Source organism: Balaenoptera ricei, chromosome 6, assembly GCF_028023285.1.
Source record: "Balaenoptera ricei isolate mBalRic1 chromosome 6, mBalRic1.hap2, whole genome shotgun sequence".
In the NCBI taxonomy this organism is placed as follows: Eukaryota; Metazoa; Chordata; class Mammalia; order Artiodactyla; family Balaenopteridae; genus Balaenoptera; species Balaenoptera ricei.
This window is the reverse complement of record NC_082644.1, coordinates 50,893,149-50,965,237: the sequence shown is the minus strand read 5'-3', so window position 1 is coordinate 50,965,237 and position 72,089 is coordinate 50,893,149.

Below are 72,089 nucleotides of genomic sequence, written 5' to 3'. Positions count from 1 at the left end.
AACTTAAGGCTATAAAATGCATAACACCTGGCTACCATGAAAGTCTATTTCTGTCTCTTCTTCTCATGCTTATATTTTACAAATCATGATCCCAAGCACAGTGATCACTATAGATTTATAGTCTTCTTCTCAAGACAAATATCATGGAAATTATCTTTACAATTAAAGATATTCACATACTGCTGTACCACTTATTGGTATAAAATGACAATGTAAAAAGAAAGCTTTCAAAACATGTATAACATTTGGTCCAATAATTCCACTTATTCAAATGTACTCTTTAAATTATTTTAAGATAATTTCAAGTTACAGAAGAGTTGCATGAATAGTTCAAAGAATTCCTGTGTATCCTTCACCCAAGCTATCGAAATGTTAACATTTTACCACATTGTCGTTCTCTCTGACTGTGTCTGTCTGTCTCCATAGATATTAAAAGCTATTCATTGGAGCACAATTTATAATGGAGAAAACTGGAAGGCATCTAAATAACAAGCATCAGGAAAATTGTTTCTTAAATTATAGAATATCTACTATGTGGAATATTAAACAGCAATTAAAATGTTTAAAGTGATTATTGTGAAGTTTAGCCTCATTAGATAATGCTAAGTCAAAAGGAAGTTATAAATGATAATTATAAAGATTATAACACTTATTAAATATTACCCAGTGAAAACTCAGGATACAAATGTGACAATATGTAAATAGATTCATATGAAAAAATGACAAGAAGGGAACATACAAAAATGTAGTTCTATAAATTTGATTAAGATTATGGATAATATTTCTCTGTTTTCTAAATAGTATACCTCTTTTTAGACTGTTCTTTAGGATCTTATGGATGGCTACTTGAAGGTAAGCAAGAGAAAATACTGAATTTGGGAAATTACTCATAAGATTGTAGAGTAGAAACTATAACTTAAATCGCATAACATAAACTATTATGTTTCATGAAAGAAAGAAGAAAAGGGGTCATTTTTCCCAAGGAGAAAATAAATAAGACTCAAAACAGAGAACAGATTATTTGGATTGAGATTTCAAAAAATATCAAGCTCACATGGGTTTGTAAATGAATGTTTAACAAATAGAATTCTGCAACATATAAGGTTAATTTTTTTTACTATATTACATGATGCAATCAGATTGCTTCTAACCTGAAATTTCACTGAGACGTTTTATTCTCTGGGTATCACTAATTGTTGTGTGCAATCTGACTGCCAAACTGAGTGCAGACCTATAAACCAGTGAAAAGGTATTTGTAAGCCGTTAGAATTTCTGATAATTAAAATCTAAAAGAAAATGATGATAATCTCTTAGCAGTGAACATTCCATGTACATGACTTTTAAAATTTAATTGTATATTCGATAGAAAGGGAAACATTTCTGAAAATGAAATATTAAAAGAGCCACTGAATTCTTCTGCCAAGGTGATTTGGGGTGTAAAGAGATATGTTTTGGAGATGTCAAGTATGAGATGTTTATTAGTCATATGAGAGGAAATAATTAAATATCAAGTAGGCAGTATTAACAGTAATACCTGATGAATTTCTGATAAGAAACCTCTTTGTTTATCAGAAAATCTAGTCTACATGCGGCAGAGATAATCAATTTGTAAATTAGTAAAACAATCTAGGGTTATACAATCTAAATTCCTTCCTAACATGAGATCACCAAAACAGATTTAACACTTTAGAAACTGGTACTTGAACCCCAGACTCTATTAAAGATATTATCTTTATTATACCTAAGATATACTTCGTGGTGCACTAAAACTGCACAAAGAACGTTGAAAATCTAAAGCTGATCGTGGTTGCAGGAGGAGACTGGCTTTTTTCTTTTTTTAAGAAAAGGATGCTTTTATTCTCCTCACAGCTGAGTTTGTCATCTATTGTTATTTCACAGATGACATAATTCACAAGTTATTAAAGTTTTCACTGCAGTCTGAACTTTTTATTCCTACACATTCCAAAACACTCTCAATCTTCTCTAACTACCCTCTAAAGTAATTTCAGTCCCAAAGAATAGAGGAGGAAAAAATATACATTGAATATATAAAAATAGAGGCAGAGCGCCAATCTATTATGACATTTATCGCTATGAAAGAAAGATGAGTTGACTTGCTCATGGCTATATTATTTATAAGTTCTTTCTTCTCACTCATAAAGACACTTGTTATAAGAAATGTTAAGATTTCTTTACATTTTATACCAGCTATCTCTCTTCATCCTTCACCGTTTTCATAATTGTCAACTTTCAAATACTACAGGACAACTTATTTTTTCATAGGTATCACGATGCCCTTCAACACATGGGCTACTGTTTAGGCATTAGCCCTGAATGGAAGTATAACCATAGTTTAATATTTTATGTACAAAATCATACACAAATAAAAATATCTGTAAAATTCAAAATGGCATCCAGGTCTGATGATAATAGTATAAAAGAGACCTTCAATCCTTCAGTGTTATATTTGTTGTTACTTTTAAATTATATAGTACTAAAAGCAGTTATACAAGATAAATCAGTCCGAGAGATCTGCTGTACAACATTGTGTCTATTGTTAACAATACTGTATTGTGCACTTCAAAATGTGTGAGAGGGTAGATACCACATTAAGTGTTCATAAATAAATAAGTAGTTCTATGTCCATCAGCGTAAACATACCTATGTGAATACATAAAATAATATCAACAGGACGTGTTTTATGTGTCTAGAAGTAAAGCATATAAACTAAATATACAAATAAAAATGTATACTAAGTGGTTAACCATTTTCTTTGTGAAGTAGGAAAAAGAGCAATTATTACTTTTTATGCATTTTTACATTGCTCACCTTTTACAACAAGCATGAGTTATTTTGAAAAATGGGAAAAACAAAGTTATAAGGAAAAGAATGGGAAATATAAGAATGAAATAAATATACAATAATAAATAAAAGTCAGTAAACATTAGAGCAAATTCACATTTGTGAATCTGATTCAGAAGCTTAATGCAATGTTTTCTTAACCCTGGGATGGATAAAGTCAGGGGTCCCCAACTCCTGGGCCACGGATGAGTAGTGGTCCGTGGCCTGTTAGGAACCGGGTCGCACAGCAGGAGGTGAGCGGTGGGCAGGTGAGTAAAGCTTCATCTGTATTTACAGCCACTCCCCATCACTTGCATTACCGCCTGAGCTCCGCCTCCTGGCAGATCAGCGGCAGCATTAGATTCTCATAGGAGCGCGAACCCTACTGTGAACTGCGCATGCGAGGGATCTAGGCTGCGCGCTCCTTATGAGAATCTAATGCCTGATGATCTGAGGTAGAGCTGAGGCGGTGATGCCAGCGCTGGGAAGCAGCTGCAAATACAGATTATCATTAGCAGAGAGGTTTGACTGCACAGAGACCATAATAAATCAATTGCTTGCAGACTCTTATCAAAACCCTATCAGTGAGTGGTAAGTGACAAGCTGCATCTGGTGGCAGGCTTTATAGTGGGAAGTGAGTTGATCCTCTTCAATTGTACAGCTGCATCTGGTGGCAGACTTTAAGTCAGAATCCGACACTTATTTTAGTACTCTCATGACCTGCCCATTATTTTATTTACCACTTCCATTCGCGCCTCTTTCCCGCACTGTGCACTTGTCTCAGTCACAATTATGGTAAGCCCACAAGCTAACCCTAGCCAAAATGAATAAAAAACAAACATTGCTGGAGAGCTTCTTTGAGAAGGGGGAAAGACCCAATGATGAGACAGCAGAAGACTCTAAGACTGCCAACAAAAAGAAAGCTGCATTTAAAAGAAAATACCAAGAGTCCTACTTAAATTACGGGTTCATTGCAACAGGTGATTCACATTCTCGAAGTCTGCTTTGTATAATATGTGGCAACTGCTATCCAACAAAGCCGTGAAACCTTCAAAAGTGCTTTGCCAGATGGAGACCAAACACCCTGCATTCAAAGACAAGCCTTTGGAGTTTTTCAAAAGAAAAAAATGTGAACACGAAGAACAGAAGCAATTATTGAAGGCCACCACTTCATCAAATGTGTCTGCGCTGAGAGCATCATTCTTAGTGGCTAACCGCATTGCTAAAGCTAAGAAGCCCTTTACTGTTGGTGAAGAGTTGATCCTGCCTGCTGCTAAGGACATTTATCGTGAACTTTTAGGAGAGGCTGCAGTTCAAAAGGTGGCACATATTCCTCTTCTGGCTAGCACCATAACTAAACAAATTGATGAAATAGCAGAGGATATTGAGGCACAATTGTTAGAGAGGATTAATGAGTCAGTGTGGCACGCAATCCAGGTTGATGAGTCCAACAAGGCAACAATGCTTGTTTTTGTGCGATATATTTTTCAGGAGGATGTGCATGAGGATATGTTATGTGCACTTTTGTTGCCAACCAACACCACAGCTGCAGAACTATTCAAGTCTTTGAATGATTACCTATCTGGAAAACTGAACTGGTCATTTTGTGTCAGTATATGCATGGACGGAGCGGCTGCCATGACTGGATGGCTTTCCGGTTTCATTACTCGGGTCAAAGAGGTCGCTTCTGAATGTGAGTCTACGCACTGCGTCATCCATAGAGAAATGCTGGCTAGCTGAAAAATGTCACCTGAACTTAACAGTGTTTTGCAGGATGTGATTAAAATTATCAACCACATTAAAGTACATGCCCTTAACTCACGTCTGTTCGTGCAGCTCTGTGAGGAGATGGACATAGAGCACACACGTCTTCTCTTATACACAGAAGTGAGATGGCTTTCTAAAGGTAGATCACTGGCCAGAGTTTTTGAGTTATGAGAGCTGCTCCAGAGATTTCTTTTATAAAAACAGTCACCACTGGCAGCACATTTCAGTGACACAGAATGGGTCGCAAAACTTGCTTACTTGTGTGACATATTCAACCTGCTCAGTGAACTCAATCTGTCGTTTCAGGGGAGAACGACAACTGTGTTCAAGTTGGCAGATAAAGTGGCTGCATTCAAAGCCAAACTGGAATTATGGGGGCGACGAGTGAACATTGGGATTTTTGACATGTTTCAAACATTAGCAGAGATTTTGAAAGAGACTGAGCCAGGGCCTTCTTTCTCCCAGCTGGTGCATGATCACCTATCTAAGCTTTCAGAAGAGTTTGAGCATTACTTCCCAACTACAAAAAAGCCCGGAGCTGGGAAGGAATGGATCTGCGACCCATTTGTGAACAAGCCAGGTGAATCGACTTTGTGCTAGAAGAGGATCATCTGCTTGAGATCGCAAATGACGGTGGCCTTAGAAGTATGTTTGAGACAACTTCAAATCTCCATACGTTCTGGATTAAAGTCAAGGCAGAATATCCTGAGATTGCCACAGAAGCACTGAAAAGCCTGCTTTCATTTCCAACATCCTATCTTTGTGAAGCAGGGTTTTCTGCAGTGACAGCAACTGAAATAAGATTACGGAGTAGACTGGACATAAGCAATACACTTCGGGTGTCACTGTCTCCCATCACCCCCAGATGGGACCATCTAGTTCCAGGAAAACAAGCTCAGGGCTCCCACTGATTCTGCATTATGGTGAGTTGTATAATTATTTCATTATGTATTACAATGTAATAATAATAGAAATAAAGTGCCCGATAAATGTAACACGCTTGAATTATCCCGAAACCACCACCCCCCCACCCCCGCCCCGGTCCGTGGAAAAATTGTCTTCCACGAAACCTTTCCCTGGTACCAAAAAGGCTGGGGACCACTGGGTAAAAGTGATCTTAGAAAACACCGACCATAAAATAAAAAATTGATGCATTGCTCTTCAAAATTGTAAACTTCAGCTCATTGAAAGTGTTTATTGAGAAAATGAATAGGTAAGCATGGGAACAAATATTCACAATACAAATTGTGACAAAGGACTTGTATGCAGACTATATAAAGAACACCTTCAACAATAAGACAACATCTCAATAACAAATAGGTAAATTAGATACTTTGAAAAGGAAGGTATACAAATTACTAATAAGCACTTGAAAAACTGCACATTAGTGGTCATAAGAAAATGTAAATTAATATTAAAATATCACTATACTTCTAGAATGGCTTAAATTTTAAAAGCCTGACAACACTGAAAGTTGGCCAGGATGTGAAGCAAATAGAATTCTCATGAATTGCTAATAAGAGTGCAAAATGGTACTACCAATTTGGAATCTGGAAGTTTCTTATAAATCAAAACATACTACTTACGTTATGATCAAATAACTACTAGGTATTTACCAACGATAAATAAAAGTGTATGTCCGCAAAAAGACTTTTATACAATTTGTATAAAATTATTCATAGCAGCTATATTAATGATCACCAAAAACTGAAACAACTCAAATGACCACCAACAAGAGAATGGATAAATTGTGTTACATCCATACAGTGAAACTGTATTCAGCAGTTAAAAGGAGGGGATAAATTTGAATATTGCTAAGGTAGAATCAGTTTCAGTTAGTGACTAATTGAAAGAGTAGTGTGAGATAAAGAGAGGAACTGAAGATGGACCTGAGATGATTAGCCTACTTGTCTAAGAGAAAAATTGAAGAAAAAAATGCATGGAGAGAGGAACGGCTTAGGGTTGGGAATAAAAGTATAGATGATGATTCTCTAGGATCTAAAAAACATTTTCTTTCATTGTGAAGTGGAGAAAGTTTCTCTATCGATTGAAGGTTCCAGCAGTCAGAATTCACTTTTTTCCATATATCAACCTCTTCGTGTTTTTTCTCCTGGGCAGAATTTTCATTAACTTCGAAGGGTGCTTTGAGATTGTGAGAGTCCTGAGAACGGTCTGGAGAGGAGATTACTTATCATGCTTTAGTACTCCTTGTTCTCCTTTCTCATGAAGTATTTGAAGTTTGTGTATTTGTGGGCCACTGATGAGATTGGTACCTGCTTGTTTACCCACCTCTTTCAACTGAGGGAATTTGTGCTGAGGTGCACTATCTTTGGTGTCCAAAAATGATGGTAAGAAAGGAGAGGGAAAGCATCATCCCATATCATATCATATATCATATCATGTCCTTCAGGAATTGATGATCACATTCATTTATTCATTTTCTACAATATAGTTGTTTCCTTAGTTATTAGTTGGTGAATTTCTTGTGGGTAGGGACTGCCTTATTCATCTTTTTAATCTTTCCTCCCTAAAGTTTATCATGAAGTAAGCATTCAGTGAAAAGATGCTGAAAGAAGGACTAAATATGCCTCTAGAGATTTTATTATTGCTACTTCCTCTGAGATACAAAGTTTTGTTATTAAAAACAACAACAAAAGTAAACAACAGTAATAAAGTAGATTTTTAAAGAAACTTTCCTCTCAAGAAAAAAGAAAATGAAGACAAGCCCAATATGAAAATGGAAATATCCTTGACTGAAACTGGCATTTAAAAATCAGATTAGAAGGATAAGAGAGAAAAAGGAGAGGGAAATCAGATACTCAAGCTTTCTGAACTCAGAAAGGAAAAAAGCAGAAGAGACAGATCAAAGAATCAAAACTCCATTACGGGAAACAAGTGGAAAGTAAAGGAACTAGAGTATCCCTGCAAGGTATAGAAGCATTTTGATTTAGCTGTAGAAACAGAGGAAGGTCACACAGAAACAGAGGGAGGTTACTTGAAAACTGCCCATGGTTACTCAGGAGTGAAGCTGGCATCGACGTGCAGTTTGATCTCACTCTCCGCTCAGTGATCTGCTCTCTAGATTATGCACTTCTTGATATTTACCCATAAACCTGGTAACCAGTTTAGAGAAATGCCTGCCAATGAAGGATTCATGCTATGACAACATAGCCACCTTGCATATTTCTAGCCACTGCTATGTCCCATTAACTCTTTAACCCTGACCTTGAAACCACTTCTGCTTTACTATTCAATGTGTTCCATTCAAAACACATTGTAAATTCTGGTATCCTCCACTTTTGAGGGGTTTAGTTTTAGGTGTATTCTTTTGAGCGTACAAGGATGAATACAAAGAAGGAAAGTAAAATAATTAATTATTACAGGCATACCTCAAAGCTATTGCAGTCAGTTCCAGACCACTGCAATAAAGTGAATATCGCAATAAAGTGACTCACAGAAATGTTTTTGGTTTCCCAGTGCATGTAAAAGTTATGTTTCCACTATACTGTAGTCTATGAAGTGTGCAATAGCATTTATTTCTAAAAAATGTATATACCTTAATTTAAAAGTACTTTATTTCTGAAAAATGGTAACTATCACTGAACCTTCTGTAGGTGTAATCTTTTGGCTAGTGGAGGGTTTGAAATACTGCAAGAATTACCAATACGTGACACAGAGACAGGAAGTGAGCAAATGCTGTTGGAAAAGCGACAGCAATAGATTTGTTCAATGCAGGGTTGCCACAAACCTTCAATTTGTGAAAAAAATGTGCAATATTTGTGAAGCACAATAAAATGAGGTATTCCTGTACTTTAACATACAGAACACATGGCTGTCTTCCTCGAGTATTATATGGCATTAGAGTTGAAGTCCTCAAAGTCAACTACTGTGGTCTGAGAAACAAGTTTCTTCTGCTCCAGTGTCACCTTTTAAAAAATCAAAATAGATTAGGTTTTATTTTTAAATATAAATATTGAAAGAGAGTTAATATTTGAGAATAAAGGATGGTACATGAATAGAAATGCTTTCAGAACAAGGTTGTCATGAATTACATTTGGCCCTATGTGTCCGTATCTGCAGATTTCACACCTGGGATTCAACCAAACTTGGATCAAAAATACTCAAAAAAAAAAAAAAAAAATCCAGAAAGTTCCAAAAAAGCAAAACTTGAATTTTCCACGTGCTGGCAACTATTTATATAGTGTTTACATTGTATTAGGTATTGTAAGTAATCTAGAGATGATTTAAAGTATACGGGAGGATGTGAATAGGTTATATGCAAATACTATGCCATTATATATAAGGGACTTGAGCATCCGTGAATTTTGGTATTTTCAGGTGGTCCTAGAACCAATTTCCCATGGATACTGAGGGACGGCTGGATATATGAAACACGCAAATATTTCAACAGGAGCAAAAATCAGCTGTCCCTGGACGAATCATTGAGGTTTTGCTTCTTTGGTAAACAAAATTTGGCGTGAAGAAAATCTGGAAAAAAGGAAGTGGTGGTTTTATGCTTTGGGAGTTTGGATGGTCATTAGTTTCCTATTTGCTGCTGTAACCAAATTATCACAAATGCAGTGGCTTCTAAAACCACAAATTTATTATCTTATAGTTCTGTAGGTCAGAAGTCCAACATGAGTCTCACTGGGTTAAAATCAAGATGTCTACAAGGAAGTGCTTCATTCTGGAAGCTCAAGGGGAAAACCCATTCCCTTGCCTTTTCAGCCTCTAGAATCTGCACACATTCCTTAAGCCATGGCCCCCTCCCTCCTTCTTCAAAGCCAGCAATGGAGGTTGAGCCCTCACATCTCATCACTTTGACCTCCCCTTCTCCTTCCCTCTTCTTTTTAAGAACCCTTGTGATTACATTGGGCCCACCTGGATAAACATCTCTATTTTTAAATTAAGTTGATTGTCAATCTTAATTCTAGCTGCAACCTTGATTTCCCCTTTGCCATGGGGATTTGAGCAGGGACATATCTGGGGGACTATTATTCTGCCTGCCACAGCTGGCTTTTGAATCCTGCCTCTGGTGCATCATGCTGTATGATGGCAGTCTCTCCTGAACTTGGACATTTCCAGCTACATTTGCTTTAAATATGTACATGTTCCAGCCCATGTACAGAATTGACCCGAAAGATTATGGGAAAACATTTGAGGCTATTAAAAATATGGAAAGCATTTGTGAGCTGCCTTTTTGGGTCTTTTGCTCACCAATACTAAGTTATGAAAACTTGATCATCCTGCCAAAAGACTTCAAATAAACTATTTTGGAATTATGTTTATAGTTAGCATGAGTAAGGATCAGGTTACCTTTTGGTAAATATGCCCTGTCACACTTCATTGACATTTTAGTGGCTTTTATTTTTATTTTTTTAATTTAATTTTTGTTTTATATAAGAGTATGGTTGATTTACAATGTTGTGTTAGTTTCAGGTGTACAGCAAAGTGATTCAGTTTTACATATACATATATCTATTCTATTTCATATTCTTTTCCCATATAGGTTATTAGAGAATACTGAGTAGAGTTCCCTGTGCTATACAGTAGGGAACAATCCTTACTTTGTTGATTACCTGTTTTACATGTTGTAGTGTGTATATGTTAATCCCAACAATCCTTACTTTGTTGATTACCTATTTTACATGTTGTAGTGTGTATATGTTAATCCAAAACACCTAATTTATCCCTCCTTGCCACCTTTCCCCTTTGGTAACCATAAGTTTGCTTCCAAAGTCTGTGAGTCTGTTTCTGCTTTGTAAATAAGTTCATTTGTACCCTTTTTCTTTAGATTCCACATATAAGTGATATCATATGATATTTGTCTTTCTCTGTCTGACTTACTTCACTCAGTATGACAATCTCTAGGTCCATGTTGCTGCAAATGGCATTATTTCATTCTTTTATATGGCTGAGTAATATTCCATTGTATATATGTACCACATCTTCTTTATCCATTCCTCTGTTGATGTACATTTAGGTTGCTTCCATGTCTTGGCTATTGTAAACAGTGCTGCATTGAACATTGGAGTGCATGTATCTTTTCGAATTATGGTTTTCTTTGGGTATATGCCCAGGAGTGGGATTGCTGGATCATGTGGTAGCTCTATTTTTAGTATTTTAAGGAACCTTCATATTGTTCTCCATAGTGGTTGTACCAATTTACATTCCCACCAACAGTGTAGGAGGGTTCCCTTTTCTCCTCATCCTCTCCAGCATTTATTGTTTGTAGACTTTTTGATGATGGCCATTCTGACTGGTGTGAGGTGGTACCTCATTGTAGTTTTGATTTGCATTTCTCTAAAAATTAGTGATGCTGAGCAGCTTTTCATGTGCCTCTTGGCCATCTGTATGTCTTCTTTGGAGAAATGTCTATTTAGGTCTTCTGCCCACTTTTTGATTGGGTTGTTTGTTTTTTTAATATTGAGCTGCATGAGCTGTTTGTATGTTTTGGAGATTAAGTCCTTGTTGGTCGCTTCTTTTGCAAATATTTTCTCCCATTGTGAAGGTTGTCTTTTTGTTTTGTTTATGGTTTCCTTTGCTGTGCAAAACTTTTAAGTTTAATTAGTTCGCATTTGTTTATTTTTGTTTTTATTTTTGTTACTCTAGGAGGTGGATCCAAAAAGATATTGCTGCAATTTATGTCAAAAAGTGTTCTGCCTACATTTTCGGCTAAGAGTTTTATAGTACCCAGTCTTATATTTAGGTCTTTAATCCATTTTGAGTGTATTTTTGCATATGGTGTTAGAGAATGTTCTAACTTCATTCTTTTACATGTAGCTGTCCAGTTTTCCCAGCACCACTTATTTTCTCTGCTTTATATTCTTGCCTCCTTTATTGTAGATTAATTGACTGTAGGTGTGTGGGTTTATCTATGGACTTTCTATCCTGTTCCATTGATCTATATTTCTGTTTTTGTGCCAGTACCAAATGGTTTTGATTACTGTAGCTTTGTAGTATAGTATGAAGTCAGGGAGCCTGATTCCTCCAGCTCTGTTTTTCTTTCTCAGGATTGCTTTGGCTATTTGTGGTCTTTTGCATTACAATACAAATTTTAAAATTTTTATTCTAGTTCTGTGAAAAATGCCATTGGTAATTTTATAGGGATTGCATTGAATCTGTAGATCTCCTTGGATAGTATAGTCATTTTGACAATATTGATTCTTCCAATCCAAGAACATGGTATATCTTTCCATCTGTTTGTGTAATCTTTGATTTCTTTCATCAGCATCTTATAATTTTCAGAGTATAGGTCTTTTGTCTCCTTAAGTAGGTTTATTCCTAGGTATTTTATTCTTTTTGATGTGATGGTAAATGGGATTGTTTCCTTAATTTCTCTTTCTGATCTTTCATTGTTAGTGTATAGAAATTCAAGAGATTTCTTTTTTTAAATTTTTATTGGAGTATAGTTGATTTACAATGTTGTGTTAGTTTCTGCTGTACAGCAAAGTGAATTAGTTATACATATACATATATCCACTATTTTTTAGATTCTTTTCCCATATAGGTCATTAAAGTATTGAGTAGAGTTCCCTGTGCTATATAGCAGGTCCTTATTAGTTATCTATTTTATATATAATAGTGTGTATATGTCAGTCCCAATCTTCCAACTTATCCCTCCTCCCCCTTTCCTCCCTGTTAACCATAAGACTTTTTTCTACATCTGTGACTCTATTTCTGTGGAGAACAGTATGGAGATTCCTTAAAAACTAAAAACAGAGGTACCATATGATCCAGCAATCCAACTCCTGGGCATATACCCAGAGAAAACCATAATATGAAAAGATACATGTACCCCAATGTTCATTGCAGCACTGTTTACAATAGCCAAGACATGGAAGCAACTTAAATGTCCATTGACAGACAAATGGTTAAAGAAGATGTGGTGTGTATATATAATATAATATTACTTAGCCATGAAAAAGAATGAAATAATGCTATTTGCAGCAACATGGATGGACCTAGAGATTGTCATACTGAGTGAAGTAAATCAGACACATAAAGATAAATATCATATGGTATCACTTATATGTGGAATCTTAAAAAATGTTACAAATGAACTTATTAATAAAACAGAAATAAAGGCACAGTTGTAGAGATTTCTATGTATTAACTTTGTATCCTGCAACTTTACTGAATTCATTGATGAGTTCTAGTAGTTTTCTGGTAGCATCTTTAGGATTTTCTGTGTATAGTATCATATCCTCTGCAAACAGGGACAATTTTACTTCTTCTTTTCCAATTTGGATTTCTTTTAGTTGCTTTTAAATATCACAGAATTCTTTCCTGAATTTCGACTGGATTCTCTCCTTCTACGGACAGGTGAACATAACAGAGTTTAAAAAGAAAAATCCTATCTTGATCCAGTTTTGAGATCCCGGCTACAGGTGAGTCAGTCCCCCTGCTTGAGCAGCTGATTAGTCGGCTTTCCTTATCGGGTTCTTACACCGTGGGCCACTAGGCCACTATGCACCAGCCCTAATTACCCAGAGGCCAGGTATCAGACCATTAACCCCTATGCCCTGGAGTCCACAGAATCATTTAAATTAGCCAATCCACAGGGAGTCCAGGAAAGCTAGCCAACCACATGGCATTTGCCATACACAAGCTGCCCGCTCTAGCTTCAGCTTGCTGTTATCCTGTACTGGGTGAAACCCCCTCTATGACCTTGTCTGACAGCCTTCTCTCATTTGGAGCCGTAAGTTATATAGGGTTCTGCCTTTCATCTACTCTATCCACGTGTCAGTGTGTTGTATCCCACCATCAAAGATTCTTTAAGTCTTATAAAACAGCCCTTTGTATCATCCACCTGTCCTTCCATACCACAAATATTTAATGCCTACTCACTATGGGCAAGCCCTATGGTAGGCCACAGAGATGATTATGGTGGTGCCTGTACCTGAAGGCTATTGAAGATGCAGATTTCTCTCCTACACTGAGCCTTTGCATAATGTCAAGTGTTTCCTCCCCTTACCTCACTTTTTTTTTTATCATTTGTTGCTGAAATTAATAGCTCTGCATTGCTTTTGCACAACCCAATCAAGGTAGCTAGAAATCTGTGTGCATATGAATTTTAGAAATGAGACATTCCATTTGCATTTATATGGATATAATTTGCCACACTACTGGTTGGATATACTCTTTTAAATGTTATGGCCACTTGAAGACATTGACTACTGCCAACAGTTTTCTTCAAGATACTTTTGACACATGAACTACTAAGGAGAAGAAAATACAGGAAACCTTTTGTAGTTGACATGGCGAACCAGCTATGTAATAAAAGAAATTCAAGCAACATTTTACCCAATGTTGCCATGTGTAAAAAGAGTATATTTTTTCTATCAGAGACAGCAGGTATAGCGTTTATTTGAATGACCAATTCCTTATCTTGCTTTTGTAGGGCAGCCAGAGCCATTTGAGGATGGTGGGAGAGGTCACAAGCCCATATGAAACACGTCTCTCGTGGACAGGGAACTGTATGATTCACACTTGAAGTTCTCTGTTTTTAGAAAGGATTTGAAAACGCTTTGACTTCAGGAGTACTGGAGGTGTTAGGAGCTGCCTGGCATTTTGGCTGTGTTTTCTGAGACAAATATGTATGTGTGACTGCCTGGGGAAAAACCACACACAACAGAACCTGAAGAAAATAACATTGGGTGATATATTGCCCCTTACCATCAGTCATATCATATGCAATGTAAACAGAGTGAAGTAATTTGCTACTTTCCTGGGTTCCATTATGTATATGTGTTTATTTAATCAGAACTAAATGATATTACATGAAGTTCCCCTTGCCCTCCTGAGGAATCCAGATTCAACACTTTCAGCACTGTTCAGTGCTGGAGAGTGAAGAAAGTGTAACCATAGTGATGGAATGGAAATGATTTTCTTTGTTCAGAGGCTTCAATATCCAACAGACATTACAGTTTTCAAGGTCAAAAATATATTAGGATGAGATAAAAATTAAAGAAAAATGTGCTGGCTTAGCTACAAAAGCTAATTTAGTTTATGCATTATAAATTATGTTAAAATGACTAAAATGAGATTTCTCAGCAAGAACTAAATGTGTGGTTTCGTAAAACTAATTTCTAAAGATGAACATGATTACAGAATTTAGCTTTAAAAGCTTTTCAGGCCATCAGAGAAAACAGCAAAGCTATCAATTATCAGACTTTAGTGGTGCCTCTGTCAGAAATATAATGGTATTTTTAGCATTCTGCTCAGCGTTTACTAAATTAAGAATGTCTACAAACAAATCAATTAATTGGAACATTATTTAATTAAGTAAAACATGTGATCTGCCAAAGAACCTTAAGCACACAGTTATAACAAACATTCCAGTAGCCTTCCTCTTCTATGGAGGGAAGTAGCTGGCCGAGCAATAAAAGGAAGATGGGAGCTGTGGAAAATGAAGCATTGATAAAACAAGCAAACACAGCCTCATGCTTTTCTGATTCATGCTGTATACTTATGTAATTTTAAAAAGTGCTTGTTTTGAAAATCTGTGATTTCCTGGGAGAAGGTCGATGCTATCTGTCAGTCATTCCAGTCCTATTAGGTGGATATGTGGCATTTGTTTTTTGTAACAGTGCCTATATACACATAAAAGAATCTGTATTCTCATGCATGGTACATTTAAGTCTCTGGATGCTAGGAAGTTACTGGGTTCCTGATGTTTGTTTCGGTGTTAATGGAAAGTGAAACAGCTCAGATTCAGTGAAAGTTTATTTTAAAACCACTATAAGTCTCTGTAACAAACCCTCTCATTCAACGTTTTAATAGTCCTGTGAGTTAGGGGTCAAGATCCCAGTTATAAATGGGAGAGGGAGGTTCAAAGAGGTGAAGTACTTCCCCTGTATTCATACACCTGGTAAGTTGCAGAGTTAGGGTTTAAACCCAAGGCATATGATAATACCAAGTCCCAAACACTTTCTATTATTCCAGAAAATCTTTTCTGCAGGAAAGCCAGCACAGCCCAGCCTACATGTCAGTGGGCTGCACCAGTGAAATTACTACCATTTAGGCAATGAGTCGTTGGAATACATTGCCTCAAATGAGAGGTAGCAGTGATTTGGTTAGGGAAAGAGCAGACTAGCATCAAATACTGCTTGGACAAGTCAAAATATCAAATTGCTTAATCCCACTAGGCATGAGAGAAAAGACAAGCAACCTATTCACCTACAAACAACCCAGAATAGAGTTCTATCCTTACTTGAAGTAATTGCAAACATGGATCAAGGGTTAATGAAGTGTGATGGAGAAAAGTGAGGTGATGACAGTGGGTGTTCAATAGCAATGTTGTGACCTGTTGGAAACTTTGAAATCTGATTTCTTCCTTTTTGCTAATGAAGATTATCTTTTCACATACATCAGAATGGTGAGCTTATGTATTGGGGAACATCTCATGAGCTGTATCAAACATACTTGAACTCATTTTCAGAAATCATTTGATCTGAGCAATTACGATTGTCCTACCCAGGTGACTCTTGTCATCCAAGCCAAGTAGGTCTTCTAGTCCTTTGTTCTTTCTTCCCTTGTCTCCTCAGCTCCAGGTGCATCCCCGATATGATTATGTATCTGGGCTTTCTCATCCTGCTGGGTTTATCTTTCTGAAAATTTCTCAAACATGACATGGATGTAAGTCTGCAAGTCATTGACACCCAATTACCTGAGAATGATAAAGAAACCATGAACATGAAAGTGCTTTCAAATTCTTGTCTCGCTAAATGTTAATTTTTAAGTCAAAGTTTTGTTACTTGTTATTCTTCACATTTTTATTACTAAGCAATAGGTGAAACTTTTAATAAAATGCCATGTGGGAAATGTGTAATGTTTCCACTCAATTCGAAAAATAAAAGAAATTTGATGTTCATCTTCAAACCAGAGAGAAGACATCGTATTGCTCAACCCATACCTAGTGACTGAGGTGGGATGCTGGATGTCTGGCTGGAGTACAGAGAAGGACACAGATGGACTTCACTCTTTGCCTGGGATTGACAGCATGTGAGCAAAATGCTTTGCTGTAATTAGGGTAATTTTGTGTGCAATAGGGAAAAACAACCCCTTAAATATCAGTGTGGTATTCAATAGCAAAATATGTCTAGACATGTGAAACCTTCCACACTAAAAGAAGTTATTGAAAAATGATTCCTTTTTTCACCCTCCACCTGCCGCCTGATTCTTCATCATATTGATTTGTGAAAGAAAAAACTTTTTCCAAATCATAGTACTGAGATATGTTGCTAATAAGATATGTAGCTTTTAGCTCTCAGTCTTTATCGAGCATCACCCATGCGCTAGATGCTGTTTAGAAAAATCAGGGTAAATGTCTTTATCTTAATCAATTTTCATAAAAATTTTCTTTGTCACTCACATTAATTAGAGTTTAGGATCAACTAAACATGGATGATATTTGATCTTTTTAAGAGCAGGAAATTATGACTTTGGAAATATGCTTTTTATGCAAGGATAGATGTTTATTATAATAAGATTAAAGTTGTTTTTCTCTGTCATCTCACTAATCTGGATACTTTAGAGACATTGTTTTAGACATTCTTCTATATCCATTGTTTTTTTAACCTGTAATTACAAGGATAACAACTAACAGTGCCTTAAACAAATCGTTTGCTTTTCTCACATAGCAGGGACTCAGGATGTAGGTGGCTACTCTTTGTTGTTTGAGCAGTTCAGTGTCAGGGGCAACGTCTCCGCATTTTTCTTTACCTTTTCCTGATAGTCATTAGATGGTTCTTGTTGCTCCAGGCCTCATGCCTATATTCATGCAGGATGTAGAGGGGCAGATGTACTGCTGGAGAAGTAAGCTTCTTTTATCATAAAGCAAAGTTTTCCAGATTCCTCCAGCAAACTTCCACTTGCAAATCACTGGTTAGAATTCAGGCATATGGCCACTCCTGGCTTCAAATATTCTGAGACATGTTTGGGAATGGATCTTAGATTAGCTATCCAACAATGCCTGATAACTCTTGCAACTAACTTTGTGTTTAATGACTAAACTTGATGCTGTGGCCGAGTGAAAACAGCTATACATTGAAACTTTGTTATAAAGGAAAAGGAGGCAGACTTAAGATCAAATCGTCTGGGTTTAAATCTCAACTCTGTAGTTCCTCTGTTGGGATCTTAGGCAAGCCACTTACTTTTATAAGCTTCAGTTTCCTCATCTCTAAATGAAGATAAGAATTCCTTTTTTATAAGTGTGATAAGGATTAAATAAGTAAGATATCTTAGAATATCAAGTACAGATTTAAATAGACATTTACTAAATTGTTGTTATAGTCATTCTTTCATTCATATATTCAGTTGGTCAATATAAACTTTATTTAAGAGAAGCAATTGAGGAGAGGTTACCACTGGTCAGGTTTGCTTCTATGAGGCCAAAGATGCAGTAGTTGTTCACCTCAGGGTCTTATTTCTGAAGGTGTGTGTGTGTGTGTGTTTGTGTGTGTGTGTGTGTGTGTGTGTGTGTGTGTGTGTGTGTGTGTGTGTGGTTACTCTAGCCTCCAGATGGCAATGAGACAAGGACGGAGGGAGGACGGAAAATAACTTTTTTTGAACACCTCTTAACCTGCCTCTTTTATCCTCATATCATTTTTTACCTGATAAGCAGACATTTTTCTTTTCTTTTACTTTAAACTAGGCTATTAAGCTAAAAGCAGAATGGCTGTGACCTCTCATATTTCTAAGTTGCCCATATTGTGAAGTTTTTCCATCTCATTCACTCTTTTATTTCCCTGGGAACCCATCACAAGTCCCTGGAGGCTACACAGAAAGACAGTTTTTGTTAAATACTGCTCAGGGTCGCACACCAAATCTTTCCTTCCTTTCAACCTCCAACTAATATTCCACAAATAGATTGGTACCCAATTATCTCTCTCTGAGAGTATATTTCTTTCCTATCTAGAACTCCTCTATCCAGTTCCATCCAGAGATAAAAAATAGCCATTACTCAATACTAATTTGGAGTCTGAACTTCAGGGACTGTTGTCCACTTCTTCAAGTATTGCTTCGTCTCTGAAGTTCATTGTGCCGTCTTTGCTGCCCTGCTGGTCTGTCCAGATGTAGCCAACATAGCATATCCACAATTTGCTCTGGGTTTATTCCTGAGGCCTGTGATCTGGGAACCTTGCTGCATACGGGTTATATAACACTGTGTCATATACAATGATTTCTAAATATGAACATGTGACCATATGAACAAAAATATGTCTTCTGAATAAGAAAACATGATCTCTTTGTTCTTTTTTCTTCCCTCTATCCATATATCCATCCTTCCCTCCCTTCCTCCATCCTTGTATGTCTCTGTCCTCTCCCTCCCCCTCTCCCCATCTGTCTCATATCTGAGTAATCTACGGAAGGGGGCACTCTGAGAAATGACTAGTAATCTGTGTGTAACACACTGATGTGTTACAGATTGAGAATTTCTCTCTCCTGAAGAATGGTACATGGAATCTAACCAGTCATTGAATGGTTGCTAGAGATGCTCTGCTCAGTCTTTGTAAATAGATGAAAACAGGCATGAGGAAGATGAGTAGGGCTAAGTACTGACTCCAGACTTTCCTCTAGAGGGAGCTGATGGTCAGGCAAGAGAAAACCAACAGTGAGATTGGTCAAAAGCTAGTGAGGAGGGAGGGAGACACAAGAGGGAGGAGATATGGGGATGTATGTATATGTATAGCTGATTCACTTTGTTATAAAGCAGAAACTAACACACCATTGTAAAACAATTATACTCCAATAAAGATGTTTAAAAAAAAAAAAGAGCTAGTGAGGAAGCTTTGAACATGGGCAATATCACAATGCTGGGTGGGGCTGAGCAATTAATCCTAAACCTGTGGACTTAAAAAACATTGGAAACTCTCAGTATAATATCAGAGTCATCTTAATGCTATTTGCCCATGCTATAGTGCTAAAATCTTGATTTCATCCCTGGAGACTAATTGAAAGATTTTATGAACTTTGAGCCACCCACCCATTCTTCTATCCACCTCCCATTAAATATTTGCTGAGCTTATGTTATGTGCTTAATGCTGTGCCAGACACTGGGGATGCAGAATTAAATAGGCATTGTCCCTATCCTCAAGGAAATAAATGAAGAAAATAAATACAGAAGCAGATAGTTACAATTTAGTGCAAAAGTGCTAATTTGAAAATATGTGTGTGATATGATAGTAGGGAAGAAAGCATATGGGGGATTAGCATGAGGAATTGAAATGTGTATATGGTCAACCTACCTATAGCCATCTCAGAAAACTAGGGAACAGGCTGACAAGGCATGAAAGAGGACCATCATAAAATCCCTTGAGTCAGGGGCTCCCCATCACCTACCAGCTAAACTCTTTGCCTGGTATGCAAGGCTCAACCTTTAATTGTTGGCTTGCAACACCCACTGGTGGTTCCCAGCACATGTCTTGTTATTTTACATATTTATTTCATTGTATATGTTGTTTCCCCCCATTGATATCTTCTCCTCTTTCACTCTGCCCTCTTTTGTCCACCTGCTTTCAAGAACTCGCTACCCTAGGATTTTAGATTGACTTCACTTTCAGTAGGTATCAGCTCAGTTATCACTGATTCAGAGATGTCTTCCCTTTTAAAATCTAAAGTGGCAACACCATCCACATTCACCGTCACATCATTCTTTCTTATTTTCCTCATGGCACTTTTCTATATCTGAGTTTGTACTTCATTTATATGTTTACCATCTATGTCCACCTTGATTAACAAGTAAACTTCCTGAGACAGAGGCTTTGACAGTCTTATTCACTGCTGTATTTTCAGAGTCTAGAATCAAGCCTGGTAAATAATAAGTGCTTAATAAATATTTGTTGAATTGATGAAATAATTAATTAATAGACCATCATTTTCCATTGGAGTACATGCCTCTTGGGAGAAGGGGTCATCAGTTTTCATCTGTGTGTTCTATATACACTCTTTGGCACATCATAGATGCTCAGTAAATAATTATTGAGTGAATGAAGGGGGACCAAGGAAGTTTGTGCAGATGACTCCAGGGCTGGAGCTAAGGTGTTAATATTGAAGTTCATTTTGGAACATGAGCTAGCTGCTCAGCTAGAACGGTTTCAGAGTGATTGCTTCTCCAGTTGGAGCATGACTACTGACCTGAGACTGCCTCAGTTGACAAATTAAACTTGCTAGCCCTGAGCGTAAGAATAGCCTTTGCAAACTCAAATGGCTGGCGGGGGTGGGGGGGGTGGGGAGGACAACCATCATACAGCCCTTTGATTTCCCATAGTCTTGGTTTCTGCAGCAATTATGGAATTGTGGGAGTCTTTAAAAGTCAAGATTTGAGGATTTTATATATATTATCTTGAGAAATGGTACTCACAAATTTAGAAGTTAGGACCTATGTTAAACATGGCAAAATTCAAATGAGTAGTATTCAAAATGCCAGAATACTTGCCAAAAGTTGTTCGCTTTGCTTGATGTCCTAAAAAGCAGAGTCAATATATAGTGTCCCCAATTTGCATGCGCATTTCTTACTTTTACAAAATAAATTTCTCGTAAAATGTAAGACGTTTTAACCTTGCTGAGGAGTTTGCCTGTGGCTACATGGAAATTTTAAGATGCAATTGCTTGAGCAAAAAATTACAATATTTAGTAAAAATATAAGTTCGAAAGATGAAGGATATTATTTATCTTATTCAGACCAGTCAAAGTCCAAACTGAGTGTTCATGCAGCTTGTAATAATACAGGAATATTCCTGCCTTCGTGTATGTATGAATTACTCTGACCAAAGTTTAGAGGAAAACAAAAATCATCCTTGGACTTAGATTCCTTAAAAAATCTTCAGATACAAGGGTAAAATTGTTTGATAAAATTAACAATCAAAATGTGTCCTCAAAATAGGTTTGCCCAAAAAGATTCTCCATATATGGATTTGATTTGTAACAGGAATCATACAATTTATGTGCCAAGTGGTGTTGCAGAGCCTCTACTTTATTGTATTAGCATGAATAAAATGACTGAAGTCATTGGTGATGGAAAGAAGCGTGATTTCATATTAGATTTTCTGGTGGAGGAAGCTTCACTGTTTGGCTTTCATTCCTCCATAGGCTCAGGCAGAGGGTGGGTAGTTAGGCAGTCACTTTCTCTCTGAAACATAGCCGGGGTCTGAATCCCTAACTTGAAAAGAAAGTAGTGAAAGTTCTTTCAAGTTAATCACACATTATGATCTATCAGGACCTTGGAGATATTTTGAAATATTTTATAAATCTGAATGAATCGAATTATCTGGACCTTCATTTATTCAAAACATTGTCTTGAGTCATTTGGAAGGTGAGAATCCTGAATCCTTGCCCTCAATAGGCTTATAATCTGTTGTTGCAGGTGGGATAATTTGCACATAAAATGTAAACTGTGCAACGAATGGGTCAGTCGTGAAATGACAGAGGAATTAAAAATAATGGCTGACATTTCTAGGTCTCATGCTGAGCAAAATTTAAGAATCGGTCAGTATATCTCAACTTTCCTTTAAACTTTTCACACATATTCCCAGTTGGAGTAGAAATATTGGAAGTAAGGAGCATAATTTCAACCTTTTAAATGATTTGAAATATCTAATGTTTCAATGTATATATTGTTTTAAGTTAAAATAACTGGGTTTTCCACAAGATAATTGTATACTATGAGGATAATAGTATGTTAAAAGAAGTATCTTGGAAAGCACTTCCCCCACTCCCTGTACATTCCAATGGCTTCTAGTACTTCTTCCATATCAACTTATGATGACACATCATGAGTGGTTATCTCCCCCACTTGCACATAAGCTGCATAGGGGCTTGTTTGTCTAACAGAGTATTTGATGGACTAGGTGGTAAATAAGTATTCAGTGCATTAAGGAGCAAATGAATAAACCCTCATATCCTTTATTGTGATACCCTTGGCTTATATTACTGGGTATCTCTAACCACATTGGCTTTGCTTTGGTTTTTTTTGAACATACAAATCTCCCGCCTCAAGCTTCTACAAATATCTTCCGTTTTCTTAGAAAAGTCTCCTTGTTCTCCTTCTCTAGCCTGTCCTCTGTCACCATTACCTCCTCAGAGAGAACTTTTCTGACCACCATGTCTAAAAGCCACCCTTCTGCTACTATCTCAGGTCCTTTTTTTTTTTTCCGTAATAGCATATATGATGTTATTATTTATTTTCTTTTTTCCCCCCATATCTGCTGTATTGTAATCTTCATGATGTCAGGCAAATGTCTTTAATGTCCACTCCTGCAACTCCCGTGCCTAGCGCAGTGCTGGATACGTAGAAGTCAATAAATATTGGTTAAAGGAATAAATAATGCTCATGTGTAGGACACATTCATTAGTAAAATTTACTATCAAACTGATTAGATAGATAGATAGATAGATAGATAGATAGATAGATAGATAGATAGATAGATTTATGCATAATTTCCTGTGAAAAAGATATAACTCCACTTTTTTTTTTTCACTGATCTAGCAATTTGGTGTGTTGAGACACCATAGTAGAAAGCCACTTGGATATAATGTATGGTTACAAAGAAACAGAAAGGAGAGCATGTTCTTTAGGACAGAATATTCCATTTGGGAAGGTGAAGTATGTGACAGGAAAGCACCTAGGTTGATAACTTCTCATGGCTTACTGTTTTAGATTTCTTCGTCATCTGAATTCTTCACCTCTTTCCCTCTCTCTATCTCTGTGTCTCTCTGTCTCTCTCTCTTTCTCTCTCTCTCTCTCCCCCTCCCTCCCTCCCTCACACTGTTTCCCTCTCTCTCTTCTCTCTCCTTCACCCTCTCTCAACTGTTTCTTGCTATGAGAATGCTGAAATTCTATATCATGCACATCTGTTTGAATATTCTACTTGCTGGACATTGTTTTTCCTACTTAGGCAAGATTTTTATATTTAAAAATTGTGCCCCACTTAATTCTCTGGCTTCCCCCACACTAAAGAAACAGGAGAAAGTGCACCTGCCCACAGAAGTGGACTGGCTTGGGGAATGCTTTATTTCCAATGACCATCTCAGGGATATCATTCTCTTATAATAAGGACGTTGATTCTAAGGATGATTGTAACAACAATAAAATGTAGATGATCACATAACCCACATTTCCCCCAAATGACATCAGCCTGAGACCACCAGGCTCACAATAATACCAAGAAACGTTCTTACTCAATGCCCTTCATCAGTATCATTGGAACCTCAGTCGATGTGTCTTCATGATCATCCTCAGGGTATCACTGGAAAGTCTCACTTGCTCTTGACTGGCCATGACAGTCCCCTGCTTCAGTGTTACAGAGTAGTAATAGTTTGCCCTGACAATATAAGCAATTCCCACTTGTCATCACCTGGCTTGATATCAGGAATCAAGCAATGTCAACTCTTTCTGGAATTAGCAAGTAAACCATTTCTTCTCCTCCAGAATCCCGTTCCTGTGTTATGGCGGATAATGCCCCACCCACTCTAACATGTTGCAGAAGTGTAGCCATAAATTGTGTTCTCAGTTCCTTAAAATGACTAGTGAAAATTTTAATCTTCTAGATTCCCTAGGATCCTGGTGAAAATTTCCTTTAGGAATAGTCTAGAATAGATCTTCACCACTCAAAAGGTAGTTCGTGGAGCAGTGGTATAGGCATCATCTGAGAGCTTGCTAGAAATGCAGATTCTCGGGCTCTGCCTCAATCCTGCCAAATCAGAATATGTATTTTAATGTGATTCTCAGGTGATAAGTAGCACATTGAAGTCTGAGAAGCATTGATAGATGATTAGAGTAATTTTTCCTACTTTCTCCCTGGTGAAAGCCACCAAATTAGCTTTTTCATCACCAGCCACCCTCTCTTGCCTCAGTGGTTATGAATAATTGAGTTTCTTAGTGTCTTAAAGGTCTTAGTTCTCTGGACAGCCTTAAGCTCCCTGTGATGCCTGCCTCATAGGCTTCCCAGATACACACAAACTTGCCTGAACATGCAATAGATCTTTTATGAGCCCTTGCATTGGAGTTTCAGTCACACAAATTATACCTTAAAAGAGAAATCATAAGAACACCAATTATAATACATGCCTTAAATTTCCATTGTACTTTTCTCTTTTTGAAGCGTTTGAATTTGCTATATTCATCGTGTTTCCTAAACAACTGAGTGAAGGGGCTAGAACTGGTATTATTATACCTATTTTGCTGATGAAGAACTGATGTTACCAAGTCCAAGATCGTGCTGCTCTCCACATGACAGGCCAATAAATCGAGAGACGAGTTGTTGGGGCAAGAAATAGCAAATTTAGGTGATGGGGCAAGAAATAGCAGATCTAGATGGACTAGTGTCCCAAAGAACCATCTTACCCAAGTTAAAATTTAGGCTTCTTTTATACCAAAAGGGGAGGGGGAGTGGCTGGTCTTTGCAAACTTCTTGGTGCAGGAATCCTTTGTTCTTGCAGCTGTGTAGGTAGGTCTGGTCAAAATGTTCCTATAAACCTCCAACAAGACAATTGGTATTTTTTGTTCTGCAACTTTTATCTCTGTATGGATAGAAAAGTGTTATACACTTAAAGGTCAGAGCCTTGAGAATGGGCTATCATGTATATTTCAGGCTATAGGCAACATTCTTTTACAAAGGTGCAGAGCCAGCATGACTAAGCACAGGTAACAGAGCACAAGGGTTAGAGCTAAAAGAACAGATCCAATATGGAGTCAGGTTTGTTCTTCTCTGTCACACTGAGGCTCATAGTGATAAATCTAGTTCCCAGAGAGCATATTTGGCACATCTTTTGACTTCAGTTCTTCTTTCACTGCACAAACCGAATCAAGTAAAAATGAACATAGGGCAAGTGAGAATGCAATTACAACAAAACGTGGCTGCTGTTTTGAAGATTTAAGTCATCAGGAGAGGTTTAATATTAGCTTTATGTTCCCAAGAACACGTCTTCATGACTGGAGAGCTTTTAATGCTAAAATCTTTTATTAAACAGAAAAAATTAACTGAGAAAAATATTTCAGAAGAGATATGCTCCTGGAAAACAGCTGAAAGCAATATCACCAACATTTTGACAGTCTTACTTAAGTTAAAGCAGTCGCTATGTACTTTTATTATCTTTGAAAATGTTAAAGGAATGCCAACTTTGTGTTTGCATCTCTTCAGTTTTTGAATTCAAGTGAATTTTATTTCAAATGGGATTGGTTTGGAATGAAATGCTTTATGCCAGCTTTAAAATAAATCCTCAGGTGTTGTCCTAAGACTGCTGTACTCTTTAGTGATGAGGCAAAATGTTGGTTGGAAAGCAAGGCACTCTTTTAAATTCCTACCCAAAGTAAGCATGAGATGAATTGTTTTTATTTTTAAAATTTTACCTTGCTTTCTCAAGGGGAGATTGATTTGGCACCTCTGGAAAGGACTAAACATACTTTCTTAGGTTTTCTTCAGAACACTTTGTTTACTTTTTGTGTCAAATGTAATAAACCTCCTCCCATCTATGGGAAGGGGTGCTTGACTGCACCCAGAGATTTTCTTGGCTGTGAAAAAATAGGAGCCAAAAGACAAGTTGGGTACTGGCTCAGCTGGGAGATATTTCTTACTGAGCTTTCTCTGCTCTGGATACACTGATGCAAGTACATATGGTTATTCCAATCCAGACCAGATCTCACTGCCTGCATTACCAACAAACCCAAGCTCTCTTATGCTTCTGGTTGCCTCAGTCCTATTTGGGTCCTTTCCCTGGACTCTCCCAGTAGCCTATTGTGGTCCTTAGACTCTCCAGAACTAATGAAGCTTTTTCTTTTCATTTAGTATTTTTTAACACTCATTTCTTTTCCTTTTCCATCTCTCCTCCTTTCTTCTCCTGCTCCTCCTCTTCTTCTTCTTCCTCCTCCTTTTCCCTTCCTCTTTTTGACAATCCTCTACTTCTTTCAGTTTCTCTGTGGTTAATTTTTCATTTTAGATTAATACCAGTCTTTTCTAGTGAAATCATAGAAGTCTTCAGGATATTAGTTGACAATCTGAAACAATCACTGTAGAAATTTATCTGTTTTACTAGAGAGTAGCATAGTTATTTTAATGACATCCCAAGCTTGGATACTGTGTGTCTGAAACTGTATATTACCTGAACCAGCCCACTTCTGGACCAGGTGCTTAGCACCTAATAACAGAGAAGCCACTTGCCCCAGCTCTGTTCACGACAAGAATCTTGTACCTTCTCATCTTTTTGCTACACCTGCTCCATATTTTTTAGCTGCAATTGTCCAATTACTTAAGCTTTATAACTTCTCTCCCTGTTTTTGACTTTAACCTCACCATGTTGGGTCTGTTAATAGACTTAAGTTTCTGTGATTTGGGGTAATTTGTGATTTTCTCTCTGTATGTAACATAATTAAGTACTGACCCTTGTGACCCAACCCTGGAACTGCTTGATGGGGTTGGTTTTCCATCTCTCCTACCCCAGCCTTCAGAAGTGCTTAATTGACAGAGCCAAGCCTTAAACCCCCTTTTCACAATTAAATAGAGCCAATAATCAATGTTCATTAAATCCTTAACTAACTGATACAATGAAGGGCAGGGTTACCCCAGATATAATGAATCTGATTTTCTTACAAATTCTTTATCTCTATCTCACTGTTAAATATTTATTTAAATTTATTGAAATTTACATAACTGAAGAAGGCAACGAAGATATAGTTTACTTTCTCCAATAGGTGTATTCCTGAAATCAGGTGTAAACAGAAGGCCTGTACATGCATTCTTATTAAAATATCTTAGGGGGTATTTGAAGAAAGCTCAAGATAAACCTTTACAGAGTAAAAAAAAAAGTCCTTGTGTTCTGTATCAGTCAGCACAGGCAGGTTTATGCTGCAGTAACAAATAACTCCCCAGTCATAACAAACATATTTATTCCTCATACTATTTTTCCAAAGTGGGCTGGTCAGGAAGCTCTGGAAAGCTGATGGAAGCTCCATCTTCACACATGCTTCTAGGATCACTCCAGCAGGGGGGAAGAGAACTCAGGAGCATCTCACACCAGCATTTAAGTGTTCTGACTTGGAAATGTTGGACCAATGTCCGGACCTACTCTCATTGTCCTACCCAACAAAAAAGGGCTAAGATAGTCTTCTGTATGGGTAGAAGGAAAGGAGAAAGGGCAGCACTAATGACTATCACAGTCTGCCCTTTTGGTTATCAAAATTTTGCATCTTTCTCCTTCTTCCCCAGGTAAAATACACTCTTTCCCTCTGTTCCCTAAGAGAGACAACCCAAATTCCATCCAGTCATAACATCAAGCACCCAGTCTAGAATCTCTGGTAATTTTATATCAAGAATGAAGCAAGACATTGGCACTGGGTCCAGATATGGCTCCTGATGATCCAGAGACATGTAAGTTAAAAAGGCAAGTCATCAACCTCCTTACTCACCAACCTCCCGACACCCAATAGACGGTGGTAAAATGGCACCTAGATAATTTCAGTAAACACTCTTATTTGGAAAGTGTATAGTTGGGAGGCATACACATCACTGGTTTATTGCAAGTCAGAATCCTCACCTGGTAGATGTTATCAAGGCCTCATCTCCTGGAGCAAGAAGGGCTCCCTGGCTCATTACTTACATGGTCTTTGACTCTGACCTCTGGGAGAGTCTCCCTTTCTGTTTATGATCTTTGATCATATATCTATGATCTTTCTTGGCCACATTTGAAGTGGGTGTCAGGGAATACACCTCCGTTGGGGGTTAGGCACACTTCTTACCTTACATCTGATCCAATAATGGTTGAAGCCTCAGTATTATTTTAAGCCATGAACTATCACATTTTCTTTTAGTTCAGGCTGATTCTTTTGGCAATATAATTCACTCAGAAACTTCACTGGATTTCTGACTCTTTGATTTCAGTCAGCTTCATGTACCAAAAATGCATGACAGTTCCTTTCTAGATAATTACTCATCTTTGTTGAGTGTCTTTGCTTCCTCACTCCCATGCCTCCCTCTATTTCTCTCTTGCTCTTACTCTCTTGATTTTAATATGGGTATCTTGTGTCTATCAGATGTCCAGAACCACACTTTTCATCTGTTTTCCCTAAACAATTTTGTGATTTTAAAGCATTTTCTAGGTCTTACTGTGTGTATAATAATGTTCCCCAAAAGATGTCCACATCCTAATCCCTAGACTTGCAAATATGCTATATTATGTTGTAAAGGGGAATTAACGTTACAGATGGATTAAGTTTGTGAATCAGCTGACCTTAAAACAGGGAGGGAATCCTAAATTATCCAGGTGGGCCCAAGGTAATCACAAGAGTCCTTAAAAGCAGAAGTGAGAAGCAGAAGTAGTCAGTGTCAGAGTTAGAGTGATGCAATATTAGAAAGATTGGGCCATTCCTGGCTTTGGGAATGGAAGGAGGCCACAAGCCAAGAAATGTGGGCAGCCTTTAGAAGCTGGAAAAGGCAAGAAAATGGATTACCCCCTAGAGCCTCCAGAAACACCTGGATTTTAGCCCAGAAAGACCCATTTAAGACTATCAGAACTATAAGAGTAAATATACATTATTTAAAGCCAACAAGTTTGTAGTAATTTGTTACAGAAGCAACAGGAAAACCAATACACATCTTGAATCTGTTCAGAGCTTTCAACACTAGCTTTTAACACCGTTGCCATAACCTTAATTTAGTATTCGCTGCAAGGCTGAGTTTTAGTCAGCCTTTGTTGCTCAAAAACCATCTCTCAATTACATATTTTACTGTTTAAGTATGAAAAGTATCATTTCTTCTAACACTACAAGCCCCTGAATTTGAGAATTTTCTATTTCCTTTTTATTATGACTCGTAAACCAATTAGTTCTTTCTTCAGCTTCTCTACACTATAATACTTTGTCATATAGAACCAATACTAGCCAAAACATGTTACTAACACTTTGTTTTGCAACTTGCTCCCCTAGTTCTCCACGTTTATTAGATGTATAGTATGCCTTCAGAGTTATAACACATGACATTTTACCAAATATTCTGCTCCTCCATAACATGGGTCACCATTCTTCCAGTGCCATGGACAGTATTCTCACCACAGTTTCTTTATCAATGCTACATTTTTGTTATGGTAGGAGCCAACTTCTCTGTACTAATTTCCATTGGTTAGGATCTGTATCCAATCTACGCAAAATGGGAGAGATTATACTATGTAACAAATAATCCTAAAATCTTAAGTGACTTAAAAAAGAAAGGTTCATTTCTCATTCACACTATGTCTATCCTGGGGGATCTGCTCTGCTTCATTTTAACTCCAGAATCTAAGCTGGTAGAGTAACCACACTCTGAAACATTGCCAGTCTCGAAGGCAGAGGGAGAGAATGCATGACTAATCACATACTGGCCCCTGTGCTTTCACTGACTGGCGATACACACATGTTCAGTTACATTACCTCGGCCAGAGCAAATAGCACAGCTGTATCAAACTCCAAGGAAGCAGAGAAGTACATTCTTACGATATGCCTGTAAAGAGAGCAGGAAATATTTGATGAGCAGCACTAATGACTACCACACCCTTTACTGATTTTTGTATATTGAGGTTTATTATAGTAGGCTACAATGTATTCAGAAATGGGAACCATACTCTGGGAAAATACAACTCTGCAGAAATATTTTTGCATATTTGCAATGGAGTTCTAAATGAAAGACACTTGTAGTCATAACCAGATGCTTCTTCTGACTTCATATTTTAAAAACTTACTAGTTTGCAAATACATTTTAGAATATAAGAAAATTTTTTTTTTTAAAAAACTGACATAATACCCCAACTCAACACCTAGGTATATATCCAGAAAGAAATCCAAAATGCCAATGATGTAAAAATGTGTAATTCAATGTAATTTATAATGAAAAATTTGCAACATCCCACGCAGTTTTAAATAGGGTAAAGTACAGTACATTCATGCACTGTAATATTGTGTGGCAATCATATAAATATTAAACACCAGAAATTGCTCTCAACCTGACATTAATTTAAGAAGTAGATTATAATAATGCATATACAGTTTGAACTTCAACTTTTATGAATATATGCAGAGAAAATGACTGAAAGAAAAATATAAATACTAATCATGGCTGTATTTGAGTGACGGGATTACAACTGGTTATAATTGTTTTTTCCCATTTTCATTTTCCAAATTTTCTACAGTAACAATATTTACTTTTATGTCCAAAACAGTAAACATAATAAAGGAGAATAAAAATATATTCCTTTCTAAAAAGGATTCATGATGCCTGTCACTAAAACTGTTAAAATGGAAATTGAAAGTTAAAACCATGTTTGGTGGGCAAAATTCTAATGATGTGCCCTCCAAGATTCCCATCACCTGGTATTTAATTAAACACTAATTAAGTATGCTGTGAGGGGACTTTGAGGCTGGAGTTAAGGTTTCTAATCAGGTGACCTTTAAATAGGGAGATGATCCTGGGTTGTCCAGGTGGGCCCAATGTGATCATGTGAGCCCTTAAAACCAGAGGAGGAGGGTAGAAGGATCAGTTAGAGAGAAGCGGCAGAAGGGGAGGTCGGAGAAGCTGTTGATGGCTTTGAAGACGGAGGAAGGCGACCGCAAGTCAAGGAATGCAGGTAGGTTCTAGAAGTTGAGAACAGCCCCTGGCTGACAGCAAAAAAAAAAACCTGGGACCTCAGTTCTACGATTGCATGGAACTGAATTCTGCCAACAACCTGAATGAGTTTGGAAGTAGCTTATTCCCCAGAGTCTCTAATGAGGAACATAACCCTGCAATACCTTGATTTTAACCCATTGAGACTGTGTCAGACTTCTGATACATGGAGACTGTGAGATAAATTTATGTTGTTTTAAGCTGCTAAATAGGTTGTAATCTGTTATAGCAGCAATAGAAAACTAATACACCATGAAATGGAGGTGCACCAAAATAGTCTGATTCAAAGGGCTAATACAGTTACTATGAATGAGGATTAAATGTGGCTTTGAACTTCTTGGTAGTCAAAGCAGAAAGGGAAACAGTGGATGATAATTTTACTTATGAGAGCTCAAAACATCTATGTGACAGTTGCTTTAATGAGGACCTGTGTGCAGTAACCTCGTAGACCTGTTTGCCCTAAGTTATAGGCCATCCCAAGTCCAATCTTTGTATTTATTGCATAGAATGATCATTCAACAATCAAACTGAATTGTCACTTTCCTGCCTAATACCCTTCAGTAGCTCCCCCTCACTTACAGGGTGAGTTTCAAGCTCCTCAACATGACACAAAAGTTCCTTCAAATCTGACTCTTATTTCTACTTCCAGATTCACCTCCTGCCATTACACAGAAGCACCTACAATCCACCTATATACTTGCAGGCCTCTCAACTCAACACCCTTTTTACAGTGTTAGCATTTACACATGTTCTGTCCTGGGCCTAGAATGGCTTTTCCTTCTTTTCCTCCTGAGGCATGGTTCATATACCATGGTCCAGCTAAAATGTGGTCTCTTTGGTGAAGCCTCACTTCCTTATGGCCCCCCTCACCCATCCCCTGTAGGAAGAGTAAGTCATTACTCTGATATCAAATCCCAAATAAGAATTAGGAATCAAGAGCTTTACAAAAAGCTTTACAAAACAAAAACACTCCTTACAAAATGCTTTTTGGAGTGAAATTAATATTTTTAGTTAAGGAATTCTCAGCTGAAAAAATAGAAATGAATATCTGAGTATGGAAAAGATGAATTTGGCTAAGCCGATTTTAAAACTACAAAACATAATTTAGATGCATTTCTAAGTTGTTACATAATTATTGTGTCAGATACACCTGATGTGGGGAAAAGCTCAAATCATCCTCTAGGGTGACCTCAGGTTACCAGCTTGAGGCTCAGTCAGAAACACAAAGAAACCATGGAATGAGGAGGCAGGAGGGGCTGTAATTGAGAGCACAGGTGCTGGCAGCTTTCTCTGTTGACTTGCTGTAGCTGAGTTACCCGGGGCCGGTGACTTAATATCTGCAAATCTCACGTTTCTTTATTTGAAAAAGAAACAAATCTGGCTGTTGAGAGAGTTGAATTATATAATCCATGTAGAATGCTCAGCGCAGTTCTTGACACTTAGAAAGTACTCAGTCAATGTCTGATAACATTAACATTCTAATCACACTGGGCATAATTCATTAGGAAATGTAAGATGGCCCTACTTTCTAGTTACTGAAAAGAGACAATGCGAAACTAGCCCAGGGGCTTTGGGACCCAGTATTCATTATGTAATGACGTCTCACCTTGGCCAAGTCATGTTACCTCTGTAATCAATCTTTAGTTTCTTTCCCTTTAAAATGGGGTTGTCATCTGCGTTGCCTACCCTCTAGAGCATGTGAAAGTACTTTGGAACCAGTCAAGCAAAGTGTCAGTGGAATCTACCGCTACTAATATGCCACCACTATTACTATTGCTAGTATCCCCCCCCCCTTTTTTTTTTAAATTACTGGCACTATTTCCCATCCTGTGAAGGGGAGTCACACAGTGATCTCAAGAAACATTCACTCAGTATCTCCATAGTGCGTGATCTAGTACAACAGGTATCAGGCTTTAGGGAGGATATAAGATAGCAGATCAAGCTTTCTGCTTTATTCTAAGTAATATCAATGACTGATTTGAGAAGGAAGAGTTTGGACTTGGGGAGACCGGTCTGGGGGATTTTGCAATAGCACAGGTAAGAAGTAATGAGGGTCTGCTGTAGGATGGGAACAAAGGAAAAGGAGATGAGGTGTTGAGCCCCTTGTGTCATAGTCTAAGCATGGGCTTTGGCTGGGTTTGCTTACATAGATATCCATCCTTGCTGCTGGAACTCAGTGGATCCCCACCCAGTGACTTCCTGTCACCTCTAGATCCTGGGACAGAGATGATAGTGATGATTGTCATAATGATACTAGCTAATATTTATGGAGTGCCTACATGTGCCAAGCATAAGTATTAGTTTACTTCTCAGAGCAATCTGACAAAATTGGTGCTGTCGTTACCTCTATATTTCAGATAAATGGAGGCAGAGAAATGTAAAATAATTTTCCCAAGAATACACTTTATAATAAGTAGTACATACTAGATTAAAACCCCAGGAGGTCTGGCTCCAGAGTCTATACTCTTAACCACTGTTCCATGGTAATCTTAATGATAGTGGTATTAAGAACAAATATTGTGGGCTTCCTCTGCTATACCCTGTGCTGAAGGCCATGCATGAACTCGCCTCTTGATTGATCAAGTAATGGCAGCTCAGTCACATGCGCTCTTTCAGCAAGACCTCCAATCTTAAAGCATTAAACTAGGTCAGTGCTCCTGACTGCAGCTAAAATTCCTTAGTGTATGATCCACATCCAGAACATGGAGCATTCAGGGATGGAAATGGGTCTCGCAGAAAAGAATTTCTATTCTCTGAATTTCTTCCTGTTGCCAGAAGCCCTCTAGATCTCTTTCATTTACTGCATCCAGAAGGAAGCCTGCCAATGCCTTGACCCAGTATAGTGACATCCTTAAATCAAGGGGCATACCCTATGTCTATGCAGAGAGGCTTCCAGGCTACCAGTTTACTAACACGAGAACCTTGAGCACATTATGCAACTTAACCATTAACAATGCCTATGAAAGGACGTTACTTTTAATATTCCTTTTTAATTCCCTTAATTATACATTACACAGTTTTTTATCCCTGAATTTTGGCTACCTTATTCTCTTGGGAAGGTTAATTTCTGTGAACTCTAGTTTCCTCATTTATAAAATTAGGATAATAGTTGGTGTTGGGCTTAAATGAGATAGTCCATGGAATACAGAATTTAGCAGTGTTTGACTCATTTAGTAAGTATCCAATAAATGTTAGCTGTTAAATCATCTTCTTTTTCAACAACCCCATCCAATGTAAAAGCTTCTAGAGCATTCTGGCATAACTAAAATTAGTAAATATGAAGGTTTTCCCAAAGGGCTGCCTTATATAAAAAGTAGAAAGATGGAATTCTTGTTCCCATCTGATTTCATGCATTTTAGGGTTAAGAATAATGTAGGAATACAGGCTGGTAGGAAATGAACTAGCCTTCTGAAACAAAACCTAAAATGCCAGAGAAAAATGTTGCATATTTCCATCCAAGGGGCCTGAGGGGGAGCTATAATTAGAGATATTAAGTCATTTCAACTTTTCCCATCCCCATAATTAACACTTTTGTTTTACTTTTAGAGGAGAAAGGAGGTTGAATCTCAGATGGCTATGGACTTGGGGCAGGAGGAAAGGGTGGAGAGAGGGTTATAGAAGACTGAATAGACCTTCAGCGACATAGTTTCTATTAGAATGTCAGTGTAAAGAAAAATTCTAGGGCAAGGGAACAAAATTAAACTCAAAGAATTTAAAATGCAGAATTTAGGAGCAATATCTCATGGACATCAACATGCAAATGACTAAGGAGTGGAAGTTGGAGTTAGGGGTTAGTACCTTTGAACATTGGCTCTGAAAGTGCATGAAAATGCTTGCTTTCTTTCTTTCTTTTTTTAAGCAAGATGGGGCAGAGGGTAAGCCACAATACCTGGCATTGCATCACCCTTTGGAGCCAAGCTGCCCCTGAGAGGGTTCCCCTGATTGTCAGGACTGAGGAGAAGTCCAGGGCATGGTGGAGGCTGATCCTGCCAAGTCCCTTTAAACCGTCACATTTCCGCTGAGAATGTGGCAACCAGAGCCCAGTGCAAATGCAGGTGTCACCTCAACTTTTTCATGGCCTCTTGTCTAATCTGCTAATTCTAACCTGTTTTGCACTCAGTTCCTAAAGAATTTCCATTCTTCTCAGGTTTCAGATACATTATTCTGATATGTACTTAGGACTTTTCTCTGCCTTTGGACCTATAACTACTTTTGCTACAGACAAGCACCTCAGTTTGCACATGACCTTGTCTACCCTGGTCACCACAGGACTTGGTAACTTGGTGTAAATAACTGGTTAATACACCTAAAGGGAGAAAAGGGAACCCTCTTGCACTGTTGGTGGGAAAGTAAATTGATACAGCCACTATGGAGAACAGTATGGAGGTTCCTTAAAAAACTAAAAATAGAACTACCATATGACCCAGCAATCCCACTACTGGGCATATACCCTGAGAAAACCATCATTCAAAAAGAGGCATGTACCACAATGTTCATTGCAGCCCTATTTACAATAGCCAGGACATGGAAGCAACCTAAGTGTCCATTGACAGATGAATGGATAAAGAAGGTGTGGCATATATATACAATGGAATATTACTCAGCCATAAAAAGAAACGAAATTGAATTATTTGTAGTGAGGTGGATGGACCTAGAGTCTATCATACAGAGTGAAGTAAGTCAGAAAGAGAAAAACAAATACCATATGCTAACACGTATATATGGAATCTAAAAAAAAAAATTCTGAAGAACCTAGCAGCAGGACAGGAATAAAGACGCAGATGTAGAGAATGGACTTGAGGACATGGGGAGGGGGAAGAGTAAGCTGGGACGAAGTGAGAGAGTGACACTGACATATATACACTACCAAATGTAAAATAGATAGTGGGAAGCAGCCACATAGCACAGGGAGATCAGCTTGGTGCTTTGTGACCACCTAGAGGGGTGGGATAGGAAGTGTCGGAGGGAGACGCAAGAGGGAGGAGATATGGGAATATATGTATACGTATAGCTGATTCACTTTGCTTTACAGCAGAAACTAACACACCATTGTAAAGCAATTATACTCCAATAAAGATGTTAAAATAAATAACAAAAATACACCTAAAGGGTTTGTTTTGGCTGTACAAGTTTGAGGACAGGTTAAAAAAAAATTATAAATCTGTCTCAGCCAAAAAGTACTTGGAGACTGGTAGGAAGGGCATCAAGAAATTTATGCCATCACACGGCTTTTCTTTGCTCATCTGCTCCAAATGAATCACCCCTCTGTCATCCAGGTACAATTGATCCAGCTTGTCTTAGTCTATACGATTGGCCATCTGCATATTTGAATTACCCTAATAATAAAAAAAAATTCAAATGAACAAGTCCAATAAAGTAAAGACTTTCTAAACTGGGCTAAGTATTTTGAAAAATAAATACAAATGATTTCACTATTTTTTAATTCAGAATATGCTCAGCCTAGAATGATATTTAGCTTCCCAGAAGGAACAGAGTTTGATTAAAGAAAAATATGCTTTTATGAATCCAAAAGGAACACAAGTTAAATTTGGTAAATGCAGACATTCTTAGGAAAGAGGAACAAAAACCAGAAATCAAATGAGAAAATAGCCCCAGATATTAACATATGAAGGAATAAAAAAGAAGCTTCTCTGCTTCCAACTTTTCTTAGTTTTAGAGTTAAGAGCAAATAAAAACTCCTTAGCTCATTTATGTGACTTGATTACCTTTTCAAAATGTAAAACAAAGAAAAGCGTTGAGAGTAGAGAAGATACTGAGAAATGGAAAATGTTTCCATGCAGCATTTTCTATTTTAAAGAGAAAATCTTACTCGAAGAGAAGTACATAAGCAGAGATCAGTAGCTCTGATATTTACCTTTCCCTGTGGAACAGATTACAGCAACTTACAATATCCGATTAGTTGTCTACACAGCACCCCTATGGTTACCACTGCTGAGACAGCTGTACATAACCCCATGCAGGAGTGACTTTGTAAGGGAAGAAGAGGCAAAAATCTTCATACACTCTAAGAGATATCCAAGGCCCTATTCTCCTGAAAACAGGATGTGAAGATTATTACACAGTAGCAGAAGTGTCCCTTGATTTCACTCCAACATAAGAAATGTAGAAATTGAGCTAAAAGATTAGATTGCTTAATAAAACAATTGATAAACACAAACCAATGGGGATATATACAAAGGAGAATGGACTATGGCAACCCTAGAAGATTGTTTAATATAATGTCAAAAGCTACCAATATAAAAGACTCCAATTTACTCCTGTCTCCAGATGCTGGAAAAGCTTTTGACAGTTAATTGGAAGCTTTTATTTTTGACATTGAAAAGCATGGGCTTGCCACAAGAATTCATTTCATGGGCAGAAACATTATCTGATCATCCAAAGGCCAAAATTAAGGCTAATGTATATAATTGGAGACCCTTTCTTTTTTTCTTTCTTTTCTTTTGACAAGGAAGCAGCCAAGGTCATCCACATTTTCCTCTATTATATGGTTCATCAATAGAAGCTCTGGCAGGCAAGATGAAGGAATAAAATGGGGTACTTAAGGCCCACAATTTTATTGTGAGTAGATAATGTGGCTCAATTCTGGGTTGCATGTAGACTTGTGAAATCCACTTCTGGCGAGTCAAGTGGGAGGCCAAATCCCCTCTCCTAGTGGAGGGGCCTATTTGGTTTAGCTCAAGAGGTATTTTCCTCTTAGGAACAAGTTCTTTATTGCTAAGTAAAGTTGTGTGTTACAGATGGTGACTTCTTTGTCCTTGGAAGCAATAACATATCCTAATTTCAGCCTATTTCTTTTGTTCTTGACCAATTTTTTCCCAGAGTAATCGCTATGGAACAGAAGAGTAATATTATCTTCCAGTAATAGATATTGTTATTTATTCTAATTTTCTTTTTTTGTAATCAAATGTATAACGAACTCAGATTATATAAACAAAAAAATACATATGTTCAACAAATCATAAAGGAAGTATAGTAGAAAATTGCTTTATAGCTAGTTGCACCTAAGAAAATACATGTAGTGGGAGATGTGGTTTATTGTGCAGTCTTATCCTTTTTTTAAACAGCTTTATTGAGCTACAATTTATATACCATGCAATTTTCTCCTTTAAAGTGTACAATCCAATGGTTTTTGGTATACTCAGAGTTGTGAAACCATCACTGCAATCATCTTTAGACTATTTTATCTCAAGGAGAAATCCCAGTACTCCCTATTCCCAACTTTGAAAACCTTAGGTAATCATTAATTCACTTTCCATTTCTATAGATTTGCCTATTCTGAACACTTCATGTAAATGGAATCATACAATATGTGACTTTTCATGTCTGGCTTCTTTCACTTGCATAATGTTTTCCATATTCTTCCATGTTGTGACATAAATCAATACTTCATTCTGTTTTATGGATAAATGACACTTCATTGCATGGATATACCACATTCTGTTTATCCATTCATCTGTTAATGGACATTTGGGATGTTTCCATCTTTTGGTTACTATGAACATTCACGTACAAGTTTTTATGTGAACATGTCTCCATTTCTCTTGGCTTTGTACCTAAGAGTGGAATCCCTAGGTCATACAGTAACTGCATTTAAACTTTTTAGGAACTGCCAGACTGTTTTCCAAAGAGGCTGTACCATGTTACATTCCTACCAGCAGTATATGAGGGCTGCAATTTTTCGGATCCTCACAAACACTAGTTATTATCTGTCATTTTGATTATAGTCATCCTAGTGGATAAGAAGTAGTATCACATTGTGGTTTTTATTTGCATTAATATGGTGACTAATGAAGTTAACCATATTTTCAGTTGTTTATTGGTCATGTGTATATCTTTTTGAGAAATGCCTATTCTGACCTTTGCTCATTTTAAACTTTGTCTCCTTACTATTGAGTTTTAAGAGTTCTTTATATATTCCAGATACAAGTCCCTTATCATATACATGATTTGCAAATGTTTTTCCATTCTGTGGGTGGTAGGTTGTCTTTTCACTTTCTTCATAGCGTTCTCTGACCCACAAAGTTTTTAATTTTGATTAAGTGCAATTTACCTATGTTTAGTTGCTTGTGCATTTAGTGGCATGTCTAAGAAACAATTACCTAATCCAAAGTCATAAAAATTGACACCCAAGTCTGTGTCTCTCCTACCCGTTTCAATGTGGTCCTTTTATCCTTTGTGGAGAGCAGTTCATCTAGTTTTCAGATCTTTTTCAGAGGAAAATGATCCATGTGTAGCTGTAGATTTGGTGTGTCCGTGGGAGGAGGCAAGTTCAGGATCCTCCTGCGCTGCCATCTTCCCTTTCTTATTCCCAGCTTTGTTTTTTTTCTTCAAGATTGTTTTGGATGATTTATCCATGTGAATTTTAGGATCAATTTACAAATTTCAGTGAAGAAGTCAGCTGGGATTGGGATAGGGATTGTGTTAACTCTATAGATCAAAATATCTGAGGAATGAGCCATCTTAAAAATATTAAGTCTTCTGTTCCATGAAACTGGGATGTCTTTAATCTCTATACAGAGATAATTTAATTTCTGTAATTAAACTCTTTAATTTCAGAGTTGTTTAATTTCTTTCAACAACTTTTTTTTAGTTTTCAGAATATAAGTTTTGCACTTGTTTTGTTAAATTTATTCCTAAGTACTTTATTATTTTTGATCCTATTGTAAATGGAATAGTCTTCCCAATTTCATTTTCAGATTTTTATTGCAAGTATCTAGAAATATAACTGATTTTTGTATATTGACTTTTTAAAAAACTTGCTGAATGCATTAGTTCTGAAAGATTTTTAGTGACTTAGAATTTCTATATACCAAATCATATTATCTGCAAATGATAACTTAGCTACTTCCTTTCCAATCTGAATGGTTTTTTTTTTTTTCCTTTTCATTTCCTTGCCTAATATTCTTAACTAAAATATTTGAAGGAAAGTGGTGAGACCAAACATCCTTGTCTTTTTCTTGATCTTAGGGGAAAAGCATGCAGTCATTCATTATTAAGTATGTTGTTTCTGGAATTTTTTTTGTAGATGCTCTTTATCACATTGAGGAAATTCCCTTCTACTTATACTCTGAGTGTTTTTATTATGAAAAGGATTTGGGTTTTGCCCAATATTTTTTTGTCATATATTGAGATGATTATATGGGTACTGTCCTTTATTATCTTGATATGTTCTATTACATTGATTTTTTTGGATGTTAAAGCTATCTTGCATTCCTGAGATTAGTGCCACTTGATCATGGTTTATAATCCTTTATATATATAGTGCTAGATTCAGTTTGCTAGTGTTTTGTTGAGGATTTTTGCAACTAATTCCTAAGAAAACTATAGACCAATATCTCTTATCTTGTGATGTCTTTGTCTGCTTTGAAATTGGGGTAATACTGACCTCATAGAATGGGTTGAGATGTATTCTCTCATTTTCTATGTTTTGAAAATGTTTATGAAGAATTGGCATTAATTCTTCCAACATTTGATAGAATTCACCAGTGAAGCCATCTGGGCCTGGGCTTTACTTGTTAGAAGCATACTCAAATTTTTTAATTTCTTTTTTTTTTTTTAATCAAGAAAATGCATTACCTCACCTAACAGAAAAGCCTGGAAGTACACTAGCTTTGGACATAATTTAGTCTAGAGGATCATGATATCATCAGAACAATGGCTCTTTTTTTTAAGTTGAAATATAGTTGTTTTACAATGTTGTATTAGTTTCAGGTGTATAGCAAAGTGATTCAGTTATATATATATTCTTTTTCAGATTCTTTTCCATTATAGATTATTACAAGATATTGAATATAGTCCCTGTGCTACACAGTAGGTCCTTGTTTATCTATTTTATATATAGTAGTGTGTATCTGTTAATATCAAACTCCTAATTCATTCCTCTCCCTGCCTTTCCCCTTTGGTAACCATAAGTTTGTTTTCTACATCAGTGAGTCTATTTCTGTTTTGTAAATAAGTTCATTTGTGTCATATTTTAGATTCCACATATAAGTGATACCATATGATATTTGTCTTTCTCTGATTTACTTCACTTAGTATGGTAATCTCTAGGTCCATCCATGTTGCTGCAAATGGCATTATTTCATTCTTTTTTATGGTGAATAATAATCCATTGTATATATGTACCACATCTTCTTTATCCATTCATCTGTTGATGAGCACTTAGGTTGCTTCCATTTCTTGGCTGTTGTAAATAGTGCCACTGGGAACATTGGGGTGCATGTATCTTCATATTAGAGTTTTTGTCTTTTCCAGATATATGCCCAAGAATGGGACTGCTGGCATATGGCAACTCTGTTTTCTAAGGAACCTCTACTGTTCTCCATAGTGGCTGTACCAATTTACATCCCCACCAACAGTGTAAGGGGGTTCCCTTTTCTCCACACCCTCTCCAGCATTTATTGTTTGTAAACTTTTCGATGATGGCCTTTCTTACTGGTGTGGGGGGGATACCTCATTGTAGTTTTGATTTGCATTTCTCTAATAATTAGTGATGTTGAGCATCTCTTTCTTGTACCTATAGGCCATCTATATGTCTTCTTTGCAGAAATGTCTATTTAGCTCTTCTGCCCATTTTTCAATCGGGCTTTTTGCTTTTTTGAAAGTGAGCTGTATGAGCTGTTTGTATATTTTGGAAATTAAGCCATTGTCATTGGCAAATATTTTCTCTCAGTCCATAGGTTGTCTTTTCATTTTGTTTATGGTTTTCCTTTGCTGTGCAAAAGCTTACTCAGTTTCTGAAGTTTGTTTCTTTCTAGAAATTTTTCCATTTCATCTAAGTTACTTAATTTTTTGGAATACAGTTCTTCATAGTATTCCTGTGTAACATTTTACAGGAATTATATTAGAAACACATAGTATTCCTTTTCAACATTGACTGGAATCCATATTACTGTGTTTTATCTAACAAGTTAATTTTTTTAATTGAAAAAGATTATTTTATTTTTACTCTCCCTGGTAAGAATCTTAAATGACAGTTCTCACTTTATAAAGCTGCAACTTCACTATAATACAGAGATACCCCAAGTCATCAGCTGGGCCTTTCCTGGTGAACAATTGAGTTACAGTGGAAGTTGAACAGATATACTGGGGAGTATAAACTGAGTTAGCTGTTGTTTTTCACCTGGCAGAGTTTGGACTGGAAATTTTGAATCCATAGCCAAGCTCCTATTTTCTTAATTTTTTTAAAACTTTAAAAAATTTTTTCGTTAGGGTATAGTTGATTTACAATGTTGTGTTAATTTCAGGTGTACAGCAAAGTGAATCAGTTATATATATACATATACCCACTCTTTTATTTTTAGATTTATTTCCCATATAGGCCATTACAGAGTATTGAGTAGAGTTCCCTGTGCTGTACAGTAGGTTCTTATTAGTTATCTATTTTATATATAGTACTGTGTATATTGTCAGTCCCAATCTTCCAATTTATTCCTCCTCCCCCCACCACCTTATCCCCTGGTAGCCATAAGTTTGTTTTCTACATCCATGACTCTACTTCTGTTTGGTAAATAAGTTCATTTGTACACTTTTTTTTAAGATTCCACATATAAGCATTATCGTATGATATTTGTCTTTCTGTGTCTGACTTACTTCACTCACTATGACAATCTCTAGGTCCATCCATGTTGCTGCAAATGGCATTATTTTGTTCTTTTTTTATGACTGAGTAATTTTCCATTGTATATATGTCCCACATCTTCTTTATCCATTCCTCTGTTGACGGACATTTAGGTTGCTTCCATGTCCTGGCTATTGTAAATAGTGCTGCATTGAACATTGGGGTGAATGTATCTTTTCGAATTATGGTTTTCTCTGGGTATATGCCCAGGAGTGGGATTGCTGGCTCATATGGTAGTTCTATTTTTATTTTTTTAAGGAACCTCCATGCTGTTCTCCATAGTGGATGTATCAATTTACATTCCCACCAACAGTGCAGGAGGGTTGCCTTTTCTCCACACCCTCTCCAGCATTTATTGTGTGTAGATTTTTTGATGATGGCCATTCTGACTGGTGTGAGGTGATATCTCATTGTAGTTTTGATTTGCATTTCTCTGATAATTAGCAATGTTGAGCATCTTTTCATGTGCTTTTTGGCCATCTGTATGTCTTCTTTGGAAAAATGTCTATTTAGATCTTCTGCCCATATTTTTATTGGGTTTTTGTTTGTTTGTTTGTTTTTGATGTTGCGCTGCATGAGCTGTTTGTGTATTTTGGAGATTAATCCCCTGTTGGGTGCTTTGTTTGCAAATATTTTCTCCCATTCTGAGGTCGTCTTTTTGTTTTGTTTATGGTTTCCTTTGCTGTGCAAAAGCTTTTAAATTTAATTAGGTCCCATTTGTTTATTTTTGTTTTATTTTCATTATTCTAGGACGTGGATCAAAAAAGATCTTGCTGCAATTTATGTCAAAGAGTGTTCTGCCTATGTTTTCCTCTGAGAGTTTTACAGTGTCTGGCCTTATATTTAGGTCTTTAATCCATTTGGAGTTTATTTTTGTGTATGGTGTTAGGCAGTGTTCTAATTTCATTTGTTTACATGTAGGTGTCCAGTTTTCCAAGCACCACTTATTGAAGAGACTGTCTTTTCTCCCTTGTATATTCTGGCCTCCTTTGTCATAGATTAGTTGACCATAGATGCATGCGTTTATCTCTTGGGCTTCCTATCCTGTACCATTGATCTATATTTCTGTTCTTGTGCCAGTACCATACTGCTTTAATTATTGTAGCTTTCTAGTATAGTCTGAAGTCAGTGAGCCTGATTTCTCCAGCTCTGTTTTTCTTCCTCAAGATTGCTTTGGCTATTTGGGGTCTTTTGTGTTTCCATACAAATTGTAAAATTTTTTGTTCTAATTCCGTGAAAAATGCCATTGGTAGTACGATAGGGATTGCACTGAATCTGTAGATTGCCTTGGGTTGTATAGTCATTTTCACAATATTGATTCTTCCGATCCAAGAATATTGTATATCTCTCCATCTGTTTGTGTCATCTTTGATTTCTTTCATCAGTGTCTTATAGTTTTCTGAGTACAGGTCTTTTGCCTCCTGAGTTAGGTGTATTCCTAGGTATTTTTTGTTGTTGTTGTTGCAATGGTAAATGGGATTTTTCTCTTTCTGATTTTTCATTGTTAGTATATAGGAATGCAACAGATTTCTGAGTATTAATTTTGTATCCTGCAACTTTACCGAATTCATTGATGAGCTCTAGTAGTTTCCTGGTGACATCTTTAGGATATTCTGTGTATAGTATCGTGTCATCTACAGTGACAGTTTTACTTCTTTTCCAGTTTGGATTCCTTTTATTTCTTTTTCTTATCTGATTGCCGTGGCTAGGACTTCCAAAACTCTGTTGAATAATAGTGGTGAGAGTGGACATCCTTTTCTTGTTCCTGATCCTGGAGGACATGCTTTCAGTTTTTCACCATTGAGAATGATGTTTGTGGTGGGTTTGTCATATATGGCCTTTATTATGTTGAGGTAGGTTCCCTCTATGCCCACTTTCTGGAGAGTTTTTATCCTAAATGGGTGCTGAATTTTGTCCTAACAAGTTAATTTTTGTGTTGCATCTATTTTTTTTAATCTATATTGACTATTTGCATGTCATCTTCTGTGAATTACCTGGTTTTTTCTTTGCTCTGTAAGTCTATTTGTTTGTTTTATTTTTATTAGAGGTTATTTATGTATTAGTATTAGTACTAGTCCTTTTCCTGTTATACAAGATGCAAAAATTTCTTCTGGTAAATTACTTGTTTTTAGTATATATGTAGTGTCATCATTCTTGAAGATTTTAGTTTTGAAATGGCCAATTTTGTTAGCTTTTACCTTCATGATTTTCTCTTCGTGTTTAAGAAGGCTTACCACATCTGAAGGGATTAAGATATTCTTTACTATTTATTTTGTAGTGTTCTCCACATTTATGTTTGTAATCTATTTGAAAGTAGCTTTTATGAATTCTGTAAGTTGAAAATCTTGGCTTTACCCTTATATAGATAGCCAATTATTTCCATAATTTTATTGAATATTTATTTGTTCTCCACTGGTTTGAAATGTTAAATTGCATAATATTAAAGGTTTTTGAATATATATTTAATATATTTTCCCACATATTCATAGGTTGGGTTTTGTTCTCTTTACTTAGTTATTTTTAACTTACAACCCAAATAGCAATATTCTAATTACAGTAGTTACATACTATGTCTTGCTGTTTGGCAAGAAAATATTACACTTTTGATTCTTTTTTAAAAATTTCTTGACTACTCTTAAAAATTTAATCTTTCATATTAAATTTAGAATATGTATGCAACTGTACCTGAAAAATCATATTGAGATATTGACTATAATTTACATGAATTTAAAGATTAATTTGTGAAAACTTGACAGCTCTACAGTATTGGATCTTCCTACCCAGAAACATGAAATATTCCAGTAGTCAAGTTTTATTTTATATTATTTAATAAAGTTTCATTTTCTACATGATTATTTGAATATTACTTAATTTTTCCTAAATATTTCATAATTCTTGTTTCTACTGTTCCTTTTTCTACTACACTTTCCAATTATTATCAGGGTCTTGGATTTTTATATACTGATCTTAATATTGCCTCTTTGCTTAATTATCTAATTTTTAAAATAATTCACCAGTTGGTTTATTGATATTTATAAATAGACAATCATCATCTATCAGCAATGATAGTTTTGTCTCTTCCTCTTCCAAACTTTGTTATGTATCTTTTTCTAACAGTTCAGTTTCCAATAGTATCTATAATAGTGGGGAATGTATTTTATGCCTGTTTTTAAAAGAGAATGCTTCAGTGATTTACCCTTATATATGATATCTGCTGTAGATTTCTGATGGAAATTCTCTATCCTTTGTCAGATTAAGGAATTTATACACACATACACATGTAGATATACTCACAGGATATAGATCAAAATGCTAAGTGTGATTTTTTTAAGTGTGATTTTTGGTGATTTTTAATTTTTTTCCTTATTTGCAATTTTTAAAAGTTTTATTACTTTTGCAAAATAAAATAAAATTTCGCTCTTTTAGGGAAAAAAAAAAACATTTCAAATGTGCATTCCTCTTCCCAAGCTATCAGAAAAGGCACAAATTGTCAATGGTATAGTCAATCTTCAACTATCTGCATTATGGTAAGTTTTCCCAAAGTTTGTTCCTTAGGATGTTCCTTATATTCCTTGTAAAAAAGCGTTTGTGGTCCAATAAATTTAGAAAATTAGTGGTAAAACAAAGTTTAACATGACTTTTTAAATGCAAGTTTTCTTGGAGTCTTTAATATACGATGTGAAGAGTGAAGCTGTAACAGGAGAATGTAGAATCTAGCATATATTCCAGGAGCATCTCTTAACCAGTGTGTCAGTCTTCACCCTGTTCAGTCGACTTCTCATGTTGTTGCTGTTTGTAAAACAACAGTCATGGTTATCTGTGCCTAATTGAGCACAATTTATGTCAGAAGCACTGTGCAAAACTAACTTGTATCAGTAGCTCTCTCTAGAGAGCTCTACACTTACTTGTCTTAAAAAGCAAACCAAGGAAACCAAACAAATTAGTCAACTCTATTCTGCCCTCTAGAGTATTGGATCAGGTGGTATACATGGAGAGGGTAAAGAACTAGCATGCAGTTTTGAAGAATGACTGTGGCCCTCAAGGAGTTTCCAGTCTAATAAGACTTGTATCAAGTGATCCAAGGGAATAATAAGACCACTGAAACCAGTCTTTTTTTATCAAATGAGGACACGAATACACAGATGGATTGGTGAAGAGTCCAAGTTCACAGAAAGTGGAACGTCAGTTGGGAACAGAACAGATTCATTTGACTACATTTCCAGTGCCTTATTTAATTGGCCTGACTTCCTCTCTGACAAAGTAGCTATAAATAAGAGATTAGCTGTTGGGATGAGAAGAAATGAGTGAGTGGGAGCTAAGAATTTTAGAATATCAAAATAATTTAATTGGATCCTGAATGATTTAAGATGTGTGGGAGTCCACATTATACCCCAAATACTAAGTCTGCAATAAAGCCAATTTAAAAATAATTTAAACAAGCTAAATAGAATGACTGTCTCATGTTAATAAAAAGAATGCAAAAAAATTACAGTGAATATGTTGAAAAGAATTTCATTCACATCAAATCATAATTATTAAACTCATATTTCAACAAGAAATCTTGTTGAAGTTGAAATCAACTTGAAGTATGAAAAATGATAGTGATCTATACCTAATTTGAAATATAGGTATTACTGGACAGAGAGTAAATGTATTGGTTTGGTTCCTTTCTAACGACCAACATATTTCTGAAGGTGACACTAGTTTTTTTTCCCCCAGTGATGAGTTCTAACTACACAGTTGTGGGTTGACACCTTTGTTTGTGAAACCTAATGCAGAGGGGAAATGTTCAGTTTCTTTTCTTGCTTTCTCCCTCCTTTCTCTCCTTCTCTCTCAACTTTTAAGTTTCTCTCTTTTGCCCCTCAAGAACTGAGTGATCCATTCTTGTGCTTTGACTATACAAAACCCCCCAACTTCCATTCTCTTAACCTCTTTTGATCCAAATGAATCTCTGGGATCCAGTAAGACTTTTTACTCCTTCCTTGGGAGGCAGCTGGTACTAGGAGTATAACCTTGAGCACATCCTGCACTGCAGATTCTCCATAGTAATAACTAACTTTTGAGATTGTAGTAAACGAATGACACATGGAATTAAAGCCAATATACGATTGCAGTCTTTATCTGGGACGGAAGGCGGGACAATCAGGACAGAGCAAAATGGTCCTTTGTTTTCTCTCATGATTCCTGGGTTTCTTACGTGGGCAGTCAGATGTTTAAGGCCTTCTTTCAGTACAGGATTTCCATGGCTTAACTGCTTTCTAGAGAATTCTAATTCTCTAGTTGAGAGGTTAATTTCCTTCTGCATAGATCAAAGCAGCCAATTCCTGATGCTAGAATGACTCCACTGTCCCCTCTTGAACCACTGAATGCTACCCAGGCACTCTCGGGCTTTGAGCTTCAAAAAGAAAGCCCACTGGGGAGATTGATTGATTGGGGAGAGACATTTAAAGCAATTACCAACGTCTTCTCATTCTTCCTTTGGGCAAGTGTTAGGGTTAATGGGTGAACCAGCAAATGGCTAAGAATGACATTTTTGTGGCCCTTAGCTCCTGAAAGTGCAGGATATTGGATGCTCCTGTTTCAGAAACAACTTCAGCTCCTGATTAAGGAATCAGGCAGAGTAGCCTCCTTCTTCGCCCAGTTTCTTTTCTCTTGTCCCTCAGTGGGTTGGAAGAATTATTTACTTGGCTTAAATAAAAGCAACATTACTTATATTTGTTTGTGCTAACTGTCTGACTTCATGCCCAGTGAACTTATGACACTATAACAATTATTCATATCATTAAGTATAAGTTGGATTAACTTTGCTATAAATTACATGTGATAATAGTGCTGAGTTTTATTTAAATGAAGCTAATGGTGTTTCTCATCAAATGTAATTATTTGACTTTTACTTTTAAAACTGAGGAAATTTCATAAGTTGGTAATAAAAATTGTTGCAGTGAAGTGCTGAATACAATTAGGACTCAACTATGGATTTATTTATTCATCCATTCATTTATTCATGAACTCAGTTAACATTTATTCAATGCCTGATACTGTATTAAGAGTATGAAAGCCATGGGTCCACAGTCTAGGAATTAACAGTCTAAGATGGGAGACATATAAGTAAGCTGACAACTATAACACAGTCTGACGGGTTACTAGATAAGGATGTATGAGGGGCCCCTCAGCCTCACTGAGGGGCAGGGCTGGGGAGATCAGACTTCCTGGAGAAGATTACACTAGAGGTGAATCTTAGGTGACATGTAAGATTTAACCTGGTAGAGAAATGGGGGTGAGGGGAGATGCAGGCAAGGAAAAAGCATCATTAGAGGCATAGAAGCAAGAAACGACATGGCATATTTAGAGCACTCCAAATATTACTTTGATTACAGACTGTGTGATGGGAAGAGTGTTTAGTGCGGTTGTAGACTAGTTTGCAGTAAAGTGGAAGAGACGACGTCAAAGAGAGAGGCAAGAGCCAGAAGACAGAGGGCTTTGGATGACTCTTCCTTAGTAGGAAAGAACAATCCATATAACATGCATTTCATTTTCTTGGCCAGAAGCTAGTCTGTTATGTAATGCATTTTCATGGCGATAAGTATTTACCATGCTCCCACTGTGCACCTAGAATTGTACTCTGCCCTGTGATGAGTATATTTGCTACAAAGAGGTCTCAAAGTTACCATCTCAGCTTGGGTTTTTATGTATACCATAAAAATTAGGAAACTATAACTGGTAAAGTATACACATCTTTTTCCTAATTACATGTTCTATATTTTTAAGCAAAATCTATTATCTATCAATCAATTGAAATACATCTGGGGTCTTGATTGAAGTTGATCAGTGTCTTTCCAATACGAAGCATCTTTAGAGTGTTCTTGTAGTTCTACTTTTCGGTTAATTAATTTGCCAAAGCATAAAATCTCCAAAATGTAGGAGGATTTATAGGAGACTTTAAATCACAATGGTATAATGTTAGGGAGTTTCCAAGACACACAGATACTCAAAAATTAGGAAAAAAATATTTTATTGCTGTCATGTGATGGTGAGGAGGGTAGTAGTCCTTCTTTAATAGGATCTGTGCACTTATTCCTGCTATCACAGTTCTGCTTTTTTATTTTGGTTTGATAGTAATCATGCTACTGGATACCACATCTCTGGACACTATTTTGGTAGCCTCGAGGAGCAGAGAAATCTCATCTTAGTTGTGAATCTCTCAACGTAAATTTTGTAATGTTCTCAGTCAACTGTTGGTTGAAAATCAACTTTACCACAGATGATTTGTACATGTTGTTTCTAAACTTGAGAACACCATTCAAGGATCCCTGATTTTCAGGTTAGGAAGCCATGGCCATGAGAAGCAAAATAACGGTCCTTATCTTGAAGCCAAAGCTCTTCCTCCTACTCTTCACACACACCCTCACAAGGAACATTGATTCTGTACAGATCCGGCTGGTCTTTCTTCACAGAAGGCTACAGGCTTTAAGATTTTTCTCCTTTAACTGTTTCTTTAAATGGAGATAGAATTTACGTACCATAAAATTCACCATTTTAAAATATACAGGTCAGTGGTTCTCAGTATATTTTCAAGGTTGTGCAGCACTTCATCATCTACTTTGAGAACATTTTTATCCCAAAGAGAAACCTTATACCCATTAGCAATCCCTCCCATCCTCCAGCCCCTGGTAGCCACTAATTTTCTTTAGGTCTCCCTGGATTTTCCTATTATGGACATCATATATAAATTGAATAATACAATATGTGGCTTCTTTAGCATAATGTTTTCAGTGTTCATCCATGTTGTAGTATGTATCAGTGCTCCACTCCTTTTTATGGCTGCATAATATTCCTTTGCATGGATAGACCACAAAGGATAGAATGGATCAACAAAGGACAGAATCCTTTGTTTATTGATTTGTCAATTGATGTTTGGGTTGTTTCTACTTTTGTCTCTATTGAATAATTCTGCTATGACTTTATGGTTTTAGGCTTCCCTAGGAACCAATTATCAGAGGACATATCACCCTGTAGTATAACTATTGTCTCTTCTGCCATTTTGTAAACTGTAAGTGCACAAAGCATATGCAACTTATTAGCCATTACATCAAGCATAGTCCATCCATGTAAGAAACATACAAATAAATAAATTAAAGAAGGCAGTTCTCTAGCTCTAGGTGAGAACTTTGAACTGCTCATCTAGCTTGCCTCATGTCACTTAACTTGAGGGGCTATATTCTTCACTCCGTTTAGAGTGTGTGTTTGAGGTTGAGGATTCTGCTTTAGATTTTTCCTGCCATTTTTGATTGTTGGGAGAGAGGAGGTTACGTTGGTATAGCAGCCTCATAATTTGTGTGGTTGAGTGGAGTGTTAACACCTATCAACAAAAGTCACAGTAAAGCTGGATTTGTTTTGACAGTTTGTGCTGGGAGCATTTGGGACATTTATTAGTAAGGGAAGTAGACCATGATCCCAGGTTTGTCTGTTGTCTTGCCAATTAAAATTGCCTGCCTGGGCATGTGTCACGGTTGCCCAGTGGGATTCTTCCCAGTGGGGACACTGGAAAACTTCATCAGTGTTTAAAATTTTATTTTCCCCATTTGCTTCTCTCACTCCCTCTTCGCCTAACTCTTCATTGATTATCTCTGAACTCTTTTGGGCAGATTTTCTGTGTTGAGTGCAAAATGTTGCCTAACTCCCAATTCTCTCTTTCAGAGATAAGAGGATTTAATTAGGGTAAAATCATCTCCTATATTTGTTGCTTCAAAGAAAGCCCTTGTTGTTGGGGCCTGCCTGTCCTTTGGGACACCTTGCTCGGGTGCTCAGACCCATTTCTCAGTCTTGAGCCCGGCCAGAGCTCCGCAGGAACACTGGGCACTGGGGGTGGGGCGGTACTGGCAAGTCTGAATGTGGCAAGTGCTCTGGCAGCCTTTGCTTCCCCCTCCCTCCTGCATCTGTCTCCTCCTTAGCCTAGTGAGAGAGACACGAAGGGAGAAGGGAGCTGCCAGGTTTCCTGTGTGCGTGTCTGTGGGAGGGAGATGCGGAGGGCTGGCAGCCATGAACTAAGTGGGCTCCCTTCCATCTATCTTTTCTGATTAAAGTGAAGCAGATTCAGGCTGCTGCCTGTGAGCGGTGATGGGAGCCATAGCTCACAGACAATTCCTGGAATGACTGTTCTCGACATTGCACCCATTTCTACCCCGAAGCAACTTACAGGCTGAGGGGGTTGAGAAGTCTAGAGCTGTCTGTAGTGTATGCTTGGTATTTGGATGATAATTTCCATGTACTATTATATAAACTTCAAAGAAAATACTGTGAAAATAAAGATGTCCTTGAAACTATAATGTGTGTTTTGGTGTGGCATCCCATGGCTTCCAGTTTTATGCCATTTTACTGCTGTTGACATCTCCTATCTGGGGGGTGTTGGGTTTGGCTTCCAAGTAGTTGTTATTAAAGGCTATGAGTTAAAGATGCAGTGTATCCCTAGGATCATTAAGATGCGGGGAATGCCTTGTTTCATTTAAACTTTTGTGCCTGATTATTACAGCAGATTCCAGATCCTTCCGGATGATTCTATAAAATGAATTCTTAATTTCCCAGTCCAGCCTAGGGGAAGACTGTCAAGAATCTAGGTAGCAGTCACTGTGACAATAAAATCCTATTTTGAGTCTGAACCTTGATGGTGAAATATCTGGCAAGGCCCTCCCACCTCCTTCCCCTTAAGCAGGATCCTGGCATAGCTCATCAGCTCTTGTTGGAGCAAATATAGGTCTACTGTAGGCTCTGGGGTTAATCTCTGCTCCAGCCATAGAAGGTGTTAACAGCTGACACCCTTTCTGCAGCTCACTTCATAAGATGTCGCTGCCCCGCATGTGGGCACCATCGCTCTTCCTGTTGCTTTGGGACCTCCTGTTCCCCCAGTCATTGTTCTTGCTTCCATGGTCATTTTAAGAACTGCTGAAGCAACAAAGAGTGCTCCAGTAAAATTCTTCTGTTTTCATTTTCTCCATTACTCAGAGGGTTTCTGGATTTTTAAAATTAAACTTTGAGGTTAGCCTCCCACTTCCTAGAGAAACTTGAAATAAATTCTCTTGGGATGTATCAGAGGAGATTTCAGAGGCATATTTCTATATTGCCCCTCAAAGTAACCTTCTCTAGTAATCAGAGCCCCAGAATAGATACGAGGCACTTCGACTCTTTCATATATCAGTATAAATAACCTCATCTTTTAAAAATGTCAGAATCTCTCCTTAGACACACCAAATTTCTTAGTGCTAGCCTCCCTAAGCGGGGAGGAAAGACTTCCAGGTGCTCACAAAAGGATTGCTGGTGGCTTTTTTCAGGATGAATTGTCACTCTCGGGTAACAACCCTGAAATCTTGGTGGCTTAAAACACAAGGTCATTTTTGCTCATACATTCCTGTCCACAGATAAGTTATTGTAGTTACTTAGAGGCTTAGACTGATGGGAGACTTCATAATCTTACGATGCCTCCATCGTAAGACACGATGTCCAGGGTTGACTGCAGTAGGGGAAGAGAACAGGTGAACACAGCTCTTAGACATTTCCTCTGGGAACTGATACATGTCACTTCTGTTCACTTTCATTGGCCCAAGAGAGTCTTTGAACAGGAATCTTGGCGAATTCTGAAAGTGAGGGGATGAGGACTTAGCCAGCAAGTAGCTTGGGAAGACGATTGAGTGGGCTGGAAGGGATACATAAGCCCAGAGCTCCCACAATTGATTTTCTGCTTATAGCATTTATCATTTCTTTCAAGGTAGGCTAAGGAAACTGCAATCAGTAGGCACGAGTCCTGGAACAAAATGATGCCCTTGCAGGGGTAGACTGATGTGGAACTTCACTCTGTGAGCGTGAGATGCCACAGGAGTGGCTGGAGTGCTGGAAGGTGGCTCATGGGGCCACTAGGCTGTGCCTCTCGTATTCGCCACCATCGAGGGATTGCTGGAGACGGTGGGGATCCTTGAATGCTGCGCGGTCCTGCTTACTGAACCTGCCCGGTGAGTACATCCCATCTGCCCGTCGGAAGGACGGCACTCTCTGTGGGGTGGAAGTGAGAGTCCCCAGTGAACACGAAGCCAATCCCATAGCTACTTAGACAGTGACTTTGTGAGAGGTGCGTGCGTGACACATCTAAAACTTGCTTCGAGTAAAACCAGACCATGGGAAAAATGCAACTTTTTAAATGGTGTAGGATTTTCAACATTGCCTAATACTTCTCTAAACACTTCTATTATTGTCTACTATCTCCTTTGGTTCTCAGAAGGTATATGAATCATTTTAGCCTCCTTGCCTGCTTGATCTCCTTAGCACTTACCACCATCTAACAGTCGAAGTATTTTGCCTGTTTATCTTGTCTGCCTTACCCACTAGAATTGAACCTCCCTGAGGCTGTTTTTTGCCAACTGTTAAATCCTCACAACTGAGAACAGCACCTGGCATAAAGCAGGCCCTCATCAAATATTTATTAAATACATGAATGAGTAGTAGTAATTCTACTTGAAGCTAGTTTCAGAGCACAAGGATGCATGGTGATGCCTTCAAACATTGCCTTATTATCTTCTGTGTTAAATTTGCTGATTATGAAAAAGTTTCCTGATTTACCTTCATTCTAAATACCTACTAAATACCAGGCATTGTATGCATCAGTGAATAAAACAAAGATCCCTGACCTCATAGAGCTTCATATTCCCAGGGGTTGGGATGGAGAGAGACAGTCAACAAAGGTAATAAATCGTGGAACAGTCTGGGCAGTGACACACGCGTGAAATGAAGAGTAGGTGACGGGAGCCGGAAGTGCGGGGGACGGGTTAGAGGGCAGCAGAGCATTAATGTAGGTGCTGAGGGGCGGCCTCGGGGACTAGGTGAGAGTCTATCATGGAACTTGAAGGAGGTAAAAGAGTGCACCTCTCCAGGGGCCATGGTGGGGTGCAGAGTGTTCTGGGAGGAGAAGATAGCTGGGGCTAGGGCCAAGGCGGGAGGTTTGAAAAACAGTAAGGAGGCCATTGTGGCCGCTGCTGAGAGAACGGAGGGGAAAAGCAGTAGAAGATGGAGTCAGAATGGGGGTGGGGCGGGTAGGGCCTCAGAAGCCACCTATAAGGACTTGACCTTTGCTTGCAGTGAGACGAGCTGCCTTGGGAAGATTCTGAAGAGAGGAATAACATTACGAGACAGAGGTGGACGTCCCTCTGGTGGCGGTGTTGAGGACGGGTTCTAGGGCTGGAAGGCTAGAAGCCCTCAGGCCTGTGTGAGGCTACAGCTGAGCCCAGGCTAGAGGAGATGGTGGCTTCCGGGGGGCCAGTGGTAGCAGAGGTGGTAAGAAGTGGTCAGATTCTGCAAGTATTTTCCGAATTCGCGTCTGCTTTCCGCCTTGCCTAATTGTTGGTAGGGGCATGTTGAGGAACACTGTGAAGCCACTGGGGTCTGCCTTCCACACCCAGAAACTCCTCTCTCGACACGCGGTACCTTCCTCTGCAGAGACCCTTCCTCTCTTCCGAGTGTGTTATGTCCCCTTGCGTCTCCTTCCATATCAAACAACAGCACTTATTTATTGAAGGGCTATGGTTTGAAATTCATTTGCATTGGTAGCCTTCACTACTTGGATTGTTTAATATAAAATATGTGCTCCTCCTTCTCAAGGAACTTCAGGCATCACTAGTGTGAAAGGAGGAGTATGGCCTCGGAGCCCAGCTGCCCTGGCTTTATCAACTAATGCTTCTTACCTTTTAAGTTTGGCCCCTAAATCCCAATGGCTGCTGCATAGGTGAACCCTGAAACGATCCTAATTTCATATTTGTAGTATCATGGGAGAGAGTCAGAAGAGTAAGCTTGGGAGTGCTGTGTTTTCATAAGCAGATGACCTGGACTAGGGCAGTTTGAGGCTGGCTGTCGTTGCTCTCAGGAAGGAAGGGACTCATGTCATTGGCCAGAAGACCCTTTCCCTTCAGCCACTCACATCTCCAGCCCCTACTCCCCTTTCCAACTCTTCTCTCTTTCTTTTCCTTACTTCTCACTCACCAGATCAAAAGTAAACCCAAACTTTTCTCATGGTCTTATGTTGAGCACGTTAACTGTCTGATACTTTTAGGGTCTCACTTTTTATCTCAAGCAAAGGTTGTTTCCTCACAAAGAAGGAGTCTGATGCCAGGTATTACCATAATTTTTTTTTATAATCTCATTACATGTGTCACCTAAGTGAAATAATCTCATTCCCTTCCCTTCTTAACCCAGAAACTAGGAATCTTACCTAAGTTCATGGAATTGTTCAGTGGCAGAGTTAACACAGGAATTCCTTTCTGCCTTCATGTACTTTCCTTGGTTTGTAATAGGTGCTCTGCAAAGCCAAAGATTCGCAAGTCATGCTTGTGGGGCACAGTCAGGTTATGATAAAATTAAGACAGGAAGGTGTCTGGGGTTTGAAGGTGTGTTGTGTGTTGCTGAGATTTAAAGAAGCGTGGTGAATAAATACTGGCAATGCTCAACTAGCTCTGGGAAAGGGACTCATTCCTAAGTGCTACTTTTTTTAATGCAACCGTTTCTCCTTTATTTGGCAAAACTGCATGGGACCAAATACAAACTTCCAGGGACTTTATTTACTGTAATGAAGTCACATCTCACCTTCAATTTCTTTGAATGTGCACAGATGGCCCCAATTTTACTTCTGCAGGACTATAAAGGCATACCTCCTCAGAGACATTGCGGGTTCGGTTCCAGACATCTGCAATAAAGCAGGTCACGTGAATTTTTTGGTTTGCCGGTACACATAAAAGTTATGCTCACACTATAGTCTATTACATGTGAAATAGCATTATGTCTAAAAAAGAAAAACAACGTACATACCTTAATTAGAATACTTTGTTACTAAACAATGCTAGCCATCATGTAAGCCTTCAACGAGTCATAAACTTTTTGCAGGCAGAAGGTCTTGCCTCCATGCTGACGGCTGCTGACTGGTGGTGGCTAAAGGTTGGGTGACTGTGACAATTTCTTACACTAAGGCAACAATGAAGTTTCCTGCCTCGATGAGTTCATTCCTTTCACGGATGATTTCTCTGTAGCACGCAATGCTGTTTGATAGCATTTTACCCACAGTAGAACTTTGCAAAATTGGAATCACTCCTCTCAAACCCTGCCTCTGCTTTATCAACTAAGTTTCTGTAATATTCTAAATCTTTTGTTGTCATTGCCACAGTCTTCACTGCATCTTCTCTAGGAGTAGATTCCACCTCAAGAAACCACTTTCTTTGTTCATCTGTAAGAAGCAACACATCCATCAAAGTTTTATTGCGAGATTGCAGCAATTCAGTCACATCTTCAGGCTCTACTTCTAATTCTCTTGCTATTTCCACCACATCTGTAGTTACTTCCTGCAATGAAGTCTTGAACCCCTCAAAGTCATCCATGAGGGTTGGAATTAACTTCTTCCAAACTCCTTTCCATGTTGATATTTAGACCTCTCCCCATGAATCGCAAATGTTCTTAATGTCATCTAGAATGGTGAGTCCTTTGCAGGAGTTTTTCAGTTGACTTTGCCCAGATCCACCAGAGGAATCACTATCTATGGTAGCTATAGCCTTAAGAAATGTATTTTAGAAATAAGACTTGAGAGTTGAAATTACTCCTTGATGCGTGGGCTACAGAATGGATGTTGTGTTAGCAGGCATGAAAGCAACATTAATCACATTGTACATCTCCATCAGAGCTCTTAGATGACCAGGCACATTGTCAATGAGCAGAAATACTTTGAATGGAATCTTTTTTTCTAAGCAGTCAACAGTGGGCTTAAAATAACCAGTAAATCATTTTGTAAACAGATTGTGATCATTCAGGTTTTGTTGTTCCATTTGTAGAACACAGGCAGAGTAGATTTAGCTTAATTCTTAAAGGCCCTAGGATTCTGAGAATGGTAAGTGAGCACTGGCTTCAACTTCAAGTCACCAGTTGCATTAGCCCCTAACAGGAGAGTCAGCCTGTCCTTGAAGCTTTGAAGCCAGGCACTGACTTCTCTTCTCTAGCTATGAAAGTCCTAGATGGCATCTTCTTCCATTATAAGGCTGCTTTGTCTACACTGAAAACCTGGTGTTTAGTGTAGCCACCTTCATTAATGATCTTAGCTAGACCTTCCAGTTAATTTGCTGCAGGTTCTACATCAGCATTTGCTGCTTCCTTGCACTTTCCTGTTCTGGAGATGGTTTCTTTCCTTAAACCTAATAAACCAACCTCTGCTAGCTTCAGACTTTTCTTCTACGGCTTCCTCACCTCTCTCAGCCTTAATAGAATTGAAGAGAGTTAGGGTCTTGCACTGGATTAGGCTTTGGCTTAAGGGAATGTTGTGGCTGGTTTGTTCTTCTATCCAGACCACTAAAACTTTCTCCATATCAGCAATAAGGCTGTTTTACTTTCTTATAGCTCATGTGTTCAATAGAGTAGCACATTTAATTTCCTTCAAGAACTTTGCTTTCACAACTTGCCTATCTGTCGGGCACAAGAGGCCTAGCTGTCAGCCTATTTCAACTTTTGATGTGCCTTCCTCACTAAGCTTCATCATTTCTAGCTTTTGAATTAAAGTGAGAGACATGTGACTCTTCCTTTTGCTTGAACACTTAGATGCCGTGCTGGGTTACTAATTGGCCTAATTTTAATATTGTTGTGTCTCCGAGAATAGGGAGGCCCGAGGAGAGGGAGAGAAACAGGGAATGGCCTGTTGGTGGAGCAGTCAGAACATAAACAACATTTATCAGCTAAGTTTATTGTCTTACGTGGGCATGGTTTGTGATGCCCCAAAACAATTATAATAGTTATAAACCAAAGATCACAGATGGCCAAAACAAAATAATAATGGAGAAGTTTGAAATACTGTGAGAACTAACAATGTGATAGACACAAAGTGAGCAAATGCTGTTGGAAAAATGGCGCTGATAGACTTGCTCAACGCATGGTTGCCACGCAATTTGTAAAAAAAAAAAAAAAAATGTCTGCCACGCACAAAAAAGTAAAGAGCAATAAAATGAGGGGGTGCCCATATCAATTTCCTGTGGCTTCTGTAAGAAATTACCACAACATGGTAGCAAAAAATAAAATTTAGCCTCTCAAACTTTTGGAGGCCAGAATTCCAAAGTCAAGGTGTCATCAGGGTTGAGCTCACTCTGGAGGCGCTGGCGGGGAATCTGTGACTTGCCTCTTCCAGCCTCTGGGGGCTGCCGGCAGTCTTCAGTGTTCTGTGGTTTATGACGGCATCACTCCAATCTCTGCCGCCGTCTTCACGGGACATTCGCCTATGTGTGTATGTGTGGAATCTCCTCCTACCTGTTTCTTATATAGATACTTGTGACAGGCATTTAGGGCCTCTCCAGATCTTTCAGGATAATCTCATCTCAAAACCATTCATTTAATCCACATCTTCAAAGCCTCTTTTTCCAAATAAGGTAACATTTATAGGCTCCAGGGATTAGGATGTGATCTTCGGGCCCATCATTCAGCCCACTACAAGCCTTAACCTAAATGCTGTCCTTCGACTCCCTTCCCTTCTAATCTCTTTTTCATAAGTCTTCTTTTTTTTTTTAAGATTTTTTTATTTTGATGGACCATTTTTAAAGTCTTCAGTGAATTTGCTACAACATTGCCTCTGTTCCATGTTCTGGCCTTTTGGCCGCAAGGCATGTGGGATTCCAGCTCCCCGACCAGGGATCAAACCCACCCCCTGCATTAGAAGGCCAAGTCCCAACGACTGGAACGCCAGGGAAGTCCCCACACGTTTTTAAAATACATCAGACATTATTTTCTGTCACAGTGCATGTTGTTTACATAAATATATACCTTCTAAAAAAGAGACACAGGGCTTTTTCTCTGATTTTCTAAAGCAGGTTTGATAAGTGTACTGGATACCAACGCTGTGTCCAGCCCTGAGGTCCACGTTCACTGTGAAGGAGGAATTTAAGAGGGGGTGGTTGTTTTTGAGATATTTAGGAGATCAAGGCATAAGGACTCAGTGGTGTGATAAGGGCACGAGGGAGAAGGAGATCTCAAGGACAACTCCTGTGTCTGACTTGACAGTGGCTGGAGAACGTTGTCACAAACCGAGGTGGAAAATGATGGAAGAGCAAGTTTCAGGGGGGACTTATAGTTTGATATCGGATGAGTTGACCTTGAGACATCTTTGAGGTCTCCTTTGCTCAGAGGCTTTTGCTCACTACCTACCTCCTCATTTCTTCCTCTTCTTAATGTAATTTAAATATTTTCCATATACATGTAAATGTATGTATGTGTGTGTATGTATGTATATATTAATGTGCATATATACAAATATATACATATATACTAACATGAGATATTATCCCTTTGGGGGCTCTAACAGTAATCCACCGTAATCTTGACCCAGTTGCTTCACATAGAAATTCTGGTAAGAGATAGGATAGCTATTCTGAAACAAGTTATGCAAAAAGAAAACTAAAACAGCAAGTATTTCTTAAGCACCAGGTATAGATATATTTTTATTTCATTCTTACAACTAATCTAGGATGTATGCACTAATGTTTTTTCTATTATGCTGATATATGAAGAGAAACATAGAAAGGTTAATAATTTGTTCAACATCTGAGTTAGGATTTAAAGCCAGCCAGCCTTTTCTTATTCCTGAGTGAGCTGATAGACTTGTAAACAATTTGTTTATAACTTTGCACATTAAATGACACTTCACCTGCGAGGTCTTCCCAGAACACTCCATCCCTAACCCTAGAAATGTAGTCTACATGCCCCCTTCTATGAGCTCCCCAAATTCCATGTGTTTCCTTTTTCCATAGCATTTATTAAATTACCTTCTTACAGCCTGAGTTTTTTGAGGGCAAAGACTGTTTTATTTCCATTTTTTATAATACCACCAAATCAGTGCTTAGTCCATGTTTTCTGAATTAAGAGCTAATCTCTTCCCTGTTTCAGGGCTACTAAGCTCATATTTTTCCCTTTTATAGGGTCTTGAGTACATATCACCACTGAATGGTTTATTAGTTTGGGACATCCCTGTTCTAGTGCTACCATAATTTTGTTCTGGAGAACCCCTTACTAAAACAGAAAGCAAAGCAAGCAGAGCAAAACAGAACAAACAAAACACAGTAAGAATACAAAGCACTAAGGTATGAATCTCAAGATCAATGCAAGTCTGCTAGGAGGAATGTTTTTGAGTAGTCAGTCCTTTTATCGAAAGGAAAGTGAGCTCTTAAGGACTGCTCATGAGACGACATTCGTCAGCTTCAGATATTGGTTGAAGCTCATACTTTGTGTCGATGATTTAAAATATCTATCTACTGTGGCCAGTCATAGATTATATATTTTAGATACATTGTTTCATTTAATACTCACAACTTCGTAGGACTCATTTATTTTTATTATTTAACATATGAGAAAACCGAGAACCAGAGTTGTTAGGTAATTTGCCCAATGACACACAGCTGCTAAGTGGTGAGCACAGGTGTCAACCCTAGGAACACCTACTGCAAAGCCCATGCTTTCTTCATGATGCCACTCAAAGTGCTATTCATTCACAGGTAATTTAGGAATTGATAAGAGGTACAACCTTCCAGTTTTTCCTAAAGCACATCTAAAAATTTAATATGCGTCAAAATCATTTGGGGTTCTTATTAAAATGTTTCTGATTCAACGTGAGGCTCAAGTTTCCACATTTCTAACAAGTTCCCAGGTGGTAGCCATGATGCTGGTCCATGGACCACACTTTACCAAAAGGCATAAGAGACTGCTGAGGGTAATCTCCTCTGTGACAGGTAAAATAAGGTACAAACTCTTCCCAACAACAGTGTCAAACCCTAGGGCGAGAAAAAGCTGTTGTCATGCTTGCTGCTGCTCTTGAAGATGAGCTGGCTTACAGGGGAAGGAGAGATTGATGACACTGTGGGGGAAAAAAAAAAACCCAGGAAAGTAATAAAGTGAAGATTTGTCTGTCATACCCTCCATCAGGAGTAACTGCCTTTGGCATGCTGTGTTATTTTTCATTTCTCAATACGGGTTCAGTGATTTAGCTGGCTGTTATGTCAGAAGAAGGACCACATATAAAAATCTCCTTTCATTTTGGTCATTCCTGGAGATCTAGTCTTTTGTCAAAGCTTTTCCTCAACGTAAAACTCTGAGTTAGAGGTAGGTGAGATGATGACCTCTCTTCTCCCAAATTCCTCCTTCCCAGTCCAGACCATTGCAGAGCCTGGGAAATCTTAGAATCTCAGGACTGGAGTGGAACTCCCAGTGAAAATGTACACAAGAATGGTGCAAATTGCTGCACCAGCTTCTTACTCTCCCTAATGCTTATTTGTATGTCCTGGATTTTTGCTTAGGGATCAGAAAGTAGTGGATTATATTAGATCCTATCTTCTAATGATGGATTCGGGGCTTGGGAAACCCAGCATCTTCCAAGCAGCCGTGAAAAAATACTGAAAAGAAAGGAAGAAAGAGAGAGAGAAAGGAAGGAGGAACAAATGCAATAGAAAAGGCTAATTTATCTTTTATCTTTGCCATTTCCATTTCTATTTAACATTTCATTCTATAGCAGGTGTTTGAAGGGATCCTTCAGTACCTAAAAAGTATATTTCAGTTAAAAGAGCATTTCCTTCTCTTTTCTCTGTACTATCCATGTCTTTTGTTCCATGACAGTTATGTTTTTATGGCCTCTTAGAACAGATATGAATAGAAAATGGAATTAAGAGACAGCATTAAATTGTGGCACAAAAACTGACCTAGGGTCTAAAGCCCTGGATGCTAGGTTTTTCTCTGCCATTAACTTGTCTACTGGGGAAGTCAGCTGGGAGTCTGTGGAATTCTAAATTAATTAAAACCTTGTTCCAAGAATTGTGGAAGTCTGAAGCCCTTCCCAGAATTTCTTCAGGTTCCCTGGGAGCTTATGCTTTCATGGTCACCTTATCCTCAATTTTCTGCCACTGCTGAAGAATGTATGTTTTCTTTGCTAAACCTTTTATGTCCAACTAAATGAGAGCCACTCACAGCAGTCACAAACAGAAGGCTGCTGCAGAGGGCACAACTTCTGAATGTCCGTCGGTGACAGGGAGCGGTCATATCTCACACAGCTAAAGTCTTACAACTATGCCTTGTTGCCACACCATCACCAGGGATTTCCTCCCGCCCTCACCGCACTAGCACTCCCCTCCTTTAATAGTGGAGCTCTTTGCCACCTTGCTGCTTCGCCTTTCTTCTCCTATCCTTTCCCTTTCCCTTCTCTTTCCTTGTAACTGGCAAGCTCAAAACAAAACTGCGAACTCCTCTAATTTTCTTATGGAGAGCACTTTAACTATCTCTAACATTCAAGGTCTCATTTTCTATCACAATGAAGTCCTTTTACAAAACAAAGAATTCTGATGTCAGAAATTACTATAATCAAGTTTTTTGTCTCATTACTTGTGTCACTTAACATGAAATAATCTTTTATATTTTTTGTAGGTGATGGGTCAGAAATGAATTGACTCAATTACGTTTATAGTATTGCAGAATTGAGACAACACAGAAACCTGTGCCTGATTTAGTTAAGAATACGTGCTCTACAAAGCCTAAGGTTTACAAACTTTATTTGTTGAAACACAGTGAGGTTAATAAAATAAGCAGGGAAAGTGTCTGGGACTGGAAAGTGTGTTGCGAAGAGAGGAATAGGCATGTTGGGTACCTATTGGATCCTTGCCAGTTAGCGCTGCGAAACAAGACTCACTCCCAAGTGCTATTTCTTAGGCAATAGCTTCTTCTTTATTTGGCAAAACTGAATGGGACCAAATATATATTGAATGCGACCAAATATATATTGAATGCTTTCAGGTACTTTAAATACTGTGATGAAATAATTTTCTTAATCCAGTGGCAGTTAGAAATTCATGAATAAGAGTTTTAAAAATATACAGCTTTTAAAAATTACTAGAGCAACATATCAATACTAGAGAAAATGTAGAAGACAAAAGAAAGTTATTTGTAAATCCTACAGTCAAGTAAAACAAGCATTGTTTTAGATAGTATCTTTTAGATACTATCAGTATGCATGCTATACTCTTGTGATTTTGTATCTTGATATATTTCATAAGCATTTTCCATGTTCCACATAGTTTTCATGTCACTCTTTTAAGTAGATTTGATCATTCTCCTTGGTTTATATTAAAGTTGTTTATGGTTCTGCATTATTAGAAATAATGTGAATGTGATCTACAAATAGAATATAGTTAGAATATACTTTCTTGGAATAAATTTCTGAAGACTGAATTACTGAATCAAAGCCTTATGTCAGTATCTCATGTTCCTTCTCTACGGCAAAGAGCTTTCTTTATCAGATAGGATATTATAACTTTTAAATGGCTAATTTAATAAGTGAAAAATGGTATGCAGTTGTTCTAATTTGCTTTTTATTGATTATTAGTGAGTAGAACTTGTTGTCTACTTGTAATTTTCCTTTTAATTTAGTATTTATATCCTTAGTACATTTATCTGTTGTCATTTTATTGTTTCCTTACCCATTTGTGGCTATCAAAAGGCCTTTTAGAATTATAAGAATGATTAAGCTAAGTGGCACTTTGTTTAAAGCACTAGACTATTTCTGATGAGAGTTCTTTGCTACTAAAAGCAAAGGGGTGTGGAATCCCATTCCATCCTGGCATGTGCTGACTTCTTTGGCAGATTTCAAAGCTGTCACTGGGCCTCATGTCAGTGTGACCTAGAAAGGAATGAAAGCACAGCCAGCCCAGGTCGCTGTCAGAGCTGTAACCTTCACTCTGATTTCCCGTTTCCCTAAGGTTGGCCTCAATATAGATTCCACATTCTCAAGCAAAGTGCATCATTGGATTTATTTTCTTTTTGCTTTGTCAAAGCAGATTAATGCACATTGAGGTTAGAGACTGCCCAAGAATAAATGGTAAAGAAGGCAAAACTCATTTTGGGATCGCCATGTCATTGACCAGTGATCTCCTGCCGCCCCCAGAAACTTCAGGATCTTCCCGTTGTACCTCATGTTCTGGACCTTTCAAAGGCTTCTCTTGACCATTGAAACCTCCCTGTCAATTACCTTCTTTCCGCTGAATCTCGTTGTCTGTCGGCTGTTCACTGCAGTGTCCTTGGATTAGGTTTTATCAATTTTGGATTGCCCATTTTGAAAGAAACATATAAACCAAGGAGAGGTCGCTCTGCTTTTGCTCACATGCCTGTTATACTTGTATGCTATCACTATTAGTTCTGTTAAAAATCTATCTTTTAAGATTCTTTGCACATATTTTCTTGTATACAAAGATTTTCCCGATTGCTTTTCCAACTGATTTTCCCAACTGGATTATATCTCTTCTAGCTTTGAATCTCTAGCATATTTTTTGCATATATATATATATATCCATACACGTATATACATATATATATACTGAATTATAATATAATTATTTGCTTATTCATCCTTTGCCTCTGTGGGTTATATACTCTATAAAACAGTTTGTGTCTACTTTTTTTTAACTTTCTCACAACTAATCAATGTATTTCCCTTGTGTAGTGAGTTCTCAATGGTTGTTTAATTGAATAATTTGAATGATACTGATGGTTAGAATTTCAGGTGCTGTGGCAGGCCGAAGCAAAAGAAGGTATTTTTGCCTCAGAGATTATTTAATTCAGGTGGAAGCCAAACATGGCTTACAGGAAGGGCAAACAGTTAAGTAAAGCAGTTCCTCAAGGAAAGCTAAAGTCAAATTTTAGCTGGTTTGGTGGTGATTACTCATAGCAATATCCTTAAAAGTCAGTCTTACACCTGAATTTTGTAGGCGACAAAATTGCTGGTCAAAATGAGTAGGAAAGGATGAACACTTACCCAGCCAGTAGGATGTAATTGTTCAGAAATCCACTGAGTAAAATGTTGTGTTCTCCTGGCCACAGGTGTTACTTTATATCATGTGGTATTACCTGGACAAACAGCAATGCGATGAGAATAGCACAGGAGGTCCGCTTTACTCTTTTGTCTCTTGTCTGTTGTGAAGAGCTTTCAAGCCAGAGCTCCAGTGTTGGCTCTTGGGGAAGACCCCACTCGACTTATATTAGTCTATTGAGATGTATCTGTAGAAGAAACATGATTTCTAGAAGTGAACTTTTCATCCAGAATTGCTAATACACTAGTGTGTCTTGATTTTTCAGTACAAGGAATACATGACTATTTCACAACCTTTATTCTGGCAGTCTCGGTTTTTCAATTAGTAAAGGTTTAAACATTAAGGATTTAAACTTTCTGTTTTAACGTGTTTCAAAGAAACTCTCTCAACACATCCCTTCCCTATATTGTTAAATAGAGCACACTATAAACAAGTCAGTTGTTTTATACAGTTTTTCAAACCAAGCAATTGTTTTTGAATAGATTTAGATTAATGGCTATTAATTAGCCCTATTCCAAGCACTAGGGAGTGCTATAAAGATGAGGAAGGTCTTGTCCCTATTTGAGATAAGTTGAGGCAATATATTGATATTTCATAGTACAAGCCTGTTTGTGGAAGGTCATGTGATGGAGGTCAGAGTGCTGTGAGGTTCATGAGCAGATGAAGAGATGCAGGCCAGAGACCCTGAATCTAGCCAATTGTGCTCGTAGAACTTACTTTTCAGGGAAAAAACCTTCAGGTTTCAGTTCACTTTTTAATCATTGGAATCCACTTAAAAGTCAATTTGACATTTGGAGGAGTGGACACGGCTGGTTTTTTTCACTCTGGATCAATGAAACAAAGGCTTAAGATATATTTTTATAGCTTTTTCAACTTCCAGAAAAACATCATCTTCATTGTGATTGGTGCTTTGACTTGTCAGCACTGTAAAATATCATTCCCAATTCCTGACTCATCAACACAGTGGATCACACCTGTACTCACTTGCTCCTGATGTGATTTTTGTGGTCTAAGATACATACTAGCTTCTGAGTTTTGAGTTATTGGAACGGCCAATGGTTATGGGAAACTGGCAATCATGTAATAAAATCTTCTAGACTCTGCAAAATTTAGACTCTACAAAACTGTTTGTCTTGTCTTCTGATTCCTCTTTTCCTTCCCTTCCTTTTTCTTACACTGAAATTTCTACAGCTCAGAGTGTGGCAAAACCTTCTGCAGAAGGAAGGATATGGTTACTGAATTTAAAGCAAGATACATTAAGGATGCAAGACCAAATTGACATTTAAGTTTATTGGGTTCAGTACGTAAAGAATCTTGATTTTGTTTGGGAAGCCTGCCCTCTCCCAAGTGACTAAATGTTACTGTGAGTTGTCTAAGCCAGGCATAATTTACACGTTGCCCTTGACAATTACTGAGTTAGGAAGGAGCATATGACATGTGAGAATATTGCTGGTGAGCAACGGTAAAATGTTTTCTCTCTGATAAATACAGATATGGAGGATGAGATACCTGCTTTATTTTTCTGGACTTGGTTGTGTCATTGTGGGATGCCTCTATGGTGGGCATCTTGCCGACATAAGAAAATTTAGCTGAGATGAGCTGGGAGACAGGCTGAGTTGGGTAGAGCAAAGAGATGGGCAGCCGAGCACCTAATCAGTACTTGAGGATCCTCATATGGGGTAATAAAAAACATCCCTATCATTTTGACCATTCAAGTCAGATTTTATTACTTGCAGCCAAAGCCATCCTAACTACTAAAGTGCTGTTTGCTGGCGTAGGCTGAAAGACACTACAGATAGTTTTCTTTCCATACTGCCACGCTTCCAATATGCTCTTCTGTGAGTTATGTCATTAAGGCTGCTGTTGACTATAAATCTGCTTTCTGGAGGGTGTAACACATTCACGATTTATCTCCGTATTTAATAAAACTCATGTGTCACCAAGTTCCTGAGAACATAGCAAATGAAACAGCAAGGTTTGATGGTGAAAAAGGAGCTAGGAAAGAGGGGGAATGGGATAATGCCAGGAAGAGCAGCTTGAGAGGATGGGTTTCAGAATGAGTGAGCTGTGAGCAGAGTGGTGACAGTACCACAGAAGCAGTGGGGAGACATGCAGCAGGGGGGGCAGGGTCCAGGGTGGGCATCAGAGGCAAATAGAACTTATCCCAAATGTGAGTTCGACAATCCAGGACTGCCCAAAAAGGCATAGTTCTGATCTGGGACACAGAAAACTGCACGGTTTCTCATTTAAATTTGGGGATTCTGTGATTCCTGCATCTCCCACTGTATAGATGCTATCAAGTTTTACCTGTCACAGTTTTTCTGGTTGGCTGAAGCAACTCAGCCTCTGTGATGGGATTTAATCCTATGGCAAAATATTTATTCCTAACAAGTAGACTCTGGGTCTAATGACTCTGGCATATACAATTTGATTTGGCTTTGATAAAATGTATTGATTTCAGGTCTGGAAAAGAACATTCTCTTCTCTCCTTTTTTCCCTCCCTCCAGCTACCCACCATCCTCTTTTAAAAAATAGATTCTTTTCTCCCTTGTGTTTCAGAATAAAGTTGTATTTTTTTCTTCTGGTGGCCATAGAATGACAAAAAACAAAGAAATATATTCTGTAGAAGCTGAGGACATGTGTAGCTTCTGCAGTCATACTACGTCTCATTTTCTAAACAGAATCCTCGAAACTCTCCACTTAGTCAGATGCTGATGTGCTCCCCCCAGGTGCTGCCCACATGAGCAGAGCATATGTTCTGCTAATGTGCAAGAAAACTTGAGAGAAACCATTGAAGCCTGCTCTCTTCTGGGAGCAGAGAATCTTTCCCATCAATTCTCCGATGATCCACCCATGTCCTCCTGGCACCTCCCTTCTGCGTCCTGCCAAGCATTAGCTCCTGGCTGCATTTCATCTCTGCCTATTTGCTCATAAGAGGCTAATCTCATGGATTCCATTTGCTACTTTTAGAAAGGGGAGGAGGAGATAAATCAAGAGATGAAGTTGTTTTGGAGATCTCCTTAAGGCAATTTCAATAATCAATGACTACAGTGCTGAGTTTCACATCCTAATTATAAATGACTACTTGAGTGGATGGGCTCCTCTTCAAGGCTCTTGGAGTTATGGTTTGCGCTTAGCTTGGTACTATTTCAAAAATGCGCCTTAGCTTTATTATGCAGCCCATGGAGCGACCACTATAATTAAGCTGCCAAACAGCCCCCCTCCCATTTATCACCCTCTCTTTTCAATTACTGCAAAGTTTCTGAAAAAGTCAGCTTAGTGCCTTCAATTTCCTCCTTGATCCTGGCAAATGAGGCCAGAGTAAACAGATGGTGCTGCCACTACCCTCCTGCAGACAAGCAGCCTCAGATGCTGTTGAACTAGAATAAAAAACCGCTGGGATTATAGAGCTTGGGGGTCCGCGCCATAGACATCTTTACTCCGCAAATCAGAATCACAAGTCTTCTGGTCTGAGCAATGGGGTCATCTGAGCTCTGTGAGATAGTGCCCAGGGTAAGAAGTAACGTAAAGGACATCAGCAGAGGAATTCAAAATTTTAATAAATAATTACACAATTGTTAAGGTGAAAATTAGTTAATCTGGCACTCTATCAGCTTGAACCCTCAATTAAGTAGCAATTTTGCCCAATTATAGTAAAACACAATTAGTGCCTATAAGGAGGGCCCTGAGACCTTACTATTACTGGAATGCCTTCTGAATCACTCAAGAGGGACACTGCTGTGATGGGCATAGTCAGTGTTACATTTATTATATATTACCTTTTTAAAAGTATGGAACTCAGTCCTACAATGGTAATTGACAATCATATGAAACTCACTCTTGTATCTTCTATTGGGATGTTGCTGAAAGTACTGTGTACACCTTGTCAGTTTCATCTCGTGAACCAATTTTAGATCTTGCTGACTGACTCTATTGATTTGTGAAACCATCTTGTTTCCTGCTTTGCTTTGGCCTCTTGGAAGCTCAATGTCTAAAGGCACTGAATGCATGGGATAGGATGCTAATCTTATTCCTCCATTTTATTCTCTCATCTAGTTTTCCTTATCCCCTTGTTCTCTCAACCATTTACTTTATCCTTTTTTATACGTGTTTTGGTAAACTCTCTCACCTTGTCTGTAGCATGATTGGAAATGTAAATACTGTGTTTCCTTCCCAGAGACATGCTATTTTGTGAATCAAAACAGGATCACCTAATTTTAAGCAGTGAATATCTGCTAAGAGTTAGATTTTATGAGAACTATGAAATGAAACTCTTAGTTCCTTCATGCAATTTTATGAATAGATAGCCATCCACTTTTTCTAGATTTATGTCTCTAAAACATGAAAACAACTTAAAAGTCTTGAATGGATACATGCCCCCACAAAGCTGGGATATTCAAACAGTTTTTCTATGACTTCTGTTACCTAATACAGACCATTATGTGGCCTTAAGTCACAGCAATCTGATTCCAACACATAGTCTGATTTTTTTGTAATGCATTGTAAGATACTATATAAAGAACAGGGTAAATTATGCAGCTACTTAAACCTTGAATGTCCTGTCTTAGTCACAGTCTCATTATCCACTTTTAATGGAGCATTATACAGCATTAATACTCATTTTTCAAGTCTGTACCCTTTCTGCAAAATGTGTTTACACAAAAGACTGAGGAAGAATTTCTTTTTCCTATTTAAATTGATGATGAACAAGCGGGTCACATGCTTTCAGTGATGTGTTTTGGGGCAAGAGAAAATGAGAACAGTGTGAGAATAACAGGGGTGTTTGGGTGAAAGCTGGAGCCATCCTACTTTCCCATGTCTCCTAGGAACGGTTATCCCAACTCCATTAGTACAGAATGAGAGGCCATTTGGGTAAATACAGTCACATAAATATATCATTAGGCAGTTTTGTAAAATTCACATTATTTACTCAAGCAAATATGTAATTAGAACATTTTTTAAGACACAGATTATCTACCAAAGAGACTCAAACTGTTCCTTTGGAGCATTTAAGCCTATTGGGTAAAACTGTAATTAGGCCATTAATTAAACCCAAATCATATTATTTATTAAAAGGTGCTTTGCTGATCTGATAAGCATTTTCTTTGCTCTTTTAAGGCATTTTAATAATTGATTATTGTAAACCCCTTGGCTATCACTTGCCCTTCATTCATTCCTTTCTGATTTGCGTCTTGTTTTATTTTATGATGATGGTTATAGATTTAGATTTCCCTGTGGGTAGTGTGTGCAAAAATGCCTGATCTAGCACTGCCGCCCTCCACCCCTGCACAGTCCTTCAAAGATATGAGGATGAAAAAGCAGCTCACTGTTTTTTTAACTATATCCTCTTTGAATTTTTTTTAGGGGAAGTAGTTAGTAGTAACTGTCCTTTTATTTTTTCCTTGTTGTTACACATAGACTTGATAAGATCAAATTTCTTTCAACTTCTAAAACACTGAGGTTGTGTGAACCTCTGGAAGTGGGTTTGTTCTGAACCAAGTCAGATTCCCTTTTTGGGCTATTTTTGTGACCAAAGCATGTATCTGGTAAAATGTTTAATCCAATGTAGCCTTCTGTTTGTGGTCTTGAAAAGGGGTGATGACCCATATAGAAATCAACGCTTAATCCCATCTCTGGTTTATGTAGAGCAGTATTCACTTACAGTCTTCCAAGGAACACAGGTCCCAAAGGATTTTGAGTGGCTCTGAGAAAAAGGTAACCTATTTTTGGCTTGCCTTGCTCCATTCTAGTCTCCACATTATAGCTAGTGTTTTGGGGGGGGGTTTGCTCCTTCTTTCTAAAAATGCAATCTGATCAGTTTCTTAAAAGCTTAAAGTCCTTTTTTGCTCAGAGCCATTGCTTTTGCTCTACCCTTTGTTTGGAGCCCTGCCTGTCTCTGGCCTCTCCTTTGCCTAGGCAACTCAAAGGCTTGGTGCAGGGTGGAGTTAAGAATGCCGAAGTGTGACCCAGACTGTCTAGGTTTGAATCCAGCTCCCCTTCTAATTAGCTGAGCAAACTTGGCAAGTCATATACCTTCCTTGCTCCTCAGTTTCCTTATTTACCTCCCTCTTAACATCAGTGGGAATCACTATACCTAAAGCACCTACATAGTGATCACTATTATTTAGGGCTTTTGTATCTGGGAAACCTTCCTTAACCCTCCACATCTTGGTTCTCCCTGGAACCTCTCCTGTTTTAACCCCTACTACACATGGCATTGCACTTACTTATTGATTACCTTTCCTCTTACGCTAAACACTATATGAGCAAAGAGATGAAGTCCATCTTTTTTAATGTTCTATCTACAACACCTAGCACACTGCT